Below are 72,089 nucleotides of genomic sequence, written 5' to 3'. Positions count from 1 at the left end.
TTCCTCTAATACATACTCCATGGAAATCTTTTTTTCTATCCTTCTCTTGTCTAGTTTTGTGTATCAAGTTCGATGTATATATTAGTATGACTATGTTCAAAATATCACTGAATAATCATCTTGATATTTGTTACTTCTTTCAACAATATGAAATATTTTCCCTTTATACTCAATATTTGCAAAGGTAGTTCAGCCGACAGCGTTACTTTGCAATATTCTCTTGAAAACCGTCTATAAAATAGATAGCCTAAAACCGTTCCTTTGATGTTCTATCGAATATTTAAGCATCATGAATGTTGATTATTGAAAACATTTGTCGCACAGTAAATTTTTTTTTCCAAAATCTCAATTTGGGAGATAAGTCCTCTTAAAAATGAAGGGCACCTGTTTAAGCAGTTACAAATTTCATTGTTTTCAACAGATTTGACGGTGAATTGACGTAATTTCAGGATTTCACTTATAAGAGATTGGATTTCACATGATTATAATCTGTCATATCTGTTGAACATTCGCTTTACTGTCCCAAGATCCCGGTCGCAAAGGACAAACAAATCTCCTCTCAGAGGAAAGTCATCAGCAATTTTGTTAAATTTCTTCAGTGTTATTTTTAGAAAAAGTCTCCTGCAGTGTTGTTCTTATTTTAACCAGCTTACATCTTACTGAAAGTATACATTTTTTCGCAGTTCCTAGAGTGGTGTTAATAAAACCCCTGAGAAATTAGCGAATTTCATTCAGATTCCGTGACTTCGAACCCCCCCCCCCTAACCGACAAACCTACCATTATCTAAATTATGTTAGATCAAAGGAGTTACTTGTTTAAGCTTCATTGCGCCAAAAAATCTAGTTCTTCTATGATCTTTCCATTGCGTCTTACTATTTCTTCCTTCGCTTTTAGTGTAGAAAGGACTTACGCCCTTTCAGCACTAACGAAAAATGTGACCCTTAAATAAAGTGCTTTGTTGTACAAGAATTGATTTCCCTGCTACACTAGTCGATGTCCCTACATACAGGCATGGAAAAAACACAGCTAACTAAATTTTGAAAAAAAAATTAACTTATGCCCTTTTGCAGTAAACGATTCATTTCGTCATAGAATGCATGGTTGGAGGCGAAATTCAAAGAGACTAACTCATCTGGATACTTGGTTCATGCCAGCATGAAACATCCATTTTTGTTTCAAGTTAGCTGTTGAATAACGACACTAATACAATGCAGATATAGTATGGAGAAGAAGTAGAACTGGTATACCAAATTTTCCTCGATTAATGCTTAAATACAGTTGATACGAGTGTAAGGACCTGTTCAGTCTATCACGTTTTTTTCCTCCCAAAACAGATTTTCTTTGCTGGTTGCCATGACAGCAAGCCATCTTGGACAGGACCGGTTTCGATCAGAAGAACCTTGATATCTGACGGCAGTCAAAAGTAGGACAGCATTTCATTGGTTCCCGCCAAGCGGCGGGAACCAATAAAATGCAATGAAATTTCCCATGTGAATGCTACTCTGTTTTCGTCGGCAGTCCGTCACGTCAAAAAACGGGATAGACAGGACGGATTGCCGAGGTACGTACTACCTCACTAATAAAGAAAAGGCATTATTTCAAAGGAACTGCAAATGCTCCTTTTGGTTTTAAATCTCTCTTTGTTTTTTTTTTTAAACTCAATCTAGAACTGAGATAAAAAACTTGTTAACCACTAGTGAAAAATCGCTGAAATGTATAATTTTATTTTGATGAGGAAAACATATTAAGGTGGCGATAAAATGTTTTTCTTTGATGTAAAAAAAAATATTTTTTTTTAAAATCAAATATTAAAGTATCAGTATATTTTTTAAAGAACAAAATAAAATTAAAAAAAAGAAACTAAGCTTTTCAACAGCTCGAAAATTCAAACAAATACATTCGAAACACACATAACTGTTTGTATTATACGCATCTTAGTAACCTATTTCTTAAGAAAACACAACTGAAGCACATAAAAACTTTAAATCAATCTTTTCCTCATTTTTTCAGCTGAAGTTAATGAATTGTTCAACTATGTTTTAACTAAGTAATTAAAACACAATGAATGGCTGTGAAAATATTTTCAAAGAATCTCTTCTGCTATTAAGCAATTCTTTGCTTCGAAGAAGGAATGGTATTTTGTTTAAAAATCACTCGAGATTGTTATTGAAGAAGGGAAAGATAAGACAAAGAGCAGGGTATAAAAAGAGCAATTAGAAACTCGAAAGAGGGAAGTAAAGACTCATAAAACGTCAACAGAAGATTTAAAATACTTCAAATATTCAATGAAGAGCTTTCTTTTACTTCCTTTATTGCTGTTTTATGTACTTGATAAATATTGAAATACTTTTTTTTTCGCTTTTAAATATCTTTTACACAAGAAAAAAGATGTAATGTTTCATTAAAGTAATACATTTTTGAATATTATAAAAATAAGTATTTATAAAGAATAAATATTTTTTTTTTTTTTAAATTTGTGATATTAATGTCTTAGGGAATGTGATCCCTAAATATTGTTACATATTTTGTTTTAATAATATGAACTTTAATTCTTTAACAGACAAAATCTCATTTTGCAACAATCTTTTTAGCCGCATAGCAGCTACTATCAATTAATAAATATTTCAGAAAACATTGTTGGTTTCCCCATCCTTGAAAATATGTTTGACTGTTATCTACTTTAAGAGTAACGCTACCATCGAGTATTGGACAAATACTAATTGAATTACAGATATGTAAATAATAACATTTTAATACATTTTTTGAAACTTTTAAAGCTTCAGTAGCAACTTTAAAAGCTGGACTTGTAAAGGAGTAGTTGGGGAGAAATAGATACAATGAGATAGGGAGGACAGTGACACAACGGCAATATCTTTTCTGTTAGGATATTTCTTTTTCTGTTTGGACATATTATAAAACTTTTGAAAAGTCAGGTCGACCTACTGTGAGCACTATTAAAGAAAAACATTTGTTTTTATGCATCACGTAAGAAATAAGTACGATGAGATAGAGAGGACAGTGAGACAACGGCAATATATTTTCTGTTAGGATATTTTCTTCTTCTGTTTGGACATATTATAAAACTTTTGAAAAGTCAGGTCGACATACTTTGAGCATTATTAACGAAAAACATTTGCTTTCAAGCATCACGTAAGAAAAATAGCTATTTCATCATAGATTGAACCCATCGAAATAAAATATCTTCACTGTTTCTTGCACTGTTTGTAAACTATTGAACAAACTTTACAGACTGGTGTTTTTAAATCTTAGATTAGCTTATTAACTAAAGTTTCTTTTAGAAATAGAATGATGTTGTTTATTTCCTTTGTCTGAAAATGGCAGCTGTGCAATGAAGGAACAGTGAGACAGAAGCAGTGAGGCACCATTAGTTCGTTGCTCCCTGCTCCCATGACATTTTTACATTAGAAGTGGAGAAATTATACATTTAATTAAATTAGTTACAAGTAGCCTGTTGATGCAAGTAACAATAAAATACGTTTGAAAGCCCTGAATCAATAAAATAAGGATGCTTAAATGGAATTATGACTTTTATTACTCCATAATATCACACAAATATTTCCATTTCGTACTTATTCTACTTTAACTAATTTGTTTTATTGTTGCATTGCAATATTTTGAATGTAATAATAATTTTTCATATTTCAAGATTTCAACAAGCTTCAACAAAGTTAAGTCAGGCAAGCTATTTTGGCGAGTTTTTGAAACAGACCGGAAATAAGCTGTTGTACTAGCGGTAAACAAAGGTTACAGTGAAAGCATTCCTTATCTAATGCTACATCACAAGATGACTTTTAAAGCCAATTTGCTAATTCAGAGTCAGCTAAATCATTCTATCTCAGTCCCAAACAAATACCAGGTAGATGTCCATACTGTGTGTCAAGACGGCATTAAATTTACCATGCCAAAGCTGATAGCTCATACCAAAACCAAACGACAACACAGATTCATATTTTTTTCCAGGTAAATTTATATTCTTTCAAAGTTCGCTTATTCAAAAAATATGTGTCACACTCTTCCCATTTTCTATGGGAACAGTGAGACAAAATTGCATTTCGTTCTTATTTTTTTTTCTCGTTTTTGTGAATTTGTAATTTTTTTTTAGATAAATTTTTATAATATTTGAAAGAATTGAGTTTCCGTGTTTTTTCATTGATAAAAAATGTAATTGAATTCTTGTGTCTCACTGTATCCACTCTTCCCCTAATGATTTGTTTACCTGCCGGATTTGTTTACTTGCAATTATTACCTGCTGGGGAAAAAACATATTTTTTGAAACATTGCAGTTGACAAATTAGTGTGGTTTGATCATGCCAACTATGGAGCCGATTGTTATTACTCTCTGGAAAAAAAAAATTTAAATTCGCCAGTTTCACAAACACAATTCTATTACGAAACTATAGAAAAAACACAATAAGAATAAATAATATAAATAAAGTAAATAATATAAAAAAACACAGCAACACAAGTTCGAAATCATAGTTGCATAAATACCATGTCTATAGACTTCAGTCTTAGTAATTTTATTTAGTGACTTCAGTCTTAGTAATTTTCTTTAGTTTCTTCTCTAGTAACTTTAAGTAACAGTTTGTAAAATAGTTCAAAATTAAAAAAATATCTAGATATTAAAAAAAAAAAAGCAGTTCCTCAGATTTTTTACTTCTTTTTACAAAAAAAGGAAGTATTGAATTCGCGAAAAAATTTTCACTCAAAAATCGGCCTTAATTTCCACTTTTCTCACCCCCGATGAATGTTGAGTTTTTTTTTCGACCCGACCACACGTGGATATATATATGCCTAGGAACCTACAGACACCCAAAATATCCATTTTGACGACACCCGAGTTAATTACAACGAATTTTCTCGTGACGTTCGTATGTACGTAAGTATGTGTGTATGTATCTCGCATAACTCAAAAACGGTATGTTCTAGAAAATTGAAATTTGGTACGTAGACTCTTACTGGGGGCCTAGTTGTGCACCTTTCCTTTTGGTTTCATTCGGATGTTCCTAAGGGGGTCTTTTGCCCCTTTTTGGGGCGAAATCATTGTTAATTTCGATGTAAACTCAAATGGTGTTATAATTTGTCGGACACTTGGCGATATATCGCCAGTCTTTTAGTCGCCGTTTTGTCGCCAACTTGGCGACAATCTTGGCGATTTTTTTCTTAAAATTTAACTTTGGTTTCAATTCGGCCACTGTTGGTGATATTTAGAGAGTAAACAATTGAATCCCATTAAAATTGCCCATAATGGGGAAATGACATTAAATTGGAGTGAAAGGAATTCATGTGATTCACACATCAGTTCGTTTTCTTTTCAGTAGTCTAACTAACTGAAACAAATTTGTTACCATTTTGTTACCATGAATTGTGTTACTCTGCTTCATCTTGAGCTTCTTAATATTAGTAAAAAAGTCATCTTTGTTCATTTTTGTAAATCAGTAATAAATAAACTCTCATCTTGTCGGTAAATTTGCAAATGTAACCTCCGCCCCATCTTGCAAAAAAGAAAAAAAAAATAAATGAATAAAAATAAAAAGGAATGCCATTTTTTTTATTTAGCTAGAAATGTTTAAAATTATATGAGTAAGAAACTGTATCTACTAATTAAACAGTTACTGCTAATTAAGTTTGAGACACACACAGCGATGAATTACGATGAATTATGCAGTTAAAATGCAACAAAATGTAGCAATCATTTAAAAAACGAAGTAAAGTGGGATGTATGCTTGATCTTTTGTCAGAGAAAATGTTCAAAAAAATATATAAATAAGTAAACAAATAAAATCCCCTTTCTTATAAGAAAATTGAGTTTCAAAACAAGCTTTAGTTTTCATAATGAAAATACAAGTGAGAAAAAATGCTACTTCTTGTAGCTAAAATGTGTGTGTGTGAGCTTTTTGCCTTTTATCGAAAACGGTTTCTCTTTCAAAGCGAAGATAAAAACAATCAAATAAATAAAAGCAAAAAAAATGCTCATTTTTTAAGACTTATCTTTTTAAAAATAAATAGGAACTTCAGGCATATCGCTATTGTTAAATGCATTATTGAAAATACTTACAGTTAAATAAAAAAAATCCACGTTTATCATTTATTGAAAATTAATTAAATTCATCATGAAAGCACTTCCCTTCTATAATTCAATTTACTTAATGTTTCTCTCCAGAAAAGTATAATTAAATGGTAATTGACTAACTCATTGTTTAATCTTAATTAAAATAAATAATTGAGATGTTTCTTTGGAAAACATTTTTAATGAGAAGGTAAGAAAAACCTTGCTTTTTTGTTTAATTTTATAAGCATTTTATCTTTAAAAAAATGAATGTTTGCTCAAATAAAATTATTTTCTCAAACAGAATCTAAATTAACTAATTAATATAGATTTAGTATTCCCTTTTTTCAACATAGTATAGTATGCGTAAATATCACTGATTTTATGAATATTGTTATGCGTTAAAAGTTTAGTTAGTAATTTCTTTAACATTTAACGCACGTTTTTTGGCTGTGTTCCAAAGAGAGTCAATCATTAATTCATGCATATGTGTTTGGGCAACTGCACGGCTTTACTTCAGCAAAAATTTCATAAATTCGCACATTTCTTTACCTTTTTAGCAATAGTGTTTATTTTTAGTAGTAGTATTTTCTCCTTTAATTTGCTTATAGACATGAAAAAAAAAAAAATTGAATTTTGTCATCTTGAATTCAAATTATGTTTTTCGCAATCACGAGTGTATGTGTGTATGTAGGCTTGTGTGTTTGTGTGTAGGGGTATGTTTGTGTGTTGGCATGTGTGTTTGTGTCTGTGTGCAGGCATGAGTGTTGGTTGTTGTGTGTATGAGTGTTTGTGTGCGTGGGGGCGGGGTATGTGTATGTGTGTGTAGGTATATATGTTTGTGTCTGTGTACAGGCAGGAATGTGTGTATGTGTGTTTGTATGTGTGTGTATGTGTTTGTGTGTGTATGTGTCTAGGTTTACGTATGTATGTGTTTGTGTGTATGTGTGTAGGTTTATGTGTGTATGTGTTTGTGTGCATGTGTGTGCGCGCGTGTGTGTATATGTGTGTGTGTAGTTGTGTATGTATGCGCGTGTGTGTAGGATATTGGTGCAACCTGGAGACGGTTTTCGCCATAGGAGCAGCAACGTGAGGAGCCGGTCGACGGTGATGCTGCAGAGGGTGCTGGCGGGAAAATAAAATGATAGCAAGCCAAAAACAGTCAAATGAGAACAATAAGCAATCGTGATTGCTCAAAAATTGCATTCATTTGCAACTTAATGTTCACTCATTTTTAACGTGCGAAATCCATATGAATTTGTTTTTACTCTGTTTAATGTCAGTTCACAACATTCAGACAATTTTAAATTAAAAAGGTCTAAGCGTTAGTCTTATTTCAGACACATAAATTATTATTCTAAGCCAAATTCCATATAGCTAAGAAATTTGTTTGAGTAATTAAACTAAAGTTTGCAATTCATATTTGACTAGCTCAAGCCACACGGGGATGCCCGTACTAAGAATTTAATGAATTTCCTTTGAATTCATGAAAATCCACCCTTCTCGCACATCATAAAAATACGCAGTAAAAGTTCCTTTGCAAGTTGAATGTTTCTTCAAAGAAATAAAAAGCATTAAATTACATTAACAAGTACTTTAAAATGTAAAGTAATTCTCATTGTTTATCGCCTATATCACCAAGCGAAAAGCTACCGAAACCCAGTCGATTAGCGAGCGAAGCGAACTCTAATCAATTAGTGATCCGATCTTTTTAACTAAAACGTGAAAAAAAAAAAAAAAAAAAAAAAAAACCTTCGCTCTCACCCCTTTTTTTGAAGAAAAAAACCTAATTAAAAACACATTACATCTAGAACAAATTGAAAATCCTGTCCCCCGTCAAAAAAGAATTTAACCCAAATTCCCAACTCAATTTACGTAAACTGATCATTCCGCTTCACCTAGAAAAAAAATGTTTTAAATTAAAATCTGCATTGCAAATACAGAAAGAAAATCCTGCTCCCCTGTAGGAAAAAAGAATTTAAATCAAGTACGCAACGCAATTTGTACAAAACCGAAAGGGAGAAAAATATTTATTAAAGTATAAGAATCGCGCACACCAGAATAGCTCGTAGATGGCAGACTTTTTTTCTACTTACTTGAATCTCTTCATTGTATATTTTGGACAATTTACACAATATCTTTATAAATTATAACCTATGTGTTATTTCTAATGTAGAAGCTTTGTTATTACAAAGTTTTATTAAAATCCCTTTAGTAGCTTTTGCGTGAAAGAGTATCAAACATCCATGCATCCATACATGCTCTTTTGCGTTTATAGTAGTAGTACGATTGAATACCATTTGCAATCAGTTAGTTGTTCAATTCCAGATTTTTTTCAGTTTTTGTTCATATTACTTTCATAAATATGAAGTCTGCTAATGATTCAGTTTTCTTGATTGTATGGCCACTGAGACACAAGAACAGCTCTTTTTTTTCCACATAGAGTTATTAAAAGCTTAATATTTGAATGTGGTACGAAAGACCGGTTATTATGTATCAAAGTTCAAAGCTCTGGAGATGCCATATGTAAGAGTCAGAGAAAGTACAAAGCAGCTTACTCAAAACACTTCAAAGTTTGGACCTAACAATCTTGATGATTATGGAAAATATTTTAAGGCTGTATTGTCTTCGTAGCTATATCTCGTATCATATGCATTCTCTTTAAAGTCAACAGGAAATAGAATACATCTATTTCTCGCCAATAGCCTACCTTGGCCACATAAACTTGTTACTTAAAATCAAGGTGCGTGTTTTCAGTTTGGTCTTACGAATTAAGATTCTGGAACATTGTTTCAAAGAAAAAATATTTTTAAACAATATTTAAACAAACAAACAATATTTAAACATTGAAATATTAAATCAAACAAAATTCGACTTTAAACGACGGGAAGTCGCGATGCATAGTTAAATCAGTATCAAGTCAATTGTTTTCGCGTTAATGCTTGACTGAAAATTACAATTGCAAAAATGTACCACGTATAAATCAATATGAATTTTTGAACTAGTACGCTGTAAAAATATTCCGAAACGTTACTGATTATTTTCGTGGAACGTTTCGGGATTTCACAGTTTTGCATCTATTTCCCCGTAAAATCAATCGTCAAAGCCCATGTAGTATGATTATGCGGCATGTAAAAGACCCCTTGGGTATTCGCTCGGCTTTGAATGCCCTCGGCAAAATTAAATCCCTAGTGCCTTTTCGCATCGAATAGAGCGTAGATCCATCCATCTGGTTGAATTGCGCGTCAAAATTATCTGCGCAATCGACATCCTTCAATCACGCACAATCACGCTTCAGTGGTGGCACATAAAAGACTGGATATCGCAGTAAGTCTGCAAAAGTTTAAATCTCTTAATGGGCGATTCTCGAAAGAATGTCCCGTGCGTAACGCTAAGTTTTTTATTTTATTCAAGTAACTATTAATTAAATATGGAATTAACTGTTATGGTTTGATAGTATTTCAAAGCATGTATTATTGCCCAACAGCATTATACTCGAGTCCCGACTTACGCGAGGGATGCGTTCCAAGACCCCTCGCGTAAGTCGAAATTTCGCGTTGTGGAAAAGGGTATGTGTAAAAACGTTTATAAACATACTCATATAATTAAAGACACTTGTAAACACCACCTCAAACTGTTGAAAACCATTTCTTAACTATACATCACTGTTTCTCACATTAAAAAACTGAATTTTTATTTATATTTAAAACAAAAAATCGTTTTATTCAACATAAAAAACTGCTATGATGCACAAAATCAATGATCAATGGGAAAGAAAGACGTAAAATAAACCACTACGGTACGTATATTATGTAGTAAGAAAAACAAATGCACTATAGTTGTACTGTAAACTCTACAATAGATCCAGTAATGATATTTAACTTCAAAAGGCGCAGATGGTGATGATTTATACTGCGTTATCAAACCGTTATTCTTATATAATTTTTAATACACAGTTGCTTCACCAGTTCTTTCATAACATTTCCATTCTTCCTGGTTTCTTAAATTCACAATACAAGAGCAACTTCTATTTTCATATTTTTTGCATTTTGCTTAGAAACTACTCGGTGAACTTTTACGGATTTCCTGTCCTGCTTTTTAATTGCAGATATGAAAAATTCACTCATACCTAATTGTCGTGCTACCTTCGACGCATTTTATAATTGTTCAAGCACATAATCTTAAGTTTTTCTTTAATTGTCAGAAACTTTCTCTTTTTCATTCTTCAAACTTTAAATGAAACAGCGTTCTCAGGTGTCATTATATTTCATCAACTTTCCCATATAGAATGAAAAAAATAAATGGAAAATGAGGAGTAATTACTTGTACAAGCGATGTTTAGACTAGTATGGTGTGGGAACTTCCACTCTCAGTGATGCCAAAGAGATGAAGGTCCATTCACGAAATTTTTTTTTTTTAGTATCCAATAACTAAGCCGATACTTACACACCGCGATTCCCTTCAGAACATTTTCGTGTTGCGGGCGGAGCATTCGCGTTAGGCCTATAAAATTCTTTACCGGGGAAAAAATCGCTTATAGCCATTTCGCGTAAGTCGGATCGCGTTGTAGCGGGAGTCGACTGTATTTTTTAAAGGCTTCGTTAGCTGGAAAAAAAAAAAAAAAACTTAGCGTTACGCACGAGACCTTTTTTTTTCGAGAATCACCTAATGTAGCCTATTAGAAGAAAAACTTTTTTCAAAATTTACGTGAATTATCTCCGAGTAGAGTTGCTTGCTTTTGAGATTGTGTTTGTGCTCAGAAGGGAAAAAAGAAAGAAAAAAGTTCACTTTGACCTTCTACAATATTTAATAGTAGTTTCAGTTTTTGTTTCTTCTGTTGAAGCGGAAACCGGTAAAATAGTAAGACATTTAGTTCAAAATAACTTTTAAAAATCTTGTGTTGTATTTTATATCACTTGACCCAAAGCAGAAGAAAATCTTTTAATATTGTAACGGATTCGGTGCGACTTCCACTTTCTTGAAATGAAGACACAGTTCTTGATAAAAACACAGGAAATTTATTTACACTATGTACAGGAAAGATCTTCAACAACTGCTAAATTATTCATTAGCAATTAAGCAATTATCACACAACACCGTAAACTCAACGTTTACACACGTATTTACTTCCAAATACGAAAACAACACAGCGAAATGCCTCGCAATAAACAGAGCAAAAATGCTCTCAGTTCGAAATATCAATCGAAACTCCTCTGTTTATCCATCGCTAACGGCTTTTATAAACATCGAAGAATTTTCCACAACATTCTTTCTGCTTCGAGAAATGCGTAGACCGTTATCAAATTTTATCAATGAAAAGAAAAGGAAATAGGGGTCGTATACTTTAGCGGAATGAAAAGGGGTTGTATATTCATTACGGGAAACTATCATAGATCTTAAAATAGAATAGATGTGCCTTCTCCCCACTTTTCTCCTCAGACCACGCGTCAACATCCCTCGTTGGACATCACGTGATCAAGGGACTCTCCTCATAAGAAACTGTTTCCCTTATCGAAGAGAATCACTTTGCGCCGCGATCAATTGCACAATTAAGGGAAATTAAAGCATTTAACCCATGGGTTAAATGCTTTAAGCATGGGTTAAAACCCCCCTTTAAGCATGGGTTAAATTAAAGCATTTTACCCATTATTAAAGAAAAACGGAACACTCTGTCCCTCACGTAACACCTCATATTTTTCACTAAAAGTAATAATTAAAAAAGGTAACTTTTTTTTTCATTAAGAAATCGCAAATGTATTTGTTGTACTTTTGCAAAAAATGTTCTTTGTTACCTTTTTAAGTTATTACTTTTTAATGAAATGCGGGACAAAATGACAGCTTTTTCATGGAATGGTCCATTAGATATTTTCCCATCATAACTTTTGAAGCAGGCGCACAAGCTATTTAAACTTCAAGTGCTTTAAATACTGAGTAGAAAAAGACGTCTTCAAAAATCTTAAACAAAAATTGACCTTATAAATTTTCTTTTATTTCAATCAAATTTTTCAAATACAGATAAATAGTTTCAATGCGTGCTTTTTCCCACAACTTTTGAAACCAGTGCAACAATTTAACATAAAACCCGATCTAAAACCATAAACCAATTAAAAATACAAATGTAAATAGTATCGAATATCAACTCAATTAAATAATATTCTAATATTCGCATGCGTTTCGCACCAACACTATATAAGTCAAACCAATAACTTTGGTTTGTTCCTAATTTTTAAGCAACTTTTTTTTTTTTTAAGTACTCAGAAAATAAATTATCTGCAATTATAAACTACATGAATGGTCATTTGACTTCCGCCCTCTCCTCAATTTTTCTTTTTTTCTTTTTTTTTTCGTCCCACAGACTATGATAATTTTGACAATTTAAGCTCTAGGGTGAAGAAAACTAGTGATTATTGTCCCTTAACAATATTAATTTTGTTATTTTCCTACTTATTGGTCTTTGTGAATTATTTTCATTGTTTGAATTGACTGCGCGATACATTCTAACGCTTAAATATTTAGTAACGATTAATTTTATAAACTTTTTAACGAGAAAATCTGCTGCTTCTGTTTCCAACATATGCTTATTTAAACTTAGAAAAACGGAATTCGAAATTTTTCGCATAACTCTTGTGATCTCATGAGTAACATTATATTTTTGTGTTTTACTCCCAAAACTTTTTCACATTCTCGCTCAGTTGTTCTTCACAAATGTACATATTTCAATGGCTGCAATCTTGCAATAAGTTATCATACTTGAATGTGTCCAAAAATTCTTAAATTTTATTAGGTCTATTTTTACTTTCTTCTATATCTAATACATAGAAGAAAGTATTGGATTCGTGCAAATTTTCAAATTTCGAATTTTGACGGATTCGAACGTTTTGAGGTGTGCTGAGTCCATTTCGACTATTTTTGGAAAATGTCTGTCTGTCTGTGTGTGTGTATGTATGTGTGTGTGTATGTATGTGTGTGTATGTATGTGTGTGTGTATGTGTGTGTCACGTCTGTGTGTGACCAGTTTTTTGTGGCCGCTCTACAGCAAAAACTACCGCATGAAATCGAACGAAATTTAGTACACATATGTGCCCCTATGTGAACTTGTGCCCATTGGTTTTTGGCGTGAATTCCTCCAAGGGGGGTGGAGCAATGGGACGTTTTTTGAGTTACGCGTGCTTGCTATTCCTCAGGAAGTAACTGGCGGAATCAGACAAAATTTGGTCCATATGTTGCCATTAACAGGAACAGGTGCTGATTCAATTTTAGTGTCAATAACTCAAACGGGGGTTGAGCTATAGAACTTTTTTTGTCGTCAATTGTGACTGCTGTACCTCAAGAAATAATGAACAGAATGAAAGAAAAATTTATCGGCAAGTAGTCCTTAGTGGGTATAAGAGCTGATTTTATTTTGGTGTCAACAGCTAACTAGTATGTTGTGGCCATCACGAAACTTTCTTCTATATTTTTCCTTTTTCTGATCCCTCCCCATGCTTGACGAGGAAGCAATATTCCTAACAAAAACAAAATTACACATGCAAAACCTTGACGACCATCTCAATGTCTGAATTATTGTAAAAACAAAACAAAGAGCGAAAATGGAAAGTTACTTTAAAAGCCTTACTTGAATTAATTACAAATATTTTATTTATTAACAAACATAAGATGGCAACAGTTAAAAATTTTAAATCATTGAGATAATATTTCCGATCATTTCCATACAATTAAAATCACGAGAAATACGCAGACGACAATCTATTACGATTTATCTTTTTACTTTCTTCTATATCTAATATATAGAAGAAAGTATTGGATTCGTGCAAATTTTCGAATTTCGAATTTTGACGGATTCGAACGTTTTGAGGTGTGCTGAGTCCATTTCGACCATTTTTGGAAAATGTCTGTCTGTCTGTGTGTGTGTATGTATGTGTGTGTGTGTGTGTGTGTGTGTATGTATGTGTGTCACGTCTGTGTGTGACCAGTTTTTTGTGGCCGCTCTACAACAAAAACTACCGCATGAAATCGAACGAAATTTAGTACACATATGTGCCCCTATGTGAACTTGTGCCCATTAGTTTTTGGCGCGAATTCCTCCAAGGGGGGTGGAGCAATGGGACGTTTTTCGAGTTACGCGTGCTTGCTATTCCTCAGGAAGTTACTGGCGGAATCAAACAAAATTTGGTCCATATGTTGGTATTAACAGGAACAGGTGCTGATTCAATTTTGGTGTCAATAACTCAAACGGGGGTTGAGCTATAGAACGTTTTTTGTCGTCAATTGTGACTGCTGTATCTCAAGAAATAATGAACGGAATGAAAGAAAAATTTATCGGCAAGTAGCCCTTAGTGGGTATAAGAACTGATTTTATTTTTGTGTCAACAGCTAAAAAGGAGGTAGCGCAATCACCCGTTCTTTTTTTCCATTTTGAGTGCCCTATCTCAAGAAGTAATGCTACGTTCTGGTTGAAATTTGGAATATATGTGAATCCATATGTAAACAGGCTTTGGTTCTATTTTGACGCCGATCGCTCCAAGAGGTGTTGATTTTTTTTTTTTTTTTTTTTTTGCGAATAAAAATATTTTTATTAATGCAACAATAAGAAAGATAAATCGTAATAGATTGTCGTCTGCGTATTTCTCGTGATTTTAATTGTATGGAAATGATAGGAAATATTATCTCAATGATTTAAAATTTTTAACTGTTGCCATCTTATGTTTGTTAACAAATAAAATATTTGTAATTCATTCAAGCAAGGCTTTTAAAATAACTTTCAATTTTCGCTCTTTGCTTTGCTTTTGCAATAATTCAGACATTGGGATAGTCGTCAAGTTTTTGCATGTGTCATTTTGTTTTTGTTGGGAATATTGCTTCCTCGTCAAGCATGGGGAGGGATCAGAAAAAAAAAAAGAAAAATATAGAAGAAAGTTTCGTGATGGCCACAACATACTAGTTTATTGTTGCATTAATAAAACTATTTTTATTCGCAAAAAAAAAAAAAAAAAAATCAACACCTCTTGGAGCGATTGGAGTCACAATTGAACCAAAGCCTGTTTACGTATGGATTCACATATATTCCAAATTTCAACCAGAACGTAGCACTACTTCTTGAGATAGGGCACTCACAATGGAAAAAAAGAACGAGCGATTGCGCTACCCCCTTTTTAGCTGTTGACACCAAAATAAAATCAGCTCTTATACCCACTAAGGACTACTTGTCAAAAAATTTTTGTTTGATTCCGTTAGTTATTTCTTGAGATATAGCAGTCACAATTGACGACAAAAAACGTTCTATAATTCGACCCCCGTTTGAGCTATTGACACCAAAATTGAACCAGCACCTGCTCCTGTTAGGGGCAACATATGGACCAAATTTTGTTTGATTCCGCCAGTTACATCCTGAGGAATAGCAAGCACGCGTAACTCAAAAAACGTCCCATTGCTCCACCCCCCTTAGAGGAATTCGCGCCAAAAACCAATGGGCACAAGTTCACATAGGGGCACATATGTGTACTAAATTTCGTTCAATTTCATGCGGTAGTTTTTGCTGTAGAGCGGCCACAAAAAACTGGTCACACACAGACGTGACACACACACACACACACACATACACACACACACAGACAGACAGACATTTTCCAAAAATAGTCGAAATGGACTCAGCACACCTTAAAACGTTCGAATCCGTCAAAATTCGAAATTCGAAAATTTGCACGAATCCAATACTTTCTTCTATATATTAGATATAGAAGAAAGTAAAAAGGGGGTAGCGCAATCGCCCGTTCTTTTTTTCCATTGTGAGTGCCCTATCTCAAGAAGTAATGCTACGTTCTGGTTGAAATTTGGAATATATGTGAATTCATATGTAAACAGGCTTTGGTTCAATTTTGACGCCAATCGCTCCAAGAGGTGTTGATTTTTTTTTTTTTTGAATAAAAATAGCTTTATTAATGCAACAATAAGTAAGATAAATCGTAATAGATTGTCGTCTGCGTATTTCTCGTGATTTTAATTGAATGGAAATGATCGGAAATATTATCTCAATGATTTAAAATTTTTAACTGTTGCCATCTTATGTTTGTTAACAATTAAAATATTTGTAATTAATTCAAGCAAGGCTTTTAAAATAACTTTCAATTTTCGCTCTTTGCTTTGCTTTTGCAATAATTCAGACATTGGAATGGTAGTCAAGTTTTTGCATGTGTAATTTTGTTTTTTTGGGAATATTGCTTCCTCGTCAAGCATGGGGAGGGATCAGAAAAAAAAAGAAAAATATAGAAGAAAGTTTCGTGATGGCCACAACATAGTAGTTTGATTTGTTGTAGTGAAGACTGCGTTGCAGTCGTCGCAATTCACAACAGAGTGCATTTGCCGGACAAAAAATCCAGCGTAGTCAGAAACACCATTAATATACTGCGTCATGTTAATTGAGATGATTTCTGAATTTTCCAAATCTTCGTCAAAGGAAGAAAAGGCTTTATTTCAAAGCATTTTTGTTACGCTTCAAATTTAATCGTAGCATTTGAAGGTTGTCAAAATCAGCGCAATTTGAAGAACTGGACTCTTTAATTTCCGTATGAATGAATAATCTTTTTTTCGCACTTCGAAATTATCCGACGATTATTGTTGAATCCCCCTTCACATCTTGATCGCATTGAAAAAAGTTTCAAGGTGATCCTGAGTAAGCTTATAAGTCATTACGCAGTTTAGAACTGGAATTCGGTCACCTACATACTTTTCATATGTTCCCAGCACACTTTTCATAGAAATTAGGAAACCTAAAAATCCAGTTTTTCGCGGACATACTATAACTAATTTTCCATCGCTTGTGTTTATTGATTTAATATATTGCTCGGTATCTACAGTAAATTGCTTAAAATGTTCTTAATTTCGACTCTGCATGGGGACTTTTTTTTGCCTTTAGCAGAAAAAAAGATTTCTGTTACTCACTATGTCTTTATTTTTTAATAAAATTCATCAAACCCTCTTTCACTAGAAAATCTCAGATTCACACATATAGAGATTTCTCACATAAGTATAATGCAAATCTTCAGACAATCCTAGACTTTTAACGACGCTTCGCATTGTTATATCACTGCTGCCCGAGAAGAGGGAGACACGATGTCCCTTGATCACGTGATTCTCGGAAGAATCATGATGACCTAACTTTCTCCGGGCGAAATACGCTGCGCTGTAGGAGAAAGGCCTATCTATCCCTTTTAAAGATCTATGGAAACTATTTACAGGTTACGCTACTACAATAATTACTATTTACAGGATTTGTAACATTGCCCCCTTCCTAAGGACTGCACGTCCCGGGCAGTACAATCCCCAGAAAGGGTGCCAAACTTCTATCACAAGTTTACAAATATACACATTAATTAATAACTAACAGATACAGAAAACACAATAATAACAAGAAATATTACTAAACATTAAAAGCAAAAATTATCTACAACTTTTATGTTATCAACCATGGTTGCTTACGTAATACTCATGAACTATGGCCATAGTATGGGGCTAACCGATCATAATGTACAACCCTAGGTTTTGCATTAGGTGATTTTTGGATCCTCACTACGACGTCATTTAGTCGGTTAAGGACTTTGTAGGGTCCATCCCAATGCGACTGCAATTTGGGTGAAAGACCTTTCCGTCGGATGGGATTCCATAACCAAACCTTGTCGCCTTCGTTGAATTCATGTCCAGTAGACCTTGTGTCGTATCGGGTCTTCATCTTCTCCGCCGCGATGTTAATTCGCTCTCGTGCGAAGTTATGAACGTCTTCCAACCGGGCCTGGAGATCCTGGATGTACTCCTCAGGCGATGCAGGCGCATCCGGAGGACGACCGAAGACGAGATCACAAGGTAGCCGAAGCTCTCGTCCGAAGAGCATCTGAGATGGGGCATATCCGGTAGTCTCGTGGACAGCACTGCGGTAGGCCAGCAGGAACAAAGGTAGCTTCTTGTCCCAATCCTGTTGATTTCTGGATACCATAAGCGAGAGATTATTTAGGATTGTGCGGTTAAATCTCTCCACCATGCCGTCCGATTGTGGGTGTAGTGGTGTTGTCCTAGTTTTCTCAATTTCGAAAATTTTACATAGGCCCTTAAACACAGCAGAGATGAAATTCCTCCCTTGATCGGAATGAATCTGCAAAGGTGTTCCGTATCTCGAGATCCAATGTTGGACTAGAGTCTCTGCTACGGTGGTAGCCTCTTGATCTGGAATGGGATATGCTTCCGGCCATTTAGTGAAGTAGTCGATGGAAACAAGAATGTATTTGTTCCCATCAGCAGTTCTTGGTAGAGGACCCAGGATGTCGATCCCAATTCGTTCGAAAGGAGCTCCAACGTTGTACAGATGTAGCTTCCCTCTGCTTCTCTTCTTCGGTCCTTTACGAGCAGAACAGGCGTCACAAGAATGGCACCACTTCTCCACGTCATCCTTCGCCTTGCTCCAGAAGAAGCGCTCCCGAACTTTATTGAGGGTTTTCAACACACCAAAATGTCCTCCAGTCGCACTACTATGTATTTCTTTCAGAACATCTGAAATCCTTGATCGGGGAAGTAGTAACTGCCACCTAGACGTTTTGCCGTCATCAGATTCCCATTTTCGGTGTAGCACGCCGTTCCGTAAATGGAGCGAGTTCCATAAAGCCCAGTATCTTTTTGTTGCAGGACTGAAGATGGGAACGTCCTGCCAGCTAGGTCGCCGACTGTCACTTTCCATGAACTCCAAAATTGGTTTTATGTCGGGGTCTTCAAGTTGATCTTTTCGAACTTGGTCGTCACTCCATGGATCAGGTTCTGATGATATTGGAGTCACTGTCACCTGATAGGCGGTAGGGCTAGTCGTTCCATACTGTTTCTCGATTCGGGAACAATAGTGGCAGTTCTCAGGACAGGGTCTCCTTGATAAAGCGTCAGCATTACCGTGAGATAACCCTTTTCGATGCTTGATCTCCATGTCATATTCCTGGAGCCGCTGTATCCATCTGGCTATCTGGCCTTCCGGATTTTTGAAGTTCAAAAGCCAAGTTAATGAAGCATGATCTGTCCGAAGCAGAAATTTTCGGCCGTAGAGGTAATGATGGAAGTGCTCTACAGCTTTCACTATGGCCAGTAACTCCTTTCTGGTGACGCAGTAATTTCGCTCCGACTTTGATAAGCATTTGCTCCAGTAAGCGATGACATGTTCATTTCCGTCAATTTCTTGGGATAAAACAGCTCCGATGCCCTCGTTGCTTGCATCAGTGCCCAGGATGAAGGATTTTTCAGGCTGAGGATAGGCGAGGATAGGCGTTGATGTTAAAGCCTCCTTCAGTCATTGAAATGCATCTTCGCATTCTTTGGACCATTCAAACTTTTGCTTGCTCTCCGTCAGCTTATGCAAAGGTCGTGCAATGTTGGAAAAACCCTTTACAAACTTCCTGTAGTACGTGCAGAGCCCCAGGAAACTTCGCAGCTGATGGATGTTTTCGGGACGACTCCAACTCTTGACCGCAGATACCTTTTCTGGATCGGTTTGTACACCTTCAGAAGAGATGATGTGACCAAGGTAGTTCACTTCCCGGCGGAACAAATTACATTTGGACGGGCTTAACTTCAGATTGGCTTCCTTAAGCTTCTGCAGCACCTTCCTAAGATTTGCCAGATGTTCTTCGAAACTGCGTCCCACGATGATGATATCGTCTAAGTAGACTAGACAGGATTCGTAGGAAAGTCCTCTTAACACTGTCTCCATAAGACGCTCGAACGTAGCTGGTGCATTGCAGAGGCCGAAGGGCATCACTTTGAACTGCCATAAGCCTTGTCTAGTTGTAAACGCTGTCTTCTCTCGGTCATCAGGGTGTATCTCAACCTGCCAGTAGCCGCTCTTCAAGTCCAGGGTCGAAAACCACTTGTGTCCGGAAAGAGTGTCCAAGGTGTCGTCTATCCGTGGAAGAGGGTAACTGTCTTTCTTGGTGATTTCATTCAGCCGTCGGTAATCGACACAAAATCTGGTGGAGCCATCTTTCTTTCGGACCAAGACGATGGGAGATGCCCAAGGACTGGATGAAGGTTCGATTACATCGTTCTCCTTCATCTCTTTCAGGAGGGTCTCAACCTCTTCCTTCTTGGCGAACGGTAGTCGTCTTGGATGCTGTTTAATAGGGAGGTGTTCTCCAGTGTAGATCCTATGCTGCGTTAAATTCGTCCTGCCCACATCCTCTGATGTAGATGAAAACAGATGCTTGAAGTCCTCCACCAATTGTTCCGCAGCAGTTCTTTGATCTTTCCATAACGGCGCACTCCCAATTAACTTCGATGTTAAGGACTCGGAAGACACAGTCTCGGGGGAATTGATTCTTCTAATGATGCAGTTTATTGGAGTACAAGTTGCCAACACTTCACCTTTTCGGATATTCCTTGGCCTTTCACTCACGTTGGCGACTCTCACAGGAATTACATCCTTAGAATGGTCCACGAGCGTAGATGCTACCAGCACTCCTTTTAGGCTATTGCTTAGGTTAGGGTATTCAATGAGTCCAAATCGAAAACTATTGCTTTCTTCAAGGGAGCCAGGTATTAATGATTCTGACCTTGAGGGAATCGATAAATCTGTTTGGGCTATTATTTGATGAGCGGATTTTACATCACTTTCTGCAGGGAAAACGGCTATGTCTTCTCTCATCGAGTGCAGCTCATTAGTCTTGAAGTCGAGAGTGAAGTCATATTTCTTCAAAAAGTCCAATCTGAGAATGAAGGGGTCCGTGATATTAGCGACGAATGCCGTATGATGGTAGGTGGCATTCCCAAACACTATTTCCAAGTCCACTTTACCGTCAATCTCGATCTTGTCACCTGTCACAGTCTGGAGACTTACGCGTGGCGATGTCCACAGCAGTTTCAATCCAAATTCACGAGCCACATCTGTCCTAATGATTGTCACATTGGCTCCAGTGTCGACAATCAGTCTGCAGGGGTTCCCATTTACATGTGCGTAAATGAAAAGTCCATCACTGCCACTACTAGAAGAGGAAATCTGCAGAGCTCTAGTGGTGGTGATTTCCTTCCCTCGCGTAGCTTGGCGAGCCGGACAACTCCTTCGCAGGTGTCCTTCACTACCGCATTTCCAGCACTTCTGCTCTTGTTTCTTTTGGGCTGTTATGCTGCTCAGATGTCTTGTCAAGTCACCGAGTTGTCTCTCAAGTTCAGCGAGGTGGGACGACCTGGAATCAGACTCATCAGCTTCCAGAGTTCGGATGGGATGGCGATCCACACGGGTTGCTTCTTGGGCGGCCTCGTATCTCATCGCATACACAACAGCAGAATTCAGGTCTTTGACATCCGCCATCCGTAGAGCTTTCTGGATTTCTGGATCTCGAACCCCGTCGATGTAATAGTTGAGTGCCAGGTTGTCTCGAACATCAGCAGGACAGTCGCAAAAAGCTAGATGAGACAGTCTCTCGATTTCCGCCGCCAGCTCTTGCAGGGTTTCCCCGGTTTTCTGGAAACGGGACTTCAACTGGAGTCGGCTGAAATCTTTCTGGCACTTCTCACCGAAACGAATCTCCAACGCAGATGTGAGGGCAGCGAAATCCAGGCGCTGGCTGTCCGGAAGGTTCTGAAGAATGTCCGCTGCGTCACCTCTCAGGGATGCTGCAAGATGGCAGGCCTTGGTAGCAGAGTCCCATCCGTTCGCTTCCGCCACTATCATGAATTGGGTCTTGTACACCTGCCACGAACTTTTCCATCAAATGTGGCCAGTTTAATGGACGGTCGAGCAACAGATGTGGGAGCGCCAAACTGTACAGAGCTGCTTTCCGCGGTCGCCAATCTCCTTTCCATGTCTTTAATTTTCTCATCCACATGATTTTCAACTGTTGCGATACGGTTTTCTACTGTTTCAAGTTTTTCATCAAAAGCATCAACTCGATGCTCTATCTCATTAAATTTATTTTCCATCACAGTCTTTACCGAAGTAAGGTCGTTTTTAATTTCCTCTTGATTAGAAGCTAAATCATTTTTCAGCACCATTAAATCACTTTTCCATTGTTCTTGATTAGCCGCCAATTCATTTTTCAATTGTTCTTGATTAGCCGCCATATTATTTTTTAATTGTTCTTGATTAGCCGCCATATCATTTTTTAATTGTTCTTGATTAGCCGCCAAACTTTCAGTCAAGTCGCTTTTCACAGCATTAATTGCTTCCAGAAGTGTTTTTAATTGGTCATCCATTGCGCGAGTAATCACCATAAAAATAAAGTCTATAAATTCAAACAGTCTTTATGAAAAAATGTCCAAAGTCACACTTACTCCAAGAAAGTCCAGAAGAAGCCCCACGTTGGGCGCCAAATTGTAACGGATTCGGTGCGTTTTCCACTTTCTTGAAATGAAGACACAGTTCTTGATAAAAACACAGGAAATTTATTTACACTATGTACAGGAAAGATCTTCAACAACTGCTAAATTATTCATCAGCAATTAAGCAATTATCACACAACACCGTAAACTCAAGGTTTACACACGTATTTATTTCCAAATACGAAAACAACACAGCGAAATGCCTCGCAATAAACAGAGCAAAAATGCTCTCAGTTCGAAATATCAATCGAAACTCCCCTGTTTATCCATCGCTAACGGCTTTTATAAACATCGAAGAATTTTCCACAACATTCTTTCTGCTTCGAGAAATGCGTAGACCGTTATCAAATTTTATCAATGAAAAGAAAAGGAAATAGGGGTCGTATACTTTAGCGGAATGAAAAGGGGTTGTATATTCATTACGGGAAACTATTTACAGGTTACGCTACTACAATAATTACTATTTACAGGATTTGTAACAATATCTTTGTACTTCTAGAAACATTTACACAAACTATAGCATTTACCTTTATGTGAAAGAATAAATTAAATGAGTTACTCGATAATAAACTTTTAAGGAAGTTTTCCAGAGATATCACTCGATTTTTTAAAAATTTCATATAGTTCCTAATAATGAAAATGTTAAACCCTTCGCTAAACATATGAAAAATGTTTAAAGAATGCAACTCTTTTTTTTGTATTAGTCCAACTTTTAAAGCGTCAAACTATTTTTGACTGTTACTGAAATGTGAGCTGGCTGAACGTTTTCCATATCGGTACTTCAAGATGACAGAACCTAAGCAAGAAAACAGAATAATAAACCAATAAAAAGTTTCTACAGAGTTCTAGGAAAGATTTAATTAGCCAACTTTTAAGAAAGCATAGGAAAAAATTAAATTATAAACATTTTTAGCTAATACGGTAAATTATATTAAAGGATTATTTATTAAAAGGAAATGCATGAAAAGTAATCTTTTATTTTATTTCAGTCTCTTTCAAGAAATAATTTAATTGAAGGTAAACTTACTTTGGTAGTTTAATGTTCTTTCCGACATTTTCTTTAACAAAGTTTAATTAAGTACTGGAAGGGTGATTCTAGTGATGCTAATTAAATAAACATTAAATAATTATATTTCTGTTTTTACTAATAGCATGCCGTGAACTTTGTGGCTTGTATTTTGCATATTCCTTTACATTTTGTACTTGTCTTTTTTAAGTCGGAGCCTGCGCAAAATTAACAATTTCTTGTTTTTTTGAGCAATCGCGATTGCTTATTGTTCTCATTTGACCGTCCTTGGCGTTGTGGTTCCTTTTTCAACTTGGACGAGGGGCAACTGCAGCACCGCCGCCCACCGGCTCCTCCGGTCCTGAGCACTGTCCCCCGGAATCCGATTTCCCTGGTCGGTGGCATCCATGTCCTACATACACACACGCTCGCACATATACACGCTCACACACATACTCACACAAACGCGCCGTTACACACATACACAAATGCATAAACACAGTTCTACGCACACACACAATAATTCGTAATTTAATTCCTACACATGCACCACGCTTGCTCACACACACACACAACTATACACACGGAACCGCCCAGTCGAAGGGGCAGGTTTGAGAGGACAGGAGTCATTTTTAAAAACAATAACTCCAATAAATAGGACCCTGTCGTGATTGCGAAAAACATAATTTGAATTCAAAATTTCAGATTTCAAATTAATATTTTAATTTTTAAATATTTTTTTTAAAGTTTGAGTGTATAATTTTCTATATTTACCATAGTATTAAAGGAGAAGGAAATTGAATATAAACATTAAGTAAACAAGAGGTATTACTCATAACGCGCGTATATCAGTGCACACACTTATTGCTTTGAGTTATTAAAACCATTGAATATTCAATAGGCGTGCAAAGGAAGTAGTCTGAGGTGAACATTAGACTTTTTTTTTCTTTTTTTCCTTTTTGAGTTCTAGAATGAAAGTGAGGCTGAAATAGAAATGAGTTGTTCTGCCTCGTAAATTATGCATCGTCCCGAATAATTTATTCTAGGTGAATATTAGATTTCGCACACATGGTAATAAACAATGAACTAGTGGCTTTGAGAACAGTAGACGAGTACTTTCAGCAATTCTCTTCCTAGGCTTCGTTATTTGCCAAAATAAGATAAACTGCACTTTGACACTTATGCTATTGACTATCATAATATTGGCACCAAATATAAGTAAAGGAAGGGCGGCTATATTGCTTTATGGATTAAGAAAATCAAAACACTTAGGGTAGACTGGGGCACGTTTACGCAGTGCCCGTTTTTTCAAAACGAATTATAAATGGAGTCAACAGTCATAACAGATTGATGCTGTTCCCTAGCAAATGTTCTATCAAGTTTTTGAGCACCAGTCGAGCTTCGGTCTTGCATGCAGAAAGAATTATCTGTTTCCCACCAAGTCGAGTAAATTTAGTGCTGAACGTTTTGAAGCGTATTGTGGATAATTAATACTTAGTTAAGAAATAAAATATAAAAATTTGCAGAATTTTATCCTTTTTTTGAGAATTGTACTTGTATATGAACTGAAATGTTTCTAAATTTTTTTGCACGTTAAAAATAAATCCAAACTAGGCGACGGGGCAAGTTTACGCGTTGACGTCTGAGCACCTTTACTCAAGTTCTTACTGACTCTTACTTCTCAACGTGTCCTGACGCTTTTTTTTGCTCCGAACTGTCTCAAAACTTTAGTATTTTCAGGCTATTTAGTTTTGAAAATCATCATTTAATTTTTATTTGAGTTATAAATTCGTATATGCGTCGCAGCCGACTTGGACTCAAAAATAATTTTTTTTAATGGTCAAAAACACAAACTGAGCAATAACTGAATATACCAATTTTGACTCCATTAACTGCTTCATAAAATCACCATGTCTAAAAAATCCCAAGTTAAAACATAAAATTTAGAAAAATCATTGAAAAAAATCCACTTAAACGTGCCCCGGTCTGCCCTACCTTTTAGAGCAGCGTTTCTCAACCCTTTTAGAACCGCGGACCAGTAAAAATTGTGAAAAACTCTGCAGACCGGTGAAAGGTTTTTCTTTGTTTCTATTTTTTTCTTATTTACAGAAAGAAAAAAGAAGCATAAAGTGATGTCCATGAATGATGTCACATATTTTTAAACATATTTGACTATTTGTCACAAAGTGTCACACCTTACGTAGTCCCCTCCTCACCCCTTATCACCCCGCTGTATTACATTAAAAATTGTTTAATGTTTTTTATTTCAAGAAAAATGTGTGATGTCACACTTCTCCCTCCCCTTAAACTGGAAAATTTTACGAACCTCCTAACCCTCAAAGCGTCACATCATTTGTGACGACACCTAAGTTCAATGTAATTTTTTTATTTTCATTTACTTCCACTAATATTTAAAAGTAAAGAAAAGTAAATATTTTGTTAATCCTACGAAATTCCCTCTAAGTCTTTGTTAAAAATAACAAAACGTAAGCAAAGTAATCCTCATATAAATAATTGTGGATGATCGAGTAACCCGCGAGCTTTAACAATGAAACTCGCGCCACGGCATGATAATCTGATTATATGTTTCGGTAATGTTTAACATGCAGGGAAATGCTTTATTGTGACAAGGCTGAACTCGATCCGGTAACTTAACAGTTTTACTGCTAAGACTGTCATTTTAGGGAAATGAAAAAACGAAAACAATTAACGCTATCTACTGGAGTTTTGGGTTAATCTACTGATGTGAAGTGTTAAAATTTCAACTATCAAAATATCACCAAGCAGACAATTTCTTCGTTCACATAGCAGAACAGTAGAAGAATTTTAACCTGTCATACCTTGACGGGCGACTTTCTAGTTATAAAATAAAGGCATAACTCAACGTCTAAAATTATTTTATAATTATTATTATTGTATCTAAAAATGATTTTTTTTTTCACGCGGACAAGTAAAAACTTTTGATTGCCAATCAAGTTCCTTCGCGGACCGGCGCTGTTAAAAAACTACAAAAAATTAAATAGCTATGCAAGGGTCCTTCGGGGGTTCAAACTATTTCACCTCACTAATGATGGTATTCATTTTCGAAAATATCAAGTGGAACCATTTTTTTACAGTGGTCGTTAAGGTCGAATTTCCTCTACTAACGCATAATTTTATCCCCAATAACAAATTAAACGAGCTGATGTGTGCATCACATGACTTCCTTTTACTCCAATTTAACGTCATTTCCCGATTATTGGCAATTTTAATGTGATTCAATAGTTTACTCTCTAAATATCACCAACTGTGGCCATATTTGAAACCAAATAAAAAAAAAATCGCCAAATTTGTCGCCAAGTTGGTGACAAAACTTGACGACCAAAAGACTGGCGATATATCGCCAAGTGTCCGACAAATTATAACACCACTTGAGTTTAAATCGAAATTAACAATGATTTCCGCTCGAAAAGGGGCAAAAAACTCCTTTAGAAACACCCGAATGCAACCAAAAGGGGAGGTGCACAACTAGACCCCATTAGGAGTCTACGTACCAATTTTCAACTTTCTAGGACATACCGTTCTTGAGTTATGCGACATACATACGCACATACGTAGATACAGACGTCACAAGAAAACTCGTTGTAATTAACTTGGGAAACGTTAAAATGGATATTTCGGGCGTCTATACCTTCTTAGGTACATATGTACGTGTGGTCGTGTCGAAAAAAATCTGAACCTTCATTTAGGGGTGAGCAAAATGGAAATTAAGGCCGATTTTTGAATGAAATTTTTTTCGCGAATACAATACTTCCTTTTTTGTAGAAGGAAGTAAAAAGAAGTTATAAAGCAAGCGCGCCAATAAATGCCAACCTCAGGATCATGGCTTAGTTTCTTTCTCATTTAGGATTCATTTGTCTCCAAATTTTGCACATATATCACATACCTCATAAAAAGTAAGAAAAAGATAATTCCATCTGAAAATTTAGGTTTCACTAATATTTATCAGCAGTTTCAACAAAGAAAGGCTATTTAGCCTTATTAGGAGCACGGTCACGGTCAGATTAATTCAGAAGAGGACGCCGTTGCAGTACAATAGTGTGAAATGAAATTGGCAACGGCAGTAGATAAAAACAGATTGCATCGTTCGAAAGTTGGTTGTTTCAGTTGTGTTTTGAAGGGCACAAGCCTAATTTTTACTAGTTTCTGTTAACGTAAATAAACTTTTAACTTTACTTAACACATAGTGTTTTCTAACCTATTTGAATTGTAGAATTTACACACGGGTCCCAAAAAAGGCCAACGCGTAAAAAATAAAAACGCCAAAAAGTATCATCAAATTAAAAAAAGTTGAAATAGTTATAATTGTCAATATAAAAACGCATTAAACCACATTTTATCAATAAAAAAACATTGTCAAAAACTCGACATCTATTTCTGTGGAAAGAAGAAAGATCATTCGTAACATTCAGGGCACTGACAAGCTGTTTATCAATCACTCCTGCGCACAGTTCGTGCACATATTCAGCACAGGGTCATAACCCTCCAGTCGATCTTCCTAGTGTCTAACTTAGCACACCAGTGTGCCGGATAAAGCCAATCATGGCCTTGCTGAACTGCACTTTACTTTTCTAGGGTTGTCAATTGATAGGAAAAATAACGGTATACAGCAATATTTTTCTTTTTGAATTCGTTAACTACATTAATGCTCATTTTTAATACTAGTAAACTACGGTAAACTATGAAAAAACAAAATCTACTGGAAAAGAATATCAGGCTAATTTAAGAAGATTCTTTTGTTATAACTGTTGCTACACTTTTTCCTATTAACAAACTGCTAGTAAAACTTTGATTTAAGCCAAAAAAACCCGTTTTGGTATAAAAAGTGGTTTTTCGATTACCCTGGTTATCTCACAACCACAGAAAGTTATTTCGACAGCTAGAATAAAACTTCCTTGAAACACATGACCCTGTTTTTGATAAAAAGAAAAAGTAATGAATGATTTTCGCGGTTTTTCGCTTACCCTGGTCTTTTCACAACCACAGAAAGTTGTTTTGACAGTTAGAATAAAACTTCCTTGAAGCACATTTTCTTGTTTTTGATAAGAAAAGTAATCGATGATTTTCGCGGCTTTTCACATACCCTAGTTTTGTCGCAACCACAGAAAGTTGTTTTGACAATTAGAATACATTTTCCTTGAAGTACCTTTGCTCGATTTGATAAAAAAAAGTAATGAATGATTTTCGCGGCTTTTCGCATACTCTGGTTTTCTCGCCACCACAAAAAGTTATTTTGGCAATTAGAATACATTTTCCTTGAAACACCTTTGCTCGATTTGATAAGAAAAGAAATGAATGATTTTCGCGGATTTTCGCATGCCGTGGTTTTCTCACAATCACAGAAAGTTATTTTGACAATTAGAATAAAACTTCCTCGAAGCACATTTCCTTGTTTTTGAAAAGAAAAGTAATGAATGATTTTCGCATACCCTGGTTTTCTCACAACTACAGAAAGTTATTTTGACAATTAGAATGAAACTTCCTTGAAGCACATTTCCTTGTTTTTGAAAAGAAAAGTAATGAATGATTTTCGCGCATTCCCTGGTTTTCTCACAACCACAGAAAATTATTTTGACGATTAGAATAAAACTTCCTTGAAGAAAATTTTCTTGTTTTTGATAAGAAATGTAATGAACGATAAAATGCTGTCTTAGATTATTTCCAGCAAATCATGAATTGAAACGAAAGTGATTGGAAAATGAGGAAATTGTTATATCTTATCCGTATCTGAAGCAGCTCGCTTAAGTTTGACTTCTTCTCTTCGCTGATTGGATGTTATCACTATCTCTAGTATTATGATTTCCGTGTTACAAACCATTGATAAAATGATTTTGAAAGTTGGAGTTTCATTATTGCAATGATAATTTTTATCAACAACCTGCATTTGTTTATATAAATGATAATTTTTTTTAGCTGCTTTGTATACATCAAAATCTAGGGATTTTGAGCTGAAGAGATATTTTCTCTTTTAAGTAGGAAAAGTTTAATTAAAAAGTCATCCTAATGATTCCCCATCTGTCTGTGTTTTTATTGTTTGCCTTGGTTTTTGCTGGGAGATCATTATGTGGTATGTTTTTCACTTATATGTTGGTAAATTTGTTTTACATTTATGCCCAATATCTTTATAATTTTAAATAAATAAGAATTTGACCAGTAATATGCTTTTAAATAGTTATTATTTAATAACTTCAAGGTTTTTTTATATGATTACTTTTGATATAGATATGAACAGGAATACAGAATTATTAGAAGGTATATGGCAGTACTCAAAGTATATGGTCTATTTCGAAAAACTGACGAAGTATACTCGGCAATGTTTTATATTTTAATTAATGTGTTTTCAGAAAAATAAAAAACCTAATGCTTACATTGCACATTTTAATCTAAATTACTCACACTGTAAAAACGATTCAGAAACGTTCCTGGAAAATAATAGGCTGCTGGTGTGCCCAATTTCTTCCAGTAAAATATCTTGGAAAAACTAGGAACGTTTTCTGCTAAAAGTCAGTAACCTTTCTGAAATAAACATTGAAACTTTCTGAAGAAGTGCGAAACCTCCCCTATTATCGTCAGTCATGTCTCTAAAACCTTCAAGAAAAATTAAAGTAGGTTTAGTGTTATTGATTAGAACCTTCCCGACTTAACAAGAAGGCTCCATAAAAGTCAAAGCGACCACGGCCAAATCTCTTGCCTACAATTCTTGCCTTGCAAAGCTGTAGCTATCCACTGACTGTCTCGCTCTCATTGGGAGCTTAGTCAATCTGGACAGGCCGTAAACAACGATAGGCCGATACACTTAATAAACACGTTCATTCATTCTTTAAATTGGTTGCTAAAAATATTTTCCACAGCAGTGAAAAATCTGCACGCGTGTAACTTTTAGCGATTCAGGAAACATTTTTGTGAAGATACTTGCTTTTACAGGGAAATACGTGAAAACGTGTGAAATCTCGAGACGATCCACGGAAATAACCAGTAACGCTTCGGAATTTTTTTGCAGTGCACCATCTTATTTATAAAAACAAGCATTTTGAAAAGCTTAAAATAAAATGTAGTGAAGCAAGCCGATTGGAAATACAGTTTTCATAATCGTTTAATTGATTGTTTTTGTGTTGCAATTATTGGAATAATTCATGATTTACAATAAAAGGTCATTTTTGTAATTGCAGTTTTTGTTAATTGTTGCTTATGATATTGTTAAAAGTTTGCTTTTATTTTTTTATTCCCTTAATACATCAACTATTTTAACTGAACTTAAATTTTCAACCTGGAAAAATCTATTATCCGAATGTTATGAACTTCCAGTCAATCCAGATTTTCAAAGATGCAATATATATAAATATGTCTTGACATTGACTATTATTAACTGAGCTTAAATTTTCAACCTGGAAAAATCTACAGTCCGACTGTTATGAAATCCCAGCCAATCCAGATTTTTGAAGTTGAACTGTACATAAATATATCTAGAATTCAATCACATACATTTGGCATGAGCTTTTTGTTCATAAACATTAAAAAATGCGTGCAATTTTGATTGACTGGGAATTTCTTCACTATTGCAAAGAAAAAAACTACTTTAATTAATAACTGGAGTTTTTAAACTTATGTTTCCCTGGTTTAGTGATTTTTTTTTTTTTTTTTTTTGATTTTCTCGTTGTAACATTCATTCTATAACCCTTTGACCCCATGGACATTTTTTTAAATGACTAGTTCGCTCTTATTCCCTTTTTAGAAGTGCAATTCTAAATGTGACTCTTTTGTGCACAATGAAATTACTTGCACAATGCACAATGAAATTAATGACTAATATCTGTACATGTTTATTACTTAAAAGTAAGTTTTTATTATTTTTTTGAAATTAAAGCATTAATCTATAACGTTAATATAAAATCTTACAAAGTATGTTTTTCTCTTTATTCTAGGATATGTGTTATAATTTGAATCGTGTTATTTACTGTGTTTCTTTTGATACTCCTAATGTTAATAATATGAATTCTCACAAAATATTTTTCTCTTCAATTTATGAAATTTTGTTATGAATCGTATGTGTTACTATGTTTCTTACGATCTTCCTAAATAATCCTCCTAATGTTAATAATTTGAGTTCTCACAAAATATTTTCTCCTTTATTCTTGGAAATTTTAATTTTAATCGTGTGTGTTTCTATATTCCTTATGATACTCCTAAATGATCCTCCTAATGTTAACAATTTGAATTCTCACAAAATATTTTTCTCTTTATTCTTGGAAATTATAGTTTGAATCGTCTGTGTTACTGTGTTTGTTATGATCCTCCTAATGTTAGCAACTTAAATCTTTACTAAGTATTTTTTTCCTCTTTAATGTAGGAAATTCTAGTTTGAATCGTCTGTGTTATTATGTTCGTTATGATTCTCCTAAATGATCCTCCTAATGTTAATAACTTGAATTTTCATAAAATATTTTCCCCTTTATTTTTGAAAACTTTAATTTTAATCGTGTGTGTTTCTATATTTCTTGTAATCCTCTTAAATGTTCATCCTAATGTTAACAATTTGATAAGTCACAAAATATTTTTCTCTTTATTCATGGAAATTCTATTTTGAATCGTTTGAGTTACTATGTTTGTTATGATCCTCCTAATGTTAATAATTTAAATACTCACAAAGTAATTTTGTCTTTATTCTAGGAATATCTAATTTGAATCGTGTGTGTTATTATGTTTCTTATGATCCTTCTAAATGATGTTCCTAAAGTTAACAATTTTAATTCGCACAACGTATTTTTCTCTTTTTTCTTGAAAATTCTAATTCGATTCGTCTGTGTTACTATGTTATGATCCTCCTAATGTTAATAATTTAAATCCTCACAAAGTAATTTTTTCTTTATTCTAGGAAATTCTAATTTGAATGGTGTGTGTTATTATGTTTCTTATGATCCTTATAAATCATGTTCCTAAAGTTAACAATTTGAATTCGCACAACGTATTTTTCTCTTTTTTCTTGAAAATTCTAATTCGATACGTCTGTGTTACTATGTTATGATCCTCCTAATGTTAATAATTTAAATCCCCACAAAGTAATTTTTTCTTTATTCTAGGAAATTCTAATTTGAATCGTGTGTGTTATTATGTTTCTTATGATCCTTCTAAATCATGTTCCTAAAGTTAACAATTTGAATTCTCCCAACGTATTTTTCTCTTTATTCTTGGAAATTCTAATTCGATTCGTCTGTGTTACTATGTTATGATCCTCCTAATGTTAATAATTTAAATCCTCACAAAGTAATTTTTTCTTTATTCTAGGAAATTCTAATTTGAATCGTGTGTGTTATTATGTTTCTTATGATCCTTCTAAATCATGTTCCTAAAGTTAACAATTTGAATTCGCACAACGTATTTTTCTCTTTATTCTTGAAAATTCTAATTCGATTCATCTGTATTACTATGTTTGTTAGTTTGTTATGATCCTCCTAATGTTAATAATTTAAATACTCACAAAGTAATTTTCTCTTTATTCTAGGAAATTCAAATTTGAATCGTGTGTGTTATTATGTTTATTATGATCCTTCTAAATGATGTTCCTAAAGTTAACAATTTGAATTCTCACAACGTATTTTTCTCTTTTTTCTTGAAAATTCTAATTCGATACGTCTGTGTTACTATGTTATGATCCTCCTAATGTTAATAATTTAAATCCTCACAAAGTAATTTTTTCTTTATTCTAGGAAATTCTAATTTGAATCGTGTGTGTTATTATGTTTCTTATGATCCATCTAAATCATGTTCCTAAAGTTAACAATTTGAATTCTCCCAACGTATTTTTCTCTTTATTCTTGGAAATTCTAATTCGATTCGTCTGTGTTACTATGTTATGATCCTCCTAATGTTAATAATTTAAATCCTCACAAAGTAATTTTTTCTTTATTCTAGGAAATTCTAATTTGAATCGTGTGTGTTATTATGTTTCTTATGATCCATCTAAATCATGTTCCTAAAGTTAACAATTTGAATTCGCACAACGTATTTTTCTCTTTATTCTTGAAAATTCTAATTCGATACGTCTGTGTTACTATGTTATGATCCTCCTAATGTTAATAATTTAAATCCTCACAAAGTAATTTTTTCTTTATTCTAGGAAATTCTAATTTGAATCGTGTGTGTTATTATGTTTCTTATGATCCTTCTAAATAATGTTCCTAACCCGTTCGCACCCAGCGTCACGCGGACGCTACGCAACGATTCCTCTCCTATCAGCCCAGCGTCACTTATCCGCTACGCGCTCTGATCGACGCTGTAGTCCCAGCGTCACGTATATGCTTTCTCGAAATGGAACGATTGAATTGAATATTTAAATGATACTAGATGGCGCTAAATGGCTATAACTTTGATCATATTCGAGTCACATGGTATTTAACCTTCATGTACATGCTTTAGTTTCTTATTTGGGCCTCTCAATGGGATAGATTTTTTTTTATGTAAACAACAGTGAATCACTGCTCTGCGCATATGATTTATGAGGTCTCAATTGCTCTTGCTTATATCTTTGCTTCTCTTTTTTTTACGAGTAATTGAAAGAGATATACATCTAGCTGAATAAATTATGGGGGAGGGAAGGAAGGTTAAAATATTTTTGCGTATGTGTTCCAGACTTTTGGGATTCCCCGTTCAATGAGAGTACAGGAATGAGTTCAAGAGGCCTGAAGTTTATGATTATTTTTGAATCCTTTCTGATATTGTTCTTCTGTATTTATTCTTTTTCATTTGGGGATGGGAAACTGCAATAAAAATGATTAGCGAAGTGAGTGAAAGGGAATGTTTTCGAGTGAATTATGAAGAAGTTTTGAAACTTGTCGCGTGGGAAATATAACTAGTTTAAATTCGTTGACCTAAGTTGTTTTAATCAAAATTACATAAGGAACATATTTTTTTTGCTACATTTCTTTTTCTTTGATTCCACACTCACGATGTCAAACTCTAACTTTGTTTTTGTGCACATATCATTTAATTTTGTGCACATGGTTAAAGTTTTAGTATTCTACTTATTTCGTTCCTTCTAATAATGTAATAGTCTTTATATTAGTAATTAGTAATCAGTAGTACATTGTTTAAACAAAATTAAAATTTCAAGCCATTATTTTGAGATGCTGATTTTATATGAATATTTTTGTTCAGTTAGGCTTAACTGCTGTAAATGCTCGGGCCGATGGCGGCGTTCCATTTCAGAACGTTCGGTCCCGTAGCTGCGCTTCGTTTTCCGAGCGCTGGTCCTCAAGGGGTTCCTAAAGTTAACAATTTGAATTCTCACAACGTATTTTTCTCTTTTTTCTTGAAAATTCTAATTCGATACGTCTGTGTTACTATGTTATGATACTCCTAATGTTAATAATTTAAATCCTCACAAAGTAATTTTTTCTTTATTCTAGGAGATTCTAATTTGAATCTTGTGTGTTATTATGTTTCTTATGATCCTTCTAAATCATGTTCCTAAAGTTAACAATTTGAATTCGCACAACGTATTTTTCTCTTTATTCTTGAAAATTCTAATTCGATTCGTCTGTATTACTATGTTTGTTAGTTTGTTATGATCCTCCTAATGTTAATAATTTAAATACTCACAAAGTAATTTTCTCTTTATTCTAGGAAATTCTAATTTGAATCGTGTGTGTTATTATGTTTCTTATGATCCTTCTAAATGATGTTCCTAAAATTAACAATTTGAATTCTCACAACGTATTTTTCTCTTTTTTCTTGAAAATTCTAATTCGATTCGTCTGTGTTACTATGTTATGATCCTCCTAATGTTAATAATTTAAATCCTCACAAAGTAATTTTGTCTTTATTCTAGGAAATTCTACTTTGAATCGTGTGTGTTATAATGTTTCTTATGATTCTTCTAAATGATGTTCCTAAAGTTAACAATTTGAATTCTCACGACGTATTTTTCTCTTTATTCTTGGAAATTCTAATTCGATTCGTCTGTATTACTATGTTTGTTATGATCCTTCTAATGTTAAAAATTTAAATTCTCACAAAGTAATTTTTTCTTTATTCTAGGAAATTCTAATTTGAATCGTGTGTGTTACTACGTTTCTTATGATCCTCCTCCAAATAAACTAAATGCAACTTTGTGTACTCACATCATTGCCGGATTTTCCTCTGTGAAAAATGGTGTCGTAGATGTGGGAGGAAATGGAAAACTGTACACAGATACTACTGCTTTAAAGAAACAGTACCCACATTTGAAAGTACTAATGACTGTTGGCGGCGGTGGGAATGATCAAGGATTTTCGTTAGTAGTCAGTTCACCAGCAAATCGTTTAAAGTATGAACAACCTTATTGGTTTACAAAAGAAAACAATTTTTTTTAGATAGTTGTTGTTTCTATTTATATAATACTTGTCTCATGATTTTGTAATTCCTGCTTTTTCTTTAGAAAGGCTAGTTTTTGAAACTCAAAGAATTTCTTGTAACTTCTTTTCCCTATTTTGAAGGAAAGAAAGTGCCACATTTGAGCATTAAAAAAGACATTTTATTGATTCGTAAGGTCTTTGCTGGAGAAATATGGAGATTCTAAAAAAACGGAGGGGGGGGGGGGGATTTACAGCATTGAAAAACTTTATAGTCTCTTATTATCATGGAATGGCTGATGCAGATTATTCTCCTTATCGTACCCCTTAAGAGCCCTTATTGTACATTCCAAACATCATAATGCACCAAAATCAAGTTCATGCCTTATTATTTTGTCTCCGTATTTTTATACTTTGAAATGTCTTACAGAGTATAAATGAGTGGAATCACTTAGTTATGTTTGACTATTTTTTACTTCCTTTTACAAAAAAGGAAGTATTGTATTCGCGAAAAAATTTTCACTCAAAATTCGGCCTTAATTTTCATTTTGCTCTACCCCAAATTAATGCTGAGTTTTTTTTTCAACCCGACCACACGCGGATAAGTGCCTAAGGACGTATTAACACCCGAAATATCCGTTTTGACATTCCCCGAGTTAAATACAAGCACTTTTCCCGTGACGTACGTGTGTACGTATGTATGTATGTGCGTATGTGCGGATGTGCGTATGTATGTCGCATAACTCAAGAACGGTATGTCGTAGAAAGATGAAATTTGGTACGTAGACTCCTAGTGGGGTCTAGTTGTGCACCTCCTCTTTTGGTTGCAATCGGGTGTTTCTAAACGGGTCTTTTGGCCCTTTTTTCGGGGGAAATTATTGTTAACTTCGACGCATACTCAAGTGTTGTTATAATTTGGCGGACACTTGGCGATATATCGCCAGTTTTTTGTCGCCAAATTTTGTCGTCAACTTGGCGACAAATTTGGCAATTTTTTTCTTTAAATCTGGTTTTAATTTGGTCACTGGTGGTGATATTTAGAGAGTAAACTATTGAATCACATTAAAATTGCTAATAATGGGAAAATGACATTAAAATTGGAGTAAAAAGAAGTCATGTGATGCACACATAAGTTCGTTTCTCTTGACTTGTGACAGAAAAAGAAAGAAAGGAAGAAAAAGAAAGCTTACTTCAACGCTGTGAATGACTTTTTTTTTTATTTTCCTCTGCTTAGAAGTCTTTTTTAAAGAAATTTAAAGGATAAAAGATTTAATTGTATTTATTTGACATAGGTATACTTTACGTACAAGGAGAAAAACCGTACAGAAAGTAAAAAAGTAAGGTATTTGCAAAAAAAAACCTTTTTTTTTAACAGCTTTGTACTGTATAATCTCCAGTGTTGTTTTAAGGTTTACGTTAATTGAACCATATAGCCCAGGATGACAGAATTGAAGGGAGACATCAGCATTTTTGTTCCAAACCAAAAATTGAAATTGTTTCATCTAAAAGAATGAGCTCCACGCTCATTTTTTCTTACAAAAATATTTAAACACTTCATCAATTACCAACACATTATTAAGGTGGGGAGTCTATGTAGTTCCTGACTCAACATTTAAAGAATTGAAAAAGCACCGTGAGAAGCTGTAAGTTAACACTCTTAAGACAGAGCTAAGGCAGAACTATATGCATATACCGACAGCACGGTTATGACATTCAGAGACTGCAATTTTGTGTTTGTTGTGGACATCAGTTTAACAATCGAGTTGAAAGTAGATGTCCTCTCGTTGAAGCTGCGAATACCTTCAAACTGGTGGTTAAAAGTAGTTTAGCACGCCAGCGAAAGTCCACCAGCAATGGTGCACCTAAACTCGTTTTCTTTACCACTGTACCAAAATTAAGTAATTTTAATAAAACATAAATTTTACTTATGATTGAGTGGTATTAAAAGAGAACATTAGTTTTCATAGCCATTTGCATAATTCATGTCCACGCAAGTAATTAAGTAGAAATGTTATTATCGCAGGGCCAAATCTGGTCAGATATCTTTTCATGCATAAGCTCACTTATATTGCATCAAAAAAGGGGTTCCTTGTAACCCCGAAACATGTTTATGCAGTAATCTGCAATTTTGTGCTGTTAATCGTTGTTATATCTTATTTTACTGTAAGTAAAATTGTTTATTTAATTTGCAGATTTATTGCTTCCGCTTTCTCTACTATGAAAAAATACGGGTTTGATGGTCTTGACATTGACTGGGAATTCCCTGCCTGGAATAACCATCACCCTGAAGATAGAAACAACTTTATTCAATTTTTAAAGGTAAAACTTCGCTATGTATTTATGTGATACTTTTTGTTGGGTATACATTTTATAATGACTCACTAAATCATTTAATGGTTTGTATGAAATGATACACTGAGCTTTAGAGTGTTGTTCTAATCTTTACTAACAATAAAAATAACAAAGCTCATAGTTTGTTTGGATATCTGTTCGGATCTCTGTCCTAATATCTCTCTGTGACGCGCATAGCGCTTAATGCGTTCGGCCGATTTTCATGAAATTGGGTACAAAATTATTTTTTATGGTGTGCATCTCGGAGCGATTTTTCGTAAGTTCGATTTCTTTCTTTTTTTATTCCAGTTTTAAGAACATTTTATCGAGCAAATTATTATAACATGGACGAGTAAATTACCAAAATGGCATAGCGTGAAACCGTAACATGGGTGAGCAAATGGATATAGCAAATTGGCAAGAAAATCATCATCCATTATTTGTAAATATACAGGCGAACTAAATGACCTTTTAATTTTCTACTGCGGACAAAGCCGTGACGGTACCTCTAGTAGTTTAAATAAATAGAGCAGCACTACTAAAGAGGGTGTAAGTGACATCAGACACTCAATCCTAATATACTTGTTGATTCCTATGGGTATAGACTTTTCTCATCAGAAATCCAGAAATCCGATGATTTACTTCAGCCATCATATATATATATATATATATATATATATATATATATATATATATATATATATATATATATATATATATATATATATATATATATATATATATATATATATATATATATATATATATATATATATATATATATATATATATATATATATATATAAAGAGTGTTCCGTTTTAACCTGCAAGACCTTTATTTTCGCAACCGCTAATCCTAGATGTATACTTCCAATTACAAAAATGTTCAAATCTAGATGCAGAGTTAAGATATTGAAAGTTTGAAGTGAAAATAAAAGTATGTCAAAAAATGCAAATTTTAACTTCATGTACGGCCCTCAGATCCCTTAAATAATATTTAGAGAAACAATCTCAATTGAAAACTACTACTGACACAAAAAAACTTCACATTTGTGCGATCAAAACTCAAGGAGATATTCCATTTCAAAGTTTTAAGGGACCATACAGAAGATGAGATTGGAACTTATCGCCCTTTCAGAAGAATGACAGGTCGTCAAAGTAAGAAAAACAAGGCATTTATATTTTTCATTGCTATTAAAAAATGCTACGTCATACGCAAAAACACACTACAAAACCTCGAACAATTTGAAAAACCACCCTCTATGCACACATATCATTTTCAACACTTGTTAACCGCTATATTTTCCCCCAAAAGGTATTATTGACGGCGAGTGAAAAGCGGCCTAAGTAACAAAACGCTGCGTTTCATATCTCGGTGAATATTGGTCGTACTAATTTCTAACTGTTTTTGTTGGAATTTGTTTTCAATGGAGATTATTTCCTTAAGTATAAGTTAGGACCTGGGGTCAGTATAAAAAGATAAATTTTGTATTTTTTTACTTATTTTTATTTTTACTTCAAACTTTCAATATTTTAACCCTGCATCTGATTTTCAACATTTTTGCAATTGGAAGTATACGTCTAGGACTAGGTGGAGAAAATAAAGATTTTGCAGGTTTAAACGGAAGATTTAGATGTTTTAAAAAATTTAAATTCAGTTGGCATTATTTACACAGTATTAACACTCATTGGCTTATCTATCTACCCATCAACAAAAATATTTAATATTTATTTATTTTGACACTTTAGGAGTTCAATGCCTATGCTCAGTTCATTGGTTTAGAATTCATGAAGGTACAACCTCTGTTGACTGTTGCTGTGGCTGCCCCAAAAATAATTGTAGACAAATCTTATGACATACCCGAAATGGCAAAGTAAGTAACTAATTTAAACTGTAGAAAATAAGAGAGAAAATTATAAAAGCAATTTTCAACAAGACTTGTTATTACTCTTTTCGATTAACTTGGACTAAGTATTTTCTGAATGGCTTAAAAATCACGGCTTTGGAAATTAAAAGAAAATTTAATAGAATATACACAACGAACTCAATAGAATAATTCAATAGAATAATGTCTAGCACTAATAAATGAAATTAATTACAAAAACCTCTTAAAGATTTATTTACAGTTGTTCTTATTTTGATTCTTATCTCATCAATTGCTTCCAGATTAGTACAATATTAGCTGAAGGCATGTAGTTGCAACTAACCTCCGAAACTGAAACTGGCGTTGATAAACGAAAAAAACTCCCAGAGGCTCCACGAAGAGAGTTTTGAGTACCAATCCCCCAGAGGCTTTGATTTTAACACATAATACACACATTAATGTGACAGCTTTTATCCTTTATTTATCATTTATTATACATATTTAGCTATTTATTTGATGTTCTTCACCCATTAGTACAATATTAGCTGAAGGCATGTAGGTGGAGTTAACATCCGAAACTGAAACTGGCGTTGATAAACGAAAAAAACTCCCAGAGGCTCCACGAAGAGAGTTTTGAAGACCAATCCCCCAGCGCCTTTGCTTTTAGCACATAATACACACACACTAACTTGACAGCTTTTATCCTTTATTTATCATTTATTATACTTATTTAGCTATTTATTTGATGTACTTCCCCCATTAGTACAATATTAGCTGAAGGCATGTAGGTGGAGCTAACATTATTTTCGTACAAAATGTGAATACTATTAAGGATTAAAAGTGCACTTGATACTAACCTATGAAAACTCAATACGCCTAATACAAAACGTAAGCACATTTCAACTTGAAATGTGTAAAATAATAAAATAGGGCCGTATGTGTGTGGTGGTCTGATCGGGAAGGCATCGAACTTGTGATTAGAGGGTCCCTAATTCGATCCTAGCTGGTCGAGGATCCGACGTCTTCATTAAGGATGACTGGGGGACGGTAAATATGCTCGTGGTCACAAAGTCCTCCAAGTGAAACGATACCTTTGGGGATGCTAAGCCAGAAGTTATTCAGCTTCTGGTTTGGTTCTAAATCATCGAACTGTCCATGGATGGTGCTGCCATCTATCGTGTTGTCTGAGCCAAATCGGACTTTCACCTAAATAGGTGATCAATTAAACGAAAGCCGTAATGTCTGACCATGGATTGTATGGAAAGACAAACATCCGTTTTACAGCCGGAAATGGGCGAATCTACTATTTTTTTTTTTTTTACCGATGTCAACTTTTGCAGAAGCAGAGTCTCAATCAAATGAGCGGAATATATGCGCATCAAATTTTTATTTTTCCCCCTTATTCACATAGATTTGTCTTATCTGGACGATTGAAAATTCCATGCAATCCGTGGTTGGACAGTACGTCTGTGCCTTAAATTGAGTAGCCCCGCTACTCGAGCTCCCTAGTGGCATAAGTAACAACAACAAATAATAATAAAATTCTAGACTGAAATGAAATTTACGTACTGTTATTCCTATAGTAAATTAGAAAACTGAAACTTTAAGTTCTGTAATGCTAAATAAGTTCAATAAAAAAATGTGTGCACAGAAATTTTTCTTGCTGAACATTCATAGTCGCATACGTATACATTTTATCTTAAGAGTTCGTTCCTTTTATTAAGCACTAGTTTCGAACACTCGGTGAATGATTTGAATAGGTACATAAATATTTGAAGCTCAGTAGTAACAATATTTATCAATTGCTCACACTGTGACTAACATTGTGTGATACATTGCTAAACGTGATTGAACGAACAAAGGGTCTCAAATTTCTTCAAGAAAAAGTGAAGACGTTCATTTCACCTAGCAGTAATTAACAGAACCCTAAAGAAATATTTCAAAGCGGGACAAATGAATCGAGGCGAGGGCAATAATTCATAAATTTATATAATTGTTGAATTCCTGAAAAAGATCGAGAAGTTAAACTTTTAAAATAGTGGTTATATTTGCTGCCAACTTTTTTACCTTTATGTCTCCAAAAATAGTATGTTACAAAGAGTTTGATGGTTATCTTTCGTGTTTGAGAACAATGAGCTCAGCCTTTCTTTCCTGAGTTAGTTCAATTGATTTTGGTAATTTTGATGTCAGACGCAAGATGAAATGTAAGGGACATTAAAGTCAGACCATACAACGTAAGTAGAAGCACAAATTTGTAAATTACAGCAGACACGTGTTTCGGCGTTACAGGGAACGCCTTTTTCAATGCAAAAAATAATGAGCTTATGGATGAAAAGACATCCGACAAAAGCCAAGAGCAGATAAGCATGCAGCTTAAAAGATAAAAACAGCGGATTAGCCAAACACCAATGACAAAGTTATAAACCGATCAGGAACCAATAGGAATGCAAGCAAAGGCCAGGAGCTTTCACTTAGGTACGAACCCAGAAAGAAAGAATTCAATTGGACAAGGATTAAGCCGAAGCTTAAACAAAAAGAAAAGAAATTGTCAGTAACCGTGAACCGCAAGAAAGGAAAAGCAGAATGGAAAACCATGAAATAAAATAAACAGAAACACAAAATATTCGAAAAAAGGAAAAATAAAGATAAATAGAAGAAAATTGGGGGGGGGGGGTGTCAATCAAGACAAAAAGGTAAAAATAAACAAAGGAAGATAGATAATAAAAAAAAGGGGGGGGAATGGGGAAAGGACAGTATTAAAGATATGGGAGCCAAATATTAGAAAAATATGGAACTGCACTAAGATCGTTAACTAAGTTAGAACTGTTCCTCAAAATATGAAAGGATTCCCAAAAGTCAAGATCTGATGAATTGGGGCATTTTTGGATAATCTGAAAAGAGTTAAAATCAAAAGAGTGATTCGAATCCCAACAATGTTGAGCAATACCAGACCTATTTAATTGTTGTTTTTTCACATAATTTTGATGCTCTTTCAAGCGAATTTTTAAAGCACGCCGAGTCTGTCCAATATAGGCAAGTTTACAACTACAATTAATTCTATAAATTCCACAACAATTAAGAGGGTGAATAGGATCTTTAAGAGAAGAGAATGAAAGTTTATTAATAGGAGAGAACACCACCTGGAATTGGAAACGTTTTAGAATCTTAGCAACCTGATAGCTTACAGATGGAAAGAATGGCAAAACAACCAAATTCTTTCTGATGAAGGTTCGGTTAAGAACATTAGTTTGGGATTTATTTGAAAGTTTTTTATAAATGGAATCAATCAAAGTTGGCGGATAGTCTCTATCAATTGCCACAGCTTTAAGATAATTAAGTTCCACTTTAAGAAGTTCCGACGAAGAACAGATATTAATTGCACGATAAACAAAAGAATTGAAAGCAGAATATTTTTGATTTGGAGGATGAGACGATAGTCTATGAGGAGGTAAAGAGACGGCAAAAGGTTTGCGATAAACAGTAGTTTCAAAACCAATTTCAGTACGAGAAACAAGTACATCAAGAAATGAAATGCAATTATTCCGTTCTTTCTCACAAGAAAACTGAATATGAGGATCAATGGAGTTTAAAATAGATAAAACCTCATCACTCTCAAACTGATTCTGGTTCATTAGAACAAAACAATCATCAACATACCGAACATAAAATTGGAACTGCAGTTTTTGGAACAGCTTAACCTCAAAATAATGCACTTAAATATCACTAAGAATGGGGCTAAGTGGGTTACCCATAGCCAGACCATCTAACATAATATAAAAATTCCCATTAAAAACAAAAGAACATTGCTTAAGACAAGTACGGGTAAGGAAAATTAAATCCTCAATTTCCGTATTGGTGAAATGAAATTCAGAAAGTCAACTGCGAAGGCATAACAATGAACCCTCGACGGGAACGTTCGTAAATAAAGAGTTAACATCAAAAGAAGCCATAAAAGAATTATTTGGAACGAAACTATGAATTTTTTTAACAAACTCAACAGAATTTTTAATAGTAAATAAATTGTGACTCCTAAGGGGAGAAAACACAGAGACTAAATATTTTGCAAGTTTGTACGAAGCCGTACCAATATTGGAAACAATCGGCCTGAAAGGAATACCAGCTTTATGCACCTTAGGTAAAGCATAAAATCTAGCACAATTAGCAATAGATGGAACAACAGAGCGTTTAACATTTGAAGGAATAGACTTAACAGACTTGACAGCAGATGAAATAGTTTTTAACTCATTATCACTAGGATCTTCAGAAATTTCAGCATATGGCCCAGAAGAAATCAAATCATTAGTTTTATCAACATAAGATGATTTGTCAAGAACAACAATTTGGCCACCCTTGTCAGCTTTGGTAACAACCAGATCAGAATTCGAAACTAAGTCTTTAACAGAACGGCTAACTGTATTAGCAAATACAGGTTTAGAAATTTTCGAGTTAAAGAGAAGCTATAAGATGCCGAATCGAATCTTTTTGAGAGGAAGTTAAGGCACTAAATTTAAAAGCTTTCTCAACAGGAGCAATAAGCTTTGAGAAAGAAGGATTAACACTCACAGCAAAATTATCATTACATTTTAGAGCCTCAATTTGAGAATTACTTAATGGAACGCTAGAAAGATTAACAACAACATTCTTATTAATAACAGGTAAATTATCAAGAGGAACGACATGAGAAGATTTACAAAGCATAGCTAATTTCTTTTTCAAAACAATTTGATGTTTATCAGAGGAACGAAGGGTTCTGGACCAAGAATTTCTGTCAATAATGTTAAAGTTGGGAATGGAATTAGAAACCGAAAGATGTAAATCATAAAGTTCACGTTCAATAAACGATAAATGTTTCCTAGTTTCCTGGATCGAAGCTCTGAGTAAAGCCAATTTCGACCGAAAGATTACTTTGTCAATTTTTACAGAACGTGGTAAATTACATTTCAAAGAAATAAACTTCGGAATAATTTTCTTGCGCCTACACTCTTGAAGAAATTTTAAATGGTTCAAAAAACGAAATTTCATAATCCGAAGATTGGCAAACCTATTGATTTGAGACATAATCAAAAGCAAAACCAAAACAAATGAAAATAAACAAAATCAAACAATAACAGAATGAATAAGAAACAAGAAGTAAAAAGTCACGATCAAAATACAACAATAGACAAAAATTCCGAAAACAAAAACAAAAACACAAATTGCATAAAAGGCGGAAAATGTAAACGTAAGGCCCGTTTGAGCCACAAATAAGATAAATAAATACCTTTGTGCTGAATAGTAAAGTCAGATCATACAACGTAAGTAGGTCTTTTCATCCATAAGCTCATTATTTTTTGCATTGAAAAAGGCGTTCCCTGTAACGCCGAAACACGTGTCTGCTGTAATTTACAAATTTGTGCTTCTACTTACGTTGTATGGTCTGACTTTACTATTCAGCACAAAGGTATTTATTTATCTTGTAAGGGACATTGTTTTGTATTTTATGTTTTGTTCATGACTGACATGTTTTAAGCATAATTTTAGTATATTTGTAATGTAAATGTTAAATGAAAAGAAGTTGTTGTAGTGCAAAATAACATAAGGAATATTTAACCTTAAAGTAGTGCATTTAGCTGCTGTGTATGCTATCAATACCTGTAAGATATACTTGTCACACTGCCTAAGTGTTATACCACTAACCGATTAGAGACCATAGAAGTAGAATGGAAGTTTGTAGTTAAACAAAAGAAAAAAGAGAAATAAATAAAACTTTAATTTTATTCAATAACTTTTTAAAATACTAATAAGATTCTGATGCATCATTAACATAAATAAATATAATTTACAGATTGCTTGTATTTAATAGTTTTTGAAATAAATTTTGAACAGAAGGGACACATATATGTATCCTAACGAATTTTAAATGGTTAAGAAGTGATCGCGTCAGATGGGGCAACAAACCGTTTTCTATAATTTTCGTTTTTCTTTTTTATTTGAACTAAGCTGTGATTATTATTGTATTTTTTTGTATATTTCAATAAAATATTAATTTACAGGTATGTGGATTTTATTAACTTGATGACGTATGACTTTAATGATTATTTCTGGTATACTCCTTATGTTGCACACAATAGTCCTCTGTTTAACAGATCTGTTGAGAAGGCCTATTTTGCAAAACTAAATACAGTAAGATATTCATTTCCAATTTCTTTCCAAGTAAAATTTATTAAATCTTTCTATGTTGTGCAGATGTGTTTTTGGTATTTCTGTCACACATTAAAACTCAATTTTATTTTATAAAAAGCTTTTTATTGCTGCAAATAATTTTCAAATGTGTACTTCTTTTAATTTGGAAAAAGTTCTATGCATTGAGTGCAAATTACTTTTCATACATCTATAAAAAAACTTAAAATTAAAAAATATTTTTTCGTAATTCATAATTTGCTACACTGTTATATTTTAAGTACTTTTCTGATTTAAACTCCTAAACCAATCAAAATTATGTGGAAATTCATGTTTTCACTTTTTACTGATTTTTCCACTCACAGGGATAAATTTTTACACAGTCAAAGTTAGACATTTGTTTGTAGGACAAATTTAGGATGGTTATTTTAATTAAGTGCAAATATAAAATTTATCTCTATATTTTAATGATTTGCAATTGTGTATACTATTGGTGTTTTTTCATTTTTATGAGAAATAAACCAGCAGAAAATAAGAAAGTAGGCAGTCGGTGGTGTTGCTAAGAGAATTTGGAGGAGCAGTAATTACATACTACGCTTAGGGGTAGGCATTACAGCAAATCTAGCGCTGCATCTGTATGAGCTTTTTTTCTTTTTTGAACTACCACAATAATGAAAAAGAAACATTTCTGGAAAATTCCTGGAATAGATCATTTACAGTACCGCAGAAAAAATAAGTCTGTAGAGTGATCGTCATTGAATAGCCGCAGTATGTAAAGCTAATCTGCATGCAATACATACCAAAACTATCATTGTTTGATTTAGTTTGACATATTTGTTGCCCGCGCATGTTTCGGAGAAAGATTCAATTGAAATGTGTCTTGATTTTAATGATTTTGCTTCCCAATCTTTGTTATCGTTCTTCGATTGATTTTAGTTAGTGTTTTTTAATACGAAATAGAAACCAGGTATTTCCACCTGTTGAGCTTTATTAGACGTTAGATGGCGTGGGGTCTCCCCCAAGAAAATAATCCCAACCCCTTCCCGAAAAGTGGCTTTTTAGAGCATGTGACTGAAGATGTGTAGACCGCTAAAGGAGGGATGATTAATATTGAGTGTATAGCTAGAAAATATTGGCCAAAACTAAGTTATTTTTATGAAGGGTACATATTCACATTAAATAGGTTAAACGATTAAAAAAATACTAAAAGCTTGTACGGTAACACTATAAACTATTACTTGAAGAAAAAAATGCTATGATTAAGTTACATAAGTTGGAGATCATCACGATATTTATTTTCTGTGAAAAATGTTCTCCAAACTTTTATCAATGCTTTTTATTGCTTCATTTTTTTAAAAATAAATTGAAAAAAAAATCCAGTATTTATTATTTTATTCTCTATCAAAATAAGAGATTTTGTTCTGTTAAAACAAATTAAATAACATATTCTTTAAAAAAAAAAGTTTGTTGAAAATTTCTGAAACATTTATATTGTTTACAGGCTTGGTCGTCCAATTATTGGAACCAGTTGGGCATGCCAAAATCAAAAATCATGGTTGGGATACCTACATACGGTCACACTTACAAACTTTTGGATCCCAAGCTAAATTACGTTGGTGCTCCTGCTACAGCTGGAGGTGCCGACGTTACCTTCACAGAAGTAGGTGGAAATATTATCTTTGCATACGTATTACAGTTTTCTCTTTGTTTAACGACGCTCTATTTCATGACTTTCTCCATTTAAGGACAACCTTTCACGGTCCCGGATGCTCCACTGTAGTTCTAGAAGCATTCTACTTTAGGACGCGTTATACTTTAGAACGATTTTTTGTGATCCCTTGGAAGTCGTTAAATAGAAAGCCAACTATATTTCAAACATTATGCTTTTTATTTTTCGTACGATGGGGTCGTTTCCAAAATTATTAAAGTATTTTTTTCGGAAAGAGCATGCTTAAAAACATAGAATCTGACCATTTTTTAAATAATTTCTTTAAGTTTAATATTAAAAAAAAAATTACTTAAATCGGTGCTCTTTCATCGTTTAGCGCTTCTGCCGATGACATCACAAATGATGAAATGCCATTCAGTGTTGCCATTCACGGTCTAAAATATTTAATTTGCATCTTTACTCACGCGTATTGACAACGATATGGTTGGTAGCAAGCGTAGAGCGCAATTTTAATTCGCTGCTTGATTATCATAACGTGGAAACGTAGTAGAAAGATGCGCCAAATAGCATCATTTGTGACGTCATAAAGACCACGCTTTGTTTGAAAAATTGGACATTTGAAAAAAAAAAATAATAATAAAAAAAAAAACTGTTGGGAAAATTAAAGTATTTTCTGGGTCCATGTTATTTTTTTGCTCATTCTATCCATTTCAATGACTAAAAGTAGTACTTTTGACAGAAGGAAACCACCCCATTGTTCAGATTTTCAAAATTCACTGGTTGATTAGATTAACATCAAAAACAGTCTGCGAAATCCACTACTCTGATTTTTCAGAGATCGTCTCGCACAAACAGTCATGTCGACTGATACCTCTTAAGGCAGCTACTGCTCTTTTTCTTGGATAACTTGGAATGAATTTTTCTATTTTCCCTAAAAGTTCTCCATCTATTTTAAAGGGCACGTTGCATCATGTCTTGCTTGAAATAATTAAATCTACTACAGAGTTTATTCATTGATCATTTTAAAATTGAAGCAATTATAGCATATTTTATAAACAGAATTAACTGAAAAATTGTGTTTGAAATCAGAAACAAGTGTTAGAGAACCAGTGAAGCCATTAAAAGGAAAACTACTGGCTACAAAATACATTTAGTTCATAACGAAAAGAGTGTATGAAAATTATATGTTGCTTTTCCTTTTAAAGTTCCTATTTTGACTTTTCGCATAATTCAAAATTCTTCAATCCATTTTAAATTCATACTTAATGCTGAAGAGAGAAATATAGCAAAAAATTACCCGTTTCTTTGATAATTGAGATGTATATTTATTGCTTGTAATATTTAATGCTTGTTTTGTTAATCGATTATTAATTTAACTTGAAATTTCCTTTGAATTTCAGGCCTGTCAATTTTTGGCATCTGGTGCAACAAGAGTGTTTGACTCTGAAAGTCAAGTTCCATATGCTTTTAAAGATTATGACTGGATTTCTTACGAGGACAAAGAAAGCATATTAAGAAAAGTAATGAACAATTATGTTTTTTCTTTTGACTTTGTCAATACCTTGCATATTAGTTATGCTCCAATAGAAATACAGGGCTGTTAGAAAATCGTTCGAAGGTCTGTTAAACAAGCTTGCTCAAAGTTGCATAGCTTGGTTGTAGTTGCTGCCATGATGTCTTTTCTTGTGTGACATATCGTACCTTTCAATCTTCTCTTGAGTTTAGAGGATTACCAGAAGTCTCAGACGGCCACATCATTAGAGTAAGGAGTCAATTGAACCACATAAGCCCGGTTTTTAGCTTAACACTTCAAAATTAATTGCGATAAATGAGCTGAAAAGTCGTCACCAAAAGCCGTCTGCCATCTTCTTTTCTACTTTGTTATCGCCAATTTCTGGAAAGATTCAATACAGTACCGCTTCTCTAGTCGTTCCATCAGTTTTCTTTAAATAAAAAAAAATCAACGAAAGTACTACATACTAACTCAGTCAATCTCTGTTTGCCAGTAACTGACGCTATTGACAGACGGTAAAAATTATATAAGACCACTAATTAAGTCTATACAAGGTATTTAAGCCTGAAAAGATGAAACACAGAAAAAAAGTTTTTAAAAATTACTGTTACCAGAGTTGAAAATAGTTATCATATTTTCGGCCCCCTTCCAATGACTTGACTGAAATAAACAACCCAATTGTAAGATTGATTTTACAACCCTTTAAACAACGTCACAAATAATTTTTTTTTTTTTTTTTTTCATTTTTCGCAACGAAGCATGTTTTGTGTCTTACGAGACGCATGAAAAAAATAGAGTGAAAAATGTCCACTGTTTTTTGAAGGTACAAATTTAGGGCCAAAAATAAAAAAGTAATGTTTCAACGCCAGTTGTATTATAAAATATATATTATTTCGTTACTTACCGAAATTTTCAGAACAAATTTCCAATTTGTTCATTTTGAAAAAAGTAAGTTATCTTAACTACTTCACTTTGCCCCACATTCCCCTACTGTTCATGAAATTAATTTTATGTTTTTGATGCTTTGTAACTGAAACTAAATAATGCTACATTTTTAAATTTCAGGCAAAATGGATCAAGTCTCAAGGCTTTGGAGGTGCAATGACGTTTGATTTAAATTGTGATGATTATTCTCTTATCTGTGATGAAGCATCATTCCCATTACATCGTATTTTATATGATGTTTTCACCAGTTAAATGAATTTATGTATGGCGAACAGGGGAGGATCCAGAAATTTATTTAAGGGGGGGGGGGGTCAAGGTTCAATGGCCAGCATTCGGAGTGCAAACCCTCACCAAATGAGATCAAAACTCTTTTTTCAAAATCCCCCCCCCCTTAATTTTTTAATGGCTCAACCTGCGCCATGAATCATATTCCCTCAAATTTTCATCAAAAGTCACATTTCTTTAGGCAGACAGGCTGGGCAAGTTACTGTAAGCTTTGAATGTTTGAGAATATAGCTATAAAATGTTTGGAAAAAGCACACACTACACACGACATGAGATTTGAGGCGGAAGAGTGCTCTGAAAAAGGTTGAGCTCATTAGAGATTATTGTTCTTAAAAAAAAAAACCCTCAAAATGGCAATACCGCAGTTAATTAACAAAGTCAATCCTTTGAATTACGACGCTATGAGAAAAAGTAACTCACTGAATTGAGCAAAAAGAAAAAAAAAGGTTAACATCGACTCCATGTACTCGAATCTGAAAAAAAAAAAATAAAATAAAATTTAATAATAATTATACTAAAATTTTTGTCACGGGGGGGGGGGGGGGGGGGCGTGACAAAAATTTTACTACCGGGGGGGGGTCAGCTGACCCTTTGACTCACCCGGTCAGCTTACCCTTTGACCCTCCCCTGAATCCGCCCTTGATTGCGAAGCTCTTTTTTAGAATTTAAAGAATATCCCTTGAATAAATAAAAATCTCTTTACCCCCCCCCCCCTTTGAAGCAAAAAAAAAAAAGCTTCTTTTACTGAGACGCATACATAATACACCATTTAAAAAAACAGTGAAAAGTTCCTTTGTAATTTCCATTATTTTGTCAAATAAATAAAGAAGATTTTAAATTATATTTACAGTTGCCTTAACCTTAAAATGTAAGGAAAATCCATCACCAATTGAATTGTTTATCACCTATCTCGCCAAGCTACCACACTACCGCGCCCATTTGATTAGTGAGCGAAGCAAACTCCGATCGATTATCGACCTGACCTTTTTAATGAAGACACGTTTAAACGAAAATCCCTCTCCCTCCTCGATTAATTTCATTTAAAAAAACATTATATCTCGAGGCAACGGCTTGGTTAACTTGAAATGATGGGTTAAACTTCCACCCTCGCTCCAAATGAACTTTCCCTTCTTTGTACTGTATGTTTTTCATGTAAATATATGTCGAGAAAATTAATGTATGATGTATGATCTGAATCAATAAAGTTGATATTACCGTATGTAGCAGATGCGCAACTCTAATACTTTTTCTTTCTTGGTTCATGCACAGTAGTGTACTACCGTGGGAAGTTTAATGGCCAGTATCTGCACAAATGAGTTTTTGAGATATTTGAAGAAATGCGTTTTGGATTCCATTCTAATAATACGAAGATGTTAGAATTAGACGTTTTTTTCAAGCTTTTTTTTTCAGCGGAAACCAAATGTTTCCCATTCCTCGTAGTTGAACCATGTAACTTGGGATCTTTGCCTCAGTGCTCCCAAAGTCAATGATTGGACTTGCTATCTCAAGTTACTAATTCCGACTCTAACATCGGGAGATGCCTGGCACTGTGAGAAGCTTCTGAGGTGGAGAAGTATTGGAGTGTTAGAGCAGTGATTCTCAACCTGTGGTCCACGGACTGTTTTCATGTGGTCCGCGAAGTGAACAGTCATAAAATAATCAATTTAAATCTTGACTCTTGTGACGTAAATTAATGCGTCTGCTGATTTTTTTTAAAACTCAAAACGTTTGCAGTATTGTGTTGACCAAACGACCGTGTTAATTTGGCGCTATCTATGTCTTTTTATTTTGTTTTTTATATTAATAATTTCTATGTGGTCCGATAAGGATTCTGAAAGGTACAAGTGGTCTTCAGTGGTGAAAAGGTTGAGAACAACTGTGCTAGAAACCAAATGATGAGATATTGGCTTTACACGGAAAACAGATTTCTTGCTTGCTTGTTTTTGTGAATGTCCTTAAAAATGAGGGAAAAACATTAATAAATAAAATAATAAGTAAAAAAATGTATTTAGATTGCAAAAAAACAAAGTTTTATCCATATATCCTCGGGTATAAGTGCCTTCATCTCATTTTGCGTGACAAATGTTCCTTTATAACAATTTAGCTATTGTTACGGTGCTATGCACATCAGTTATGTCTTCTTTTACGTTAAAATCACTCAACTTCACAGAGTAAAGAACACAAAAAAGACGGCATGTTCACACGGAGAGCCTTCTGCTACTATGGTCGTAGTGCATCATGATATACAGAGGGTTAGAAAACAGTACCTTCGTTTTCTCACTTTGAAGTTCTGGTTCTGCTCGACTTATAAAAAAATTCAAAATAGAAATTGTTTTCAGAGACCTAAGTTATAATTTTTTAAATATGATAATGCCATGCTTTTATATTTATAACTAGTGAGCAACATGAATGAGTCTTTTCCTTTAAATGTTTAATCAAATGAAACAGAACATTTTCCTACAATTTTCATGCTACTCTTCTCTACATAGTATAAAATAAAATGAGGTCTCTAAAAAGCGCCTGTCTGTTTGAACGCGCGAAATTCGAGAACTATACGACCCCGGGAAATCCCATGCTGTTCAGTGATATTTAAAAATAGATGAGGATTTAAATCTATCAAGTTTAGTAATAGTGATATTAAAGCAATATTTTTTTTTACTGCAGGGAAATTCTTATTCATAGATTTATATTTTGTTGCATAAAACAACTTACAGTATAGTACAGTGTATTACAATTCTACACTAGGGTGGAACGAAAAAAACAAAGTTTTTATTTTCGAATTGTAATAGTGCAGAAAAGTTGCGATTGGTGAAGAATTACAAAACAAAACAAAAATTTTTAAATTCGGATAATATCTTCCGATCCCGCAACGAGCCTAAAAATTTGAAAAAAATGGAAAATTTCATGTGTTTTTAGCGATTTTTTAAAAACTTTGCTCCAACGTTTCTTTTTAATACTCTAAGACGGAAAAGTTACGATTGCTGAAGCCTTCAGAAACTTAAAAAAACATATTGAAATCAAATAATACCTTCTGATCCAGGAACAAGCAAGAAAAGTAAAAAAAAAAAAGGAGAATTTCATCTTTTCTTACAGTGATTAAAAATTAAATTGTTCTTCTTGTTTTTTCCCCCCGGTGTTACAGGGAAAAGCCTTTGAAAACACACTATATTACACATAAACATTAATTGATTTCTTGACTTTTAAAGTATCTTCTAAACATGCAAAACTGCCATTCTTTACAACAATGAAACATTTTCAAATAATAGAAAGTTATAAAATATTTACCAAATTTGCAATCCAGTATACAAGTCTTATTGTTTTAAGTGTTACTTGTTAAAGCTAATATATAATAAGATTTTTTGGAAAATTCGGGCATAATTGACCTAGATTTCAATGTTGCTCTTATGTAACCATCTCTTGATTTAAATCCACACACTTTGAGTGAAGCCTCCGTCACTAGCTTCACACATCTTTCGACAGCTTGCGTATGGCAGGGGAATAGTTTTATATCCCATTCGGGTATAGTGCCTGTTGCAGTAGGATTTTCAATGTCTTTGTTAGGAACTTTTCGAAGAAAAGGTGGAGAAGATAGCTTTGTCGTGTTACAATTAATAATCTCTGTGTAATCTTCTGCTTCGAAATTTAGAGATGGAATGACAAAGTTTCTAATGCTTTTGCCTTTAGAAACAGACTCCCTGGCTTTTAGTTCTCTTATGTGCCTCCTTTCATCAAACACCATTGCCATTAATAAGTTTTCGGGATGCGCAAAGAAAGAGTTTCTTTCAATGACAGGGTAAACAACTTGTTTTAGATTGTCAGGTAAGTATCGACAGGTTTGAATTGTTCTGTAAACATGAATGGCACCGTCTGTGAAATTTTTGCGGTTCTTTATTTCAAACCAGACCGGCATGTAACATCTCAAAATAAAAGTCACTAAGTCTTTTAAATCACCTGATGGGATCGATACACTTACGTAGAGTCTAAGGACTCTATTTGCACAAGTGAGCCATCTGGAATGTGAGAGTGGGCCAGGGTCACGATTTGACAAATCATTTGGGCAATTGCCATCCTTTATTGCCTGAGATATATCTAAAAGATATCTTTGATCCTTGCTCAAGCACTTTCTGTTTACATCTAGAATTGTACAGTCAATTGCTTGAAAATCTATTACTGGCAGTTTTTCGCAACCTCTGAGTTGTTCTCCTATTGGTCCAGAAAACGAATTTGGGCCAGTTGTTCCACCATCCAAATACCGAAAAAGATGGCGAAAAGGCAACTCAATGAAATGTAATAAACAAATAGCTCATTGCAATGGTCGTGTCCAATATAAATTTCAAATTGACGAATCGCGCCACTTTTCCACCTAGTATTGATTTTAGTACCATCGCAACCTATGATGGCTAAATCATCCAGTGAAATTCTTTGTTCATTTAGATATGAAACAGTGCTGTTCGCTATGTCTTTGGCTGATCCAGAGTTTGGAGATACGTGGCCAATATAAACGGAATCAGGTTCTTTGATAATAGAATAATGCTTTTCTTTCACTGTTTGCCGAAATTGCTTTGATTCAATCTTATCTATATATAAAGTATCATCTTTTCTTCCGTCAAAATAAATACCCTGAACGGAGTCTTGTTTAATGCCAGTTTGCAGATCCTTTCTACTTTGGCTCTTTTCTCTCCTAATTTTTTGTCTATCAACAACTTTAGAAGTATCTGTTTCAGTCACTAAGCCATCGTCTTGAAGCACACTGGATGCTATGGCAGCAGTTGCACGATCATATACGCAATAACGATCGCTACTTAGTGCCGTAGTTTTCAGCTTAATCCTCATCTGCCACCGGGTTTTCTTCTCTGGGTCGGTTGACTTGTAATCATTATCAGGTTCTCTCTTGACTGAACAACTTGGTTGTTCTTCATTTGAAAGATCAGATTCATCTTTCATGACTGAAACGCACTCAGTAACTTTTCGTTTTAAGGCATAGGCTTTTCTTTGAAATCTTTTTTTCAACCTTTTTGTTTCCTTTTGGTCTAAAGTTCCAATTTTTCCTATGCCATGTTTCCTCTGAAAATAGAGAAATCTTTGTTCAGAGATCGGTATCTTTTTGGATTTTTCACACGTACATTTCGTGTAAATTGGACATTCACAAATGTCTGGGGTCTTTTTACAAGTGCAAACAACATTCATTACGCACTTACACGCAGAGACGTCAAAGAGTTTCCTTGCTTCACTTTTAAATTTATCAATCCTTTCTTTAAACTTTGGTTTATCCTTGTCTCGGTTGTAAGATCTCATGAAATTGAGATATTTTTTGTAGAAGATATCAATGAGCTGTGCAATTCTTTTTACAGAAACTGTAGGAATTGAGGACTTATCAAAGATACATTTAACTTTTTGCGCCAGTATGTCTTTAACAATGGAAAAACTCACTTTCGTGTTATTGACTTTTCTAGCTAACTCAAATCTCTCTTGAAAGCAACTTTGAAGTACATTTTCATAAGTAGGGACCTTATTTGTTGGCAAACCTCTTGGGTGGCCAAATATAGGGCACTCAAAGGACTTTCTCGTAATTCTTTTCTGCAAAGATGGATTCATGTTTGAAACACGTTTAGCAGAGCAAATCGACTTCACACGCACATTAGAAACATTGAGAAATACTGATGCCAGCACGACTGCTTTATTCATTTAAGTAAGATACCTATAGACACAAGTCAACTAAAAAGCTCATAAATTCAAGATCGTGAGGCGCTAATGGGGCGTATTAGATGCATACACTGTACTGAGTGGCATAAACAAATATAAGTCTCGCGGGATTAAAGGGCCATGTGGACAATTTCACAGGCAGGCTAATACTAAAATATCACATTTATTTTATAAACAAACGTTCTTCCATAAGCATTTCAAACCGAACTTATGAGGATCGTTAAACTAAAATAAAAAAAAAGCTGAAAAAGGACTTAAAGTTTACATTTTTTCAAACATGTAGGTTCGTTGCGCGATCGGAATATATTGTTTTATTTCAAAAAGATTTTTTTTTTGTTTTGAAGTCTTCACTAAACGTAACTTCTCCGTTCTGTAGCCTGAAAAAGTACATTGAACCAAAAATGTTAAAAATTCGGAAAAAAACCTGAAATTCTCAATTTTTAAGATTTTTTAGGCTTGTTTCTGGATCAGAAGGTATTATTCGATTTCAATTTTTTTTATTTCTGAAGGCTTTACCAATCGTACCTTTTTCGTCTTAGAGCCTTAAAAAGAAACATTAAAACAAAATTTTTGAAAAATCACTAAGAAAACACGACATTTTAGATTTTTTTCAAATATTCAGGCTCGTTGCGGGATCGGAAGATATTATCCGATTTTTAAATCTTTTGTTTTGTTTTGTAAGTCTTTCCCAATCGCAACTTTTCCGCACTATTACGATTCGAAAATAAAAACTTTGTTTTTTTCGTTCCACCGTATTCTACACCAAATATGTTAGATTTATGTTTCATTGCACAAATTTTATAAAGAACATAGACAAAAGTTAAATGTTACAGAAATTCTGTAGAATGATACCGATATGAACTCAATTTCTAGTTAATTACTTTTTTGACACATTTTATTATATTATCACGCGCTTTATTATACCTAATATATATATATATATATATATATATATATATATATATATATATATATATATATATATATATATATATATATATATATATATATATATATATATTTATATAATTGTAAAAATACCCTTGTAAATAGTAATAATAATAATAATAGCAATAATGATACTAATAGAAAGAAACGTTTTAAACTAAATTAATTAATTTAAGAAGTAATTTTCCAGGAGTGGAATTTAATGTAATGGACGTTAATAGTATGATTCATAAGAAGAAATAAATGTTTCCACCAAAAGATTGCAGCCGAGATTTTTAACTCATGAATTTATGTCTTATTTTCTTGACTAGATGGGTAACAAGTAGTATAAGTATTTGGGTTTACATGGAATAATAACATTGAGTTTGCTTCCAACAGATTTTCATAAATATGTTAATGTCAGCCTGAAAGCTAACATTTTAAATTACTAACTATTCTATTTTTTTTTTTTTTTTGCTACTAGTTTGGTTATTCGTAACATGAATTCTTATTTGGTTATTTACAATTACTACTTCAATAAGCAATTGTGCTTTGTATTCAGTATACTCAAGTTTTGTTTCAATAATGCTTCAAAACATTTTAATACTTTTTCCTGCATTAAGACAACAACATTTTTAAAAACCCGCCTTAAATAACAATAATATTATGATAATAATAATAACAACAATAAATAAGTTTAAAAAACGAATCACTAAATTCATTTGCCAGGAGTGGAATGATATTAATAAATCTTGAGTTTTTTCAAAAGAAATCGCAAATTTTTTTTTCTTCAAACGATCAACACTAGTACTTCAACTCATGAGTTTATGAGTTCTTTGACTTTTTAGGTAATAATTAGTAAAAATATTTAGTATTTAACATACTATGTGAAAGCATTATACATTCGAAAAAAATTCATAAATAAGTCACAGCCTACCTACAAGCTTTCATTCTAACTCTTAAATAGGTGAACCGTCCTAAAACTTTGATACTTTGTAAAATGTATGATTAAATGTAGTAGTAGTAGCATCGCGCGCGATTCCAGTAAAATACTCCTTTCAATACAAAAGCGTAGGAAACATTTCTCGAGCCTCAAATAAGGTCGGGGGTGAAAAAATACCGTAAATATATTTTTCAAGTAACAGATGTGCTGGAGTATAGTATCACCCCCACTTTAACACGATTTTTGAAGGATTCTGGGCTGTATGTCAAAGTTATAGGTTGTTCCATGAGTCTAATGGAGCTTGAAATGTCAAAGAAACGGCGAAAAATATATTTTTCTTTTCTTTCTTATTGAAGGTTCTCCTGCTTCGAGAAAGTGTAAGAACTTCGTGAAAACTTTCTAAGAGTAGATGATGCTGTATTCTTTTCGTGAATTTTCCGGGTTTTATTGGACAATGGATTTGATATACAATTTAATATCTTTAAGATATAAGCGATTTAATAACGACGTGTCAGCAAAACTTGAGATTGACTTACTCTTTGGTATTTTTTAAAGCCACATTTAAGTATTATCTGTTATTTTATTATTTTATTTCCATGAATTTATGTTACAGAGGGCGGTCAAACTATTATACTCAAACTAACGTTTCTGTATTTTTATTGTTTTTTTTTTTGTTGTTACATGGTTTTAATATTTGAACGCACTTTAAAGTTGTTTTTTAAAATATAAATTAAACAAAGTGAACGCAAAGTACCTTCTGATCGATACTATAAATAGTTAAAAAATTAGTACTTAATATTTAGTTTCTCCACCTTTTGCTGCTATCACGGCTTGGATACCGCATGGCATGCTTTCAATACATGATATGGCTATCTGAGGTACCTAGTATTCTGTATAGAATCGTTAATTTTTTCGAAAAATCACTCACAAGAAGAAGCTTGTGACTTGAAACTTTAACGGAGATTGACGTTTGACACATTTAAAATATTAAAAAAAAAGTAAAGTGTTGAAAGAATAAACTTTAATCCTTAAAATTAACTTCAAAATGTTTTCAAATAATAGAACTATGTAACAACAATAAAAAACAATAAAAATACAGAAAAGTTTATTTCAGTTGAATAATTTGGCCACCATCTGTATATTCTCCTGATACCACCAGTCAACACCAAAAATGCATCTGGTTCAAAAATAACTATTTAAGAAGTATTTTGCCTCGCTAAACACAACAATCACCATAAAAAGGTGAGATTAGCTCTAGTTTTCAAGATACAGAGCCGTTTGGGGTAGTGAAATCTCACTAATGCTCAATTTTCCCGAGCAGATAGAAGCACCCTCCATGGTACTGACTGTTTTCCAAACTTCCACCCCTGGTTAGGATGGAAAATCTCACTACATAAAACCGAAATGACTTCAAGAAATTTAAATTCTGGGAAGAGAAATGCTCAAAATGAACAAATGAGTCTCTAAGATAAATAAATACATTTGTGCTGAACAGTGAAGTAAGAAAAAACAACATCACAAAAGCACAAATTGCCAATTACAGCAGACACGTGTTTTGGTTAATAACATAAAAACGACACACTCTTTTGTAATTTTGATGTTATCAAAGTCATAAATAATTGTATCTAAACTAACTGGCACAGATTTATCTGTATTTTAGTTAGGAGGCAATAAACATAAGTTTACTTAGAATGTTTACTTAAATATTTTTGGTTATTATCTACATACATCTTAAGCGCAATGGTCTGAGTAAGCGTATAGTGGAGGTAGAAGTGTTGCATATAAACTTCCCTAATTCTGTTTACAGAAATAAAATATCATGCAGAAAATTTAATTTAAACTTTAGAATCGAGTATTATTAACCAGAGGAAGCATCCCAGCGCTAGCTCTCAAATTAAGATCTGCGATTATAATTTCAAAGTTCGATGACATTATTGACTAATTTATCAAATTAATTAGCCATGGTCAAAAAAAAAAGAGTAAAATGTGTCAAAGATGTTGGGAAATTGTTAAACGTCAACACCTAAACCTTGAAAGTTAAGACCGGGGAAAAAAAAGGAAAAGTCAGGAAATCAAAAGGAGAAACACAGACCGAAAAGAAAAAAGGACGGTACAAATTGCCTGATTCCCTTTTACATTGACGGAAACAAAGTTTTATTTTCAAATGGAGAGAAACTTTAAAGACTGAAAAACTTAGACAACATGAAGTCAATTTTCCTCATCTATTTCGATTCTACCCATGGGAAAATCGTCATTTTGCAAAGTTTGGAGGAAAAAAAATTAATAAATACGCGCATCAATGCATAGAAATGCAGATAACTTCTTCTTGAATGTAAAAGGATATATACTGAATAATTTTGGTTCTGGAAGTCTTTCTTATAATTTCATCACATATCCAGAAGCAATTTTTAGTCTGTTTTCTAAGAAACACACGTATTTATTTATCGAAGAATGCATTTTTAATGCAAAGGATTTTGCCGATGGAACCATTGATGAACAATTAAATTAGAAACCTACTAGCTTACAAAATTTAAGTTTGGCATAAAGGTTAATTGAGTTTGGAAGATAAATTAAAAAAAAAAAAAAAAAGCATTTCTTGAATAGTGGTTCCTCCTTTTATGTTGGATTATTATTGCATGTAGTGGCATCGATACGTCATTTTGGATTATACTGATGCTATGCAGTTTTAACAACAAATAAACTATTTCTCGTAGCTTTATGAACAACAGTAAACACTAAGTAGTTTTCAAAATCTTTTAACATATTAAGGTCACAAAATGATAGTTTACAAAATAATAGACGTTTATTTACAGTATCTTTTGCAATTGATTTAATGTAAAGAAGAAAAAGACGGCAGTACTCTCAGAAAGCACTGATTGAAATATCAAATTTATAAGAAAGTTTCAGCAAAAAATCTTAGTTCCCGAATCAATACGCTGTGAACATTATTGAATCTAATTCAGTAGTTAGAACTGCACTCAATGAAAAACTTAGGTGATTGATCTGATTTTCAGATATTTTTTTATTTATTTGTTTACTTTCCTCTTACGATTACTCTTATCTTCAGCACTGCAAATGCAGAAGTATCTAGTTCCTTGCCTAGTACAACAATTGCAGTCAGCTTTAGTCAGATAATTATTTTTTTTATGCTCTGGTTGATTTGTATTTCTTTTCTTGTGGGTAAGGTTTGGTTGTTTTGCACTCTTTCCTTTGTATTTTTCTTCTATGATACCTCCACCACTGATGAGTTCTTTCACATTTTCTACAGTATATTGCAATGTTTTTATGAAATGTTCTATTAATTGTTTACTTTGCTCCACATATCGCAGCATTTTTGCATTCTTAAGTTACTGTTGAAAGGTTTTATATATTTTCAATTTTGGTTATTTAAATGATTTATAATGCAGAAAATTGTGGGAAAAATATAGTTACGGGTTTTCAGGAGTAAAAGGAGTACGGATATAAGAAATGTCATTTAACAAAATACTTGATGAAAATTTATCGTCGAAGTCAAATCTAAAGTATGTGCAACGGATGTGAGAATACTGAGACATGCACTGCAGCCAAAACATTCTGCTCTTATTCAAGAAGGAACAAATTCTACTATAAGTAAAAAAAAAAGGCTCCTAGTTTTTGAAGTTTAAAAATAGAAATTACCAAAATAAAAATATAAATAAATAATTAAACAAGAATGCAATAAATAACTGATAGAAAAAATAAATCTGTTGAACAAAAGTAAAATTACATTAATAATATTATTAATAGGACAAGATGTCAATATGTTTAAATAAGTTGTCCTTTTGAAAAAAAAGTGGCAAATAATAAGGAAGGAATTTTTTTATGCATTGGGCGATTCTCGAAAAAAAATATGCCGAGTGTAAGGCTAAGTTTTTTATTTTCTTTAAGTAACTATTAATTAAATGTTAGATTAACTGTTATGCTTTGATAGTATATTAAAGCATGTATTATTTTCCCCAATAGCATTAGGGGAGTGTGGCCCAAAGCGGGTAGGCCTTCGTATACCCCCACCATAATGTGTAAGTGACGGTGCATACGTTTGTCGTGTTTACCCGAACACACTCAAGTTTTAATCAGCCGCAGCAAAGCAGCAGTGAAGCGGCATGACACAACCAGGCTTGAAATAAATAAAATTATACATTTATTAAAAAAACAAAATAAAGTTTTGTAACTTATGATTAGACCAGCTTATATTTTTGGTTGTCAATAATATTACGTTATTCTGACATCATCCATCTACAAACTGCGATGGTTATTTCGTTTGCTTCTTTTTTTAAATTTCAGGTTATAATTATTGAAATAAAAAATGTGCCTTCGAGCAAAGCGGGTCGGGTGAAACTGGTATAGGATTTAATCATATATTTACTCATAAGTTCTTGATACATGTGCGGACTTAGGTTTTCTATTTCAATAGGATAAGTATAACTTTAAGAAGTTATTTTTTAGGATGGCAATTAATTAGTACATTAATTTAATCAGTTATTTCTTTATGTTTTATAAAAAGATGTGCTGACTTTAATTTGGATAAGTACAACTTTTTTACATTTTTTAAATAATAGCAGGTAGCTAGTCAATTATTTTAATCATTAATAATCTTATATTTGATTGGCAAATGTACCTAATTACAATTAGTTAAGCTTACCCGCTTTGGGCCCTCGGTAGGGCAAAGCGGGTTTATTAGGGGTTTGTAATGTTTGATGATAAATAAATATTGGGTTTGAAATAATACAAAAATCATTTTTATTTTGAAATTCGAAAACCCTGCTAGGAAATAAAACCGAAATTGTTGTGATAAAAATCCAAAAACTAAAATTTTCGAGCGTCCTTCGAAAACCGCTTTGGACCACCCTCCACTGTTTTTTGAAGGCTTTGGTTAACTGGAAAAAAGAAAAACTTAGCGTTACGCAAGGGATATTTTTTTCGAGAATCGTACATTTACGTCTCCAGCTTATTTGATGTTTGCGAGTTAAACTACGATGGCTTGTGATAGTGAGATTATTTTTCCATGTTTATGTTAAAATTTAAATTATTAAACGAAAATGAAAATGAAACTAGAATGATTGATACAGTAAAAATAAATCTAAATAAGCAAATCCATTGGTTTATTTAAAAAACAACATTACATTGAATATTTGTCAAATGAAATAGAGCATTGAAAAAATATGATTAATGACAGACCTATTTCTATAACATTATGCAAAAGCTAAACTCGACATATATTTCAACAGTTAATGTGAAACAATGTGGCGTTTCCAGTATTTCAAAAGTATTTTTTCTGAAAGAACATGCTTAAAAACATAGGATCTAACCATTTTTTAAATAATTTGTTTAAGTTTGGTATTTTTAAAAAATTACTTAAATCGATGACCTTTTATTGTTTACATTTCTTGCCGATGACTTCACAAATGATGAAATGCCATTCTGCATTGCCATTCACAGTGTAAAATATTTAATTCTCATCTTTACTCACGTGTATTGGCAACGATAGGGTTGATAGCAAGCGTAGAGCGCAATTTTAATTCGCTGCTTGATTATCATAACGTGGAAACGTAGTAGAAAGGTGCGGCAAAGTGCATCATTTGTGACGTCATAAAGACCACGACTTGTTTAAAAAATCGGACATTTTAAAAAAATAATTAAAAAATAACTTAAAAAAATGAAAGAATTTTCCGGGTCCATGTTTTTTTTTTTTTTTTTGCTTATTCTATAAATTTCAGTGTCTTAAAGTAGTACTTTTGACTGAAGGAAACAACCCCATTGCAAATTCATACCATATGTCGATTCAGATAATTAATTTACAGTTCAAAAGCAAACAAATTTATATTGGTATCAATATCAACTCTTATGAACGTTCTAGTAAGCATTCTTAAGATTAAGCTCCAAATCATTGTTAAAATTAAATGTTTCTTAAGTGCAATAGATAATTCACATTGGTTGGAAAGTTCATCTGTTAACCGAAAACAATAGCCGAATTGCTGAAATTTAGTTCTATAAAGATGCTACACCATTTCATTGAAATACAACACTATCATAATGAAAAAATACAACGATTTTAAATTTTAGATAATTAAGAAATTAAGTCTTAAACTTTTTAAAGGAAATCAAAATTTCAAGAAAAAAAAGGGAATGGAATAAACTTCTTCAAAAGCTAAGAAAAAGGAAAGGAATGAAATTCTTCAAAAGCAGTTTAATCCAGTTAATTTTGAAAAAAATACACCATCGTTGCAATGTTATAAAATTTTGAATAAATTATGTAGTCAACTCCAGATTTTATAGTTTTCTATGTAGTGAATATTTTGTTTCTATGAAAAAATCTAATAAGGTAATTAGCAAATACTGTAAAGTATGCTAATTTCGAACATGTTTTAATTTCATTACAGTTACTAATTTTTTGGAAAATATTCAGAAGGAATAATAAAAAAGTAACTATAACTAGGTATTCAGTACATAACCGTCGAAGATTTTTCTTAAAGCTTTTAATGTATTCCTTCGTTGATAAAGGTTTGCACAAAGATTATTTAATGAAGAGTTGCAAATCAATAATGCAAATGAACTGAATTAGAAACAAATTATTCAACCACCCAAATTGTTTCAGATCCAATTATTTCTGATCCTTCTTTATTTAAGATAATGGGAGCAGTAAATGGTTTATTAAGATATGGATAAATATTATTTAAAGGTAAATGTTTTATTTCGGCTTCATTCCTTCGAGATTCAACAGTTTAATTTAATTATATTTAACCTATTTGAATTATTTGTGAAACTACAAAACATTAGTAAATTTTTCACGTAAATTTTGTTTTTGATTTTTCATTGTTGTTGAATTATCATTAAAAAAAAAGGTTCAAACCGTGTATAATAACACACAAAAGTTGCTAAATTGATGGAAAATATCAATAGTAAGAAAGCTTGCCATCTTCAGACCATGTTCAAGTGCTGTTTCGCTGAATCAGCAATTATTAGTAAAGCTTTAAAAAATTAGTAAATCTTCAAAACAGTAGTAAATCTTTCTCGTAAAAATAACATGATTTTTCATTTTTGTTAAACTATCATTTAAAAAAAGAGGTTCAAATAGTATATCTTAAATGAAAAAAAAAAGCTAAATTGATGGATAATCTCACTAGTAAGAAAGCTTGCTATGTTCAGACCATGTTAAAGTGCTGTTTCGATAAACGTTTAAAAATTGATAAAATTTATCCTGCAATTTTTTTACGCTCACTCAAGTATAAATGCGCCTACGTTAGAAAAACGCTAAGAAGCTAAGGGATGTAAGTGGACATTTTCAAGTTTTTATTAAAACGTGTTCAAAGTTAAGGTCACAGGTAAGCCCTGATTGAAACGTTTTTCTAAATCGGGTTGTATAACAACATTTACAATGGCTACTAGTACTATATCTTTTTTCAAAACAGAAGAGAAGTACACCTACCATTTCTACTGGTTATCTCAATATTTTAAATTTTGGCACTTAGATTCCTTTTCTTCTCACTGCCTCATATATAGATAGATGCGGACGGATTTTAGTACATTAGAGAAACTAACTGTAAATAAATGATCACTAATAGCTTTGACAAAAAAAAAAAAAAAAAAAAAAAAACCGTCAGAAATGATTCTGAAATCATTTTTGATGTTTCTTTTGTAAAATGACCCCACCAAATTCAAATGTGACCACCATTTTATCCCATGATCTCGTATCCAATTTTTAAAAATGGCGCACCCATATTTCTCAATTTTCGAGTTTTATAACCATTATTTTTCTTTTGGATGAGAAAGGAGCAATTTATTAAGTTTCTAAAGAGGTGAAAAGTTCGAAAGCATGAACATGTGTAGCTGGTTAGAAGACTCATGGAGGTATTCCCACGCAAGATATTCTAAAATAATTAAAAGCAATTTTTTTCTAGGCTTTTTTCCAATAATTTCTTTTACGGTTCAAAACTAGTGAATCGGATTCACTCCTATGAGCCCCAAATCCGTCAACAAAAATTTCACTTAAAAAAAAATCTCTTAGCAATACCACATGTTGAACACGAATCGCGACGCAGATCGTCAGCACAGAAACTTCCCGTATTATTTGTATTTATTTAAGTTAAATTCATAGATATAATCAAGATTAAAAATAAAACTAAGCAAGCTTATAATATGGTACTAATGTATATTTATATTTCTGTGATGCAGCACTCTTTCATTGTGTAACACTATATTAACGGGGTTCGGGACACTAAAATCGTCAAATTTTGCAATTTTTTATCATTTAAAAAACTTTTCCATTTTTTTCTGCTTAAAAAGACTTTTGAGTCTTGTTTCTTTCTTAATTAGAACGAAAGATATATTTATTTTTCTTGCATGCCTTTCACTAAAACTAATATTATACTTAACTTTAAAACTTTAACGTTTTCTGCAAAAAATATGATTTTTTTTTAAAAAAAAGTATCTTCGAATTTTTTGAAATTTTTCTTCAAGCATTTTCTTTCTTTTATTGAATTAATGTTTTTTAAAGCACCGAATAAAAATTAAAGCTAAGATATTTGTGCATTGTTTTTTTTTTTTTTTTGAAAAAAAATTCTGTTGATTTTGCCTATTAAATAGATTTTGAATCAATGCAAAAAATTTCAAAACTGTAAACTGTGGTGAATTCCAGCTGTAACGAAATGACAGTTTTTACAAAAAAATCGATGGATTTCCGTCTGTGAGCATATCAAAATACATATATTTTTCAAAAACTGATGCATAGACTTTTATACACATCATAGTAAGTTGCTAAAAAAGCCAAAGCCAAGAACTTTTCGTCAGTAACTTTTTTTTTAAAATATCAAATTTAAAAAACGGTAACGGAAGGACATTTTTGCGACATGTTTTTCACGCTATCATACTCTCCCCAAAAATTCGGCTAAACTATAAAAGGGAAAAAAATATGTATAAAAATTAGAGAACGTACGGGAGTGTTCAATTATTACAATTTCACCTCTAGTTAAAAAAAAAAATATTTTAAGCATGTAAATTACGCATTTGTTAAGGGTAACGTAAGAAGAGGAACGGAAGAACAAGAAGTCCAAAGCAATTAAACTTGGTAAATTTCAACTAAAAAACATTTAATTAGCTAATACAACAGTTTGAAACAGTGATATCTAATGAATGAATATCTGTTACAATTCTGATTTCTTTAAATACTCAATAATTTTTATCAGATTCCATAGAACATTTATCTTCTTTCTCAGGAAATATTAAGATTATTCCCACATTATTATGCATTCTCAAACAAGCTATTTCTATTCCTTTATCTTCTATATGAAGTACCTGTCCAATATTGCTTTTTGTTAATTTCTTTCCCTTCCATCCAACTAATAAAACTTGTCCAAACGTTAATAAACCATTTCGCAAGTTCTTTATGATTTGGTGCTTTTGATTCAGTTGTATCTTCATTTTTAACATTATTTTTAACGGTCCTCAGTCTGTTGACTTTTAAGTGAAATCCCGTTTGATTTGTTGAAGTAGATTTATTGAAGTACTAACAATATTCAATAACATAACTTGTTACAGGGTTCAAATAATGAATATTTTGTGTGTCAGGATGAGAATGGATGTTACTCCATCCTTTTGAAAGTTGATCTTTGAATTTACTGATCTCTTCGTAGTACGTTTAACAGTTTAACCCAGTGCTCACAACAGTCCTTTCCTGTGACTTGTGGCAACAAATCTGAAAGCAGTTTCAATATTGTATTGTTCCAATACTAATTTCAAGTTTGTAAGAAAATGTTTCTACTTGAATTGTATTGTCATATCCCAATAATGTCATACCATAAGGATTTTCACATGCTTAGGAATTTTCAAGCGTAGATTTAATGATTTTCATCACATATAATCGAATAAATAAAATCACAAAATATATATTTTTTAAATTTAAATAAAAGTTTATTTTTTAAATAAAAGCACTTATTATTTGTGTTCAAATATTACTTATATACGTTTTAAATGTGACTACTAATTTTAAAAAATAGTTTGTTTTATTCTAGTATTCTTAAATATTACCCTGTATCAGCTTATAGATAAATGTCCTTCCGTTACCGTATTTTTTTTGCACTTCCGTTACCATTAAAAACCATCTAAATTAAGTATCTATTAAAATTTTAAGCATACCTCTTTGACAAGTGACAAAATTCTGCTTTGCATAAAAAATATTAATTTCTATACCCCATAGGTTCTTGATGAACTAATTAAAATGTAGTATTTCGGTAACGGAAGGACATCAAATCGTCACCTCAGTAATGGACCTATTTCATGATTGAAACAAAAGAAATTTGAAATTACTTACCAAAAAGCTTAACTAGACATTCAAAAGATAAAAGTTAACCTAAATATTATATGCTGATAATAAGTTTATTCAAGTTACAGTATGTAACAAAACAGAGATTTTTTACTCTGTAAAAATATCAAGAGAAAACTTAATTTTGCGCTTCATTTTCTGAAAGTCATCAAACTATTTCGAAAAAACAGGTTAAGATTCAAGAAATTCATTTATTTTGAAGAGAATGGTACATGGCAAGTGGCAGAAGGTTAGTTTTTAAAATTCAAGGGTCATGTCTCCTTTTTCCTGGAATTCACGCTGTTTAATTAATTATTCTTTTAAGTGTGTCCTTAAGCCCCTGAAAAAGTGATGATAAGAAAATAAGAAAACAAACCATCACAGTAGAACCACTATAAATAGTAAAAACAGATTTTAGCAAATACTGATACTTATAAACATATCATACTAATAACTATTTTCAAAATTTAGATCGTTGTTGAAGAAATATTATTAATTTATGTTTCCAGAGAAATGCACAATTCAATCCAACCCAACCTTTTACAGCATGCCCAGAGAAACGTTTAAAGAGTGAAAAGTATTTTGAAACATTAACTATTACCATTAAAGTCAACATAACTTCTTTTCTGAACACTAAGCAACTTCGGCTTTCTATTCAAAACTGCAACCAGCGCGTAATATATTTGTCTAGACTAGATAACATGATTTGGGGTTGGAAAAATTTTCTTCTGTCGTAAAGATAAATAAAAGGTCTTTGATGAACCCTTGCATAATCAAATCCGTGGTATTTTATGCATATTACGTTGCGTAATTTAATGTGATCAAAAGACTTCATGCCGTGCGCTTGGAAGGTTTATTTCTTTTTGAATCAATTCAGAATGTGCTGCTTTCTATATAAAACACAGGATGAACCTGTTCGTTGTTTAAATTCCCAGTAACAGTAGCTTTTTTTTTCAAGTATCCAAACGATTTTTTGTTGCTTTGCTACATTTATTTTAAGCTTAAACTTTCGTTACCTTTCGAATTGATTTATATTTTGTGCACAGGATTTTGCGTATTTTTACTTCTTTTTACAAAAAAGGAAGTAGTGTATTCGCAAAAAAAAAAACACTCAAAATTCGGCCTTAATTTCCATTTTGATCACATCCGAATTAATGTTGATTTTTTTTTCAACCCGACCACAAGCGGATAAGTGCTAAAGAATGTATAGGCACAGAAATATCCATTTTGAGTCTTTTGGTCGCCAGGTTTTGTCGCCAACTTGGCGACAAATTTAGCGATTTTTTTAAGATCTGGTTTCAATTTGGCCGCTGTTGGTGATATTTAGAGAGTTAACTATTGAATCGCATTAAAATTGCAATAATGGGGAAATAACATTAAATGGGTGTAAAAGGAAGTCATGTGATGCACACATCAGGTCGTTACATTTTCTTTTTTAATGAAAATAAGAACTAAACTCACAACAAAACAAAATTTAAATATCATCCCATGGAAAATTTTGTCAGTGTAAAAAAAAAAAAAAAGAACCAATTTCTTTTGTTAGACAAGCAAGAAGATGCGATGTTAAAAAACAGCATTTTTGCATTTTTCTAGTTAACGAAACGTTATTTCACCAAATAAAATGCATTGCGCTACAAGAAAGGACATTGGACGCTTAAAACAAGAATTTTCAGTTAAAAAAGACGTTTTGCTTCTCGGTTAAACTGTGTAGCAAAAAAAATTAAACTTTACATTGCCAATCAGTAAACCAACCAGGAGGAAAACGGAAGATAACTCAAAAATCCTCCAATAACCATAAAAACTTTTCCCCCTCTTTTAGTAATTCACAAGAATTTATATATTATCATAATACTTGTACTCGTCTATCCGCTTTATCGCAAAGGCTTCTCCTAGACTAAGTCTAGACTGACTAGTCTCTGACTGAGATAGGTACAGTTTAGATCAGAATTGCTAGGACAGCAGAAAAAGTTATATACAAAATGCCTTTTAATGCTAGAAATAATTTTGGAATGCAGAATATTTGAAAATACAAAACATAAATGATTTTCCGTGATTAATAAAAAAAATGTCATTGCTAAAACTGGACAAAATTATAAGGAAAACGATTGTTTTGCCCTGAAAAGCCCTAGTAGTAAATAATATTCCCATTTTTTTCAATTTTTATAAGTCTTGATCTCACGGAAGTTTAAGAAAATTCGTGGAAACTTTTACCTGTTTTTTTCGATGCAGAAAATGAGTTTTTGCTTGTTTCGATATCGAATACCATTTTTCATACTTCAGGTGCCAGAATGTCTAGCTAAGTTTCCATTAAACTTAGATCGAGCCTTTTGCCCGGCCGGTACAGTAATTTCACGAAATAAGCATCAAGAAATAGTTTTGAGGTTTGAAGAACATGATGTAATGAGGCATTATTCTGCTGGAACAAATAGTTTAAATTCGTAATTGACGGCGGTTTTGGTTTAAAAAATATTGCTTATTAAATCAATATTACTCTCAGAATTTATTCTGCCTTGCACAAAATATATTGGTATGGTTTCCGTAAGTTGAAAAACTTCCTCAGACCATTACTGAGCCGCCTCCAAATGTACGCATTGAGATTTTTTTTCTTCACAGAGATCGTACCAGAAATAGCAAAAACCATCTAGTCCACCCCAATGAAACTTTTTCTCATTGAAAAACATTACAGTATCCCGCTTTTTACCCATAACAACGCATTTTTGACTTGCTCAACCCATGGTTTCTTATGAACTTTTCTAAGAGTGTCATGACATTAATTTCACATGATGGAACTTTTTCATTTTTTTTGTAAAAGATGCTGAATAGTTCGAGAACTGCATCGCAACTTGAATTCCCATCTAATATCTCTTGATGTTTGTTTTTGGAGCAAGCTTGTCTCTTATCATTAGTTTCCCACGCACAGAAACAGAAGATTTCCTACCTTTTCGTCTTTGTAGCCTTATTTGTCGGAATTTTTGAGAAAGTTCTGAAAGACCGATCTCTATCTATTCATATTTGTTTCAATTTGCCATACAGTACGTAGTAAATTTTTTCATGTAATTACTTACCTTTTTTCAAATTCTTTAAGTTTTGTACCAAGCGGGATGGCCGTAAAAATAGTATGTGACTTTCCCAATTGCTTACTAAGCATTTATATCGTCATGTAGTGCAGTTTGAAGAACGAAAAACATGCAAATTTTACTTTTCAGAACACACAAATCTAGTTGTCCTTAAAATTTTGTATATACCACACGGATGTATAAACTCAAACTGCCCGACGTGTACTTAACTGTACTGTAACTGTACTTTAACTGTACGAATAAGAAATTCCTTTGTATTTTCAATAAAAGTTATAAGAGAAAAATTCATTTACTATTACTTACTAATCATAAAATTTGCAAAACTTTCCGACCAAATGCAGCGATGGTGTAGTTTTGCTATCTGCCCTTAAAATTTTGACTACCACTGTACAAGAAAATTAATGCTTTTCTATTTCTTAAAACCAAAAGTTATAATCATATTCAGAATTTGCACATTTTTAAAAATTCTTTGGTGCTAAAAAATAATTTTTTGCGCTGTCGTTAACGTTATTTTTAAAAAAATTGTTCTGTGATGTAAAACTTTTCTGTTATACACTATCTTCATTAAGAGCTTTTT

At 33.1% G+C, this 72,089-nt stretch overlaps 1 protein-coding gene across 1 annotated transcript; it reads left to right on the top strand.

The window, feature by feature from the left end:
* Positions 1 to 29,678: 29,678 nt before the first annotated feature.
* On the top strand, positions 29,679 to 51,011 carry LOC129222518 (acidic mammalian chitinase-like). Its single transcript, XM_054857030.1, has 8 exons — positions 29,679 to 29,706; positions 35,488 to 35,755; positions 37,973 to 38,099; positions 39,861 to 39,985; positions 46,009 to 46,138; positions 47,637 to 47,795; positions 49,205 to 49,324; positions 50,383 to 51,011. The coding sequence occupies exons 1-8, from the start codon at positions 29,679 to 29,681 to the stop codon at positions 50,512 to 50,514; spliced, it is 1,089 nt and encodes a 362-aa protein (XP_054713005.1). The 3' UTR covers positions 50,515 to 51,011.
* Positions 51,012 to 72,089: the final 21,078 nt, after the last annotated feature.

The sequence above is a fragment of the Uloborus diversus genome, chromosome 5 (genome assembly GCF_026930045.1).
Source record: "Uloborus diversus isolate 005 chromosome 5, Udiv.v.3.1, whole genome shotgun sequence".
Classification (NCBI taxonomy): Eukaryota; Metazoa; Arthropoda; class Arachnida; order Araneae; family Uloboridae; genus Uloborus; species Uloborus diversus.
Note: the sequence above shows the minus strand (reverse complement) of the source record. Positions and strands in the feature narration are given on the sequence as shown.

What these genes read in the sequence shown, in the direction of transcription:
- LOC129222518 (XM_054857030.1), top strand. Translation starts at nt 29,679, where the DNA reads ATGAACAGGAATACAGAATTATTAGAAG. An exon ending in TCACCAGCAAATCGTTTAAA is followed by an intron (nt 35,756 to 37,972) that starts GTATGAACAACC and finishes TTTAATTTGCAG; the next exon opens with ATTTATTGCTTCCGCTTTCT. An exon ending in GACATACCCGAAATGGCAAA is followed by an intron (nt 39,986 to 46,008) that starts GTAAGTAACTAA and finishes ATTAATTTACAG; the next exon opens with GTATGTGGATTTTATTAACT.